Source organism: Trachypithecus francoisi, unplaced genomic scaffold, assembly GCF_009764315.1.
Source record: "Trachypithecus francoisi isolate TF-2019V2 unplaced genomic scaffold, Tfra_2.0 Lachesis_group7, whole genome shotgun sequence".
Lineage (NCBI taxonomy): Eukaryota > Metazoa > Chordata > Mammalia > Primates > Cercopithecidae > Trachypithecus > Trachypithecus francoisi.
Genome location: NW_022681472.1, coordinates 20399368 through 20471456, shown reverse-complemented (window position 1 = coordinate 20471456; position 72089 = coordinate 20399368).

The following is a 72089-nucleotide window of genomic DNA, read 5'->3' as shown; positions in this document are numbered from 1 at the left end:
TACCATTTGTGATAGAATAGTCACTTCCGTGTAATGAGATTTTTATTGTTGGCTTAAGAAAATTCTCAGTCTGCATTTGCTCATATTCCTGACTCTAAGTACAGTCTTCACGAACTGTAGAAATGGCAGATTTTTGTGATGATTGCAATTAGGTTTGCCTTTCTTTACTGTACTCTGCAAAATGGCATATGCAATAGATTGCCCTATCTGAGGGTTTGTTTGCACAGCACTGTGACTCTTCACTTATTTTTCTCTAATCTGAAAGTTGAAATCACCACTACACTTTAACACTGAGTAAAAAATTTTCTTCTTCCTTGTTTTGTCAGATAATAGAAATGAGAAAACCTGAGGAAAAAACAGAATAAATGACTTATGATAAAACCACAGGCTCCAGACCATCCTGGCTAACATGGTGAAACCCTGTCTCTACTAAAAATACAAAAAATTAGCCAGTTGTGGTGGCAGGTACCTGTAGTCCCAGCTACTCAGGAGGCTGAGGCAGGAGAATGGTGTGAACCTGGGAGGCGGAGCTTGCAGTGAGCCAAGATCACGCCACTGCACTCCAACCTGGACGACAGAGCAAGACTCCATCTCAAAAAAAAAAAAAACAAAAAACAAAAAACAAAACAAAACAAAATGACAGACAGTACGGTTGTTCTTGGCAACACCGTTACCTGTTATCTATCTCCTAGAGTGGTTGAAAGTGTGCATTTTAAAGGCCACAGGCCTAGTTTTGTTTCCAAAATCACTACTCACGAGCTGTGTGATCTTGAGCAAGTCATTTCACCTCTTTGAATCTCAGTTTACTCATTTGTAAAATAGGGGTGATGATACCTGTAATTACCTGGGAAGAAAGGAATGAACAGCAAGTCTGTAACTCAGTTCCTCTCTCCTTCAAGGATGCTTCAGGCAATTCTTCCCTGACCATAAAACATACAGATAAGTTTTTTAATAGCTGGAAGACAGTAAGAGGGATTGTTAGGATCTATTCTCTTCTAAGTTCTTACCTAGCAAGGCTTTTAGGAGGATATACATGTTCTGTGTAGATTGCTTGTTAAAAATTTACCTGTAAATTATAGATTTAGGAGTCACAACTCCAGTAAAAATTGGAAAATGAAAACTAACAAGGACCCTCCAGCTATGTGACTAATGAGATATGAAAACAGGGACACCTGAACATCAGCAGTTTTTGTGGGCATACTTACTTCACACATAATGATTGTCACTGTGTTAATTCAAAACCAAAATGCATCTCAATGCAGAGAAAAGAGACTCCCTCCCATAGTTCAGGGACTCTTAGATCCTTACGCTGTATCAGTGACTGCTACTTTCTTGTTTCTAGCACTGATCATTAGAAAGGCTCAGATAAAGTTGGGTAAAGTTTGACTCACTTTTACTTAAAGTGGGAGTGTTTGGGTCAGTGCATTTCCTCGTAGGATTATTGCAAGGAATAAATGAGTTAATATATGAAAAGCTCTTAAAATGGTGTCCACAAACTATTATACAACTTATATTAACACTATTATTATTTCACAATTTCATAGAACAATATTGTATACGTTACACTAGATGTTGGATGTGAGTGTTAGAAATGCAAAAAGTCTCTTTCCATGAGTAATTTAAATTAAGGAGAAAGGCGCACAGAACAACCACCATAATATGGGTGAATAACATGAAAACGTAGAATTTTCTATGTTTCTATGTTTCCATGTCATTTCTTGGAGGTCTTAGTTTGGATTCCCCCAGGAGGAGATCCTCAGACAAATAAGTGAATATAAGTAGCTTGTTTGAGAGGTGATACTAGGAAACAGCAGTAGGGAAAATGAAACACGGAAAGCAAAAGCATCCAATAATGGGTAAGTTACCAGCAAATTTCCACTGTGAATAATTGGGACTTATTCCCAATGGGCAACTCGGGAAGCCAGTGTAGAACATGAGCCTCAGAGTTATTCCCACCACAGAGCGAGGACGGTGGTGTATTTACACAGTGGCTCTTATCAGTCATTGGTTGAGAGCTGCTAGGGGTTGAGGAGGAGGAGGTAATTGTCTGGTACTTCCTGCCTTCCCTGGCAGGCAGCAGGAGCTCAGAGAAGGCCCTCAGGCAAAGAAGCACAGAAGCTGACAGTTGGCTGTGGGCCAGTATACCTACAGCAGTAAGGCTGGGAGGAATATTGACAGGCCATGAACTGGGGCTGCTATATGCCACACTGCGGGCGTTTTATTCCTGAAAATAAGAGGACAATCCCAGTTGTAAGACTCAAGGCCTGATTTAAAAAGGAAGGGTGAATGGAACTGAAGTCAGGAGATATATATATGAAAGTTCTTATAAATAATTGTTTCTGGAAACAAAACAATAAAAATGTTATACTAAGTAAAATGTCAATACTTTATGTATTATTTTATGTCAGCACAATTAGTAATTCTGTGCTCAGTAATATTAATTTTCATTTATACATACTATGGAATTCTGTGCTCAGTAATTCTGTGCTCAGTAATATTAATTTTCATTTATACATACTATGGAATGAGAATTATTTGTATCTTCATCTGTGGTTTTAATTGTTTGTTCAGTTTATTGTTTCTTTATTATCAATTATATGTGCAGTTATTTTATAATACCATTGTGTCTGACCTGAGAGTTGTCTCCTGTCTTGGGGACCCACTTCATGCCTTGGGGATCTACTTCCTATCTTCTGAATTTAACTTGTTTAAACCACAGGTTAGTGCCCTTGTCTTCCACCTCCTCGATCCTATCTCAGTAAGTATCAGCATCCATATCTTAGCTGCACACACGGTGAACCCCACCAAAGAACTGCTCTGTTTCTTATTTGGCTTCATATTTCCCAGTGTGTCATCACAAAATTACCTTTTTCTTTCCTCGTATTTTACATCCCTCTTCTACCCCGATACCAGTTTTAAGTTTTTATAGTTACTCAAAATCTGACCTAATTTCACAAATACATCTTAAATGTATTGGATCAAGCATTAAGTGTTGTACAAGGCAAATTCCTGATTAAAAAAGACAAAACAAGCACCACCCTCATAAAGTGTAATATTTAGCAGCAAGACAGCCATTGGAGGAAAAACATAAAAGCTGATCTATATTTGAAAACTGTAAAAAGTGCTATGATGTGAAAGGCAATGGGAGCAAGTCATACTGCAGTTTAACCCTGCCTGAGTGTGCGGATGTGGCCAAGAAGATCCTCAGTAAACATCCCTGACATTTGATCTGAGATCTGAAGGATGAATAGGACTGAATTTTCTCCCAGGCAGGAATGCTCCAAACAGAGAGAATAGGCATGTGCCTGGCTCCTATAGGGGAAGAGCCTAGGATGTGTCCAGAGAAACTGAAAGGCCGGTGTGGCTGGAACCCAGAGCATGGGTGGGGTGTGAGCTGAGCTCAGGTGCAGGCAGCGGCAAGATAAGGCTGAGAACTGTTGATTTCTGTCTTTATACAAAGACCAATGAGACAACATTAAAGAATTTAAAGTGAAGGGGTGGTGTGGTTGGAATTTTGTTTCAAAATGAGTGCTCCCGTATTGAGAATGGATTGAAGGAATGCAAAAGTAAAAAGCCGGAGACTCTGTGAGAAAGGTTGTTGCAAGGACCATGCAAGAGATGATGGTATCTAAGGCTAGCCTGGCAGATGAAAATGGAGTGATATAGATGTGTTCAGAAGGCGTTTAAAAGATTGATCCCACAGAAATGAAGCTATCATCCTAAATGCTGTCATGCATACAGAATAAGAACTTGGACTCTTGCATTCCTTACGATATAAATTGTGGCCCATTTTAAATTTTGTGAATTCAGAAAAACTAAGGGAAAACCCCAGATGCCATATTGACAAGAAGTCTATTATCACACTCTGGGGTCCTGGATCAGCGAAGGACCCCAGGCTTGACATAGGCCTGAAATGAAGGATGTACATTCAAGTGGGGAAGTTTGATGTTGCTATGGTTACCTTGGCTCTTTATTGCATCTGAAGGTGTGGTCTGATAAAACTGGTGCTGATGGTCATTGCTCCAGAGAGTCCTTCTTAGGAGGCCATCCCTCCATACTACACATGGCCACTTAGCCCCCATCACTCAATGCTAGGAGCTTTTAGACATATGTACTCATATATTCTGCAGAGTCCTGCCAATTAAAATATGCTCGACTTGCATGAATTTAGGCATTTGTCCCTTGAGAAGGATGTTAACAGTAGCCTTGCTAATCCCAGGAAGCCACCCAGGGATTTGGTCACTTTTGTCAATCTACAAAACACAAAGGATTTTTTCAGGGAATTCCTTCTAGGAAGAACTTAATTCTTTTTTTTTAGAAAGCCTCCAGGCATTAAAAAGATATGACAACATTAAAAAGTTGTTTACTCTTCTTGAAGTATGAAGGATGAAGGAATTCACTTATTTCTTCCTGATTTCTTCCTGACGAACCACAGTGACCTCTATTTTTCTACCCCAACTGCCCCCAAAGACAGAAAGAGAATGTCTTCATACTTTCCTGAAGAAGTAATGAAAAACAAACCATAATGTAATCCTTAAGTCACTGAGAATACAATGAATCATTTTTATATTAAGATTTTTGTGACTTATAATGTCATAGTTAAAAGTTCAGACTTTGTCTTAGGCAATGGGAAAAATGGTATTTTTTTCTACATTTTTTAAATCAGAAGCAAGTTCAGATTTGCATTTCAGAGAGATGGCTCTAGGAAAAACTGGCAGGACAAATGGAAAGATAGCAACATCTGAGTTAAGAAAACCCATTAGAGGGCATTTCAGTTGTCCTAGCAAGGTGTACTTATTTAGCACATCATATGTACCTGAAACTCTGCAGGGTGCTCAGCATATGCAGTAAAGCCTAACAATTGAAAATACAGACTCTAAGGCCAGTGTGCCTTGATTCAAATCTCAGCTCCTCCATTTACTAGCTGGGTGATCTTATGCAAGTTACTTAACCTCCCAATGCCATAGTTTCTTCATCTATAAAATGATTATCTGTCTATCTATCTATCTATCTATCTATCTATCTATCTATCTATCTTGTTGTAAAGACTAAAATAAGAGTACCTCTATTTTGTGTGTGTGTGTGTGTGTGTGTGTGTGTGTGTATGTGTGTGTTTGTGCCTGCATGTGTTTAAGAGATGGAGTTTTGGTTTGCTGCCCAGGCTGGAGTTCTGTGGCATGATCATAGCTCACTGCAGCCTTGAATTGTTGGCCTCAAGTGATCCTCTCACCTCAGCCTCATGAGTAGTTGGGACTACAAGTGTGTGCCACCATGCCCAGCTAAGTATAATTTTTTTTTTTTTTTTTGTAGAGATGAGGTCTTGCTATGTTGCCCAGACTAGTCCTGAGCTCCTGGCCTCGAGTGATCCTCTTGCCTCAGTCTCCCAAAGTGCTGGGATTACAGGCATGAGCCACTGTACCAGCCCATAGTTTCTCTAAAGCACTGCATATGTGGTACTTATTTTTACCTATTTTATTCAAATAACATCCCTTGAAGTGAGAATGCTAATTTTTATTTCACAGCTGAGGAAACTGAGTTTTGAAAAGGTTATGTGGTTCACTGAAGTCACAGAATGAGTAAGAAAAAGATGAAGCAGGCATTGAATCTAGCTCTCTTTGGTTTCAAAGTTCATGTTGTTTTCCTGGTACTTTCTATTTATGAGGTTTCCATGTGAGGCCACAGACTGGGAGTAGGTAGAGGCTGGTAAATTTAAGTCACATTTTGAGGACAGAATCTATAGGAAGTGAGATGGCTTCTGGAGTCACTCCAATAATGGAAAAGAGAAAGCTTGGTTGTTCAACAAATCTTTTGGCATCCTAACAAGTTCGCTCTAAACTTGAGGCTGGTGTGGTTTGCACATAGATTTGTCTAAGTGAGGGACCACATCACCTGTTTTTGATACAATTTGTCAATATTAGATTTGTTCAGTGGTTGGAGATTACATGAGTATAGGTTACAGAACATAGAGTTAGGAAAGAACAATATGTCATTCATCACATTTACCCTTCGAGGCTGTGCCAAAAACATTCCTGAACTTTGTGCTACAGGGCTTGAATAGGGTGTGTTTCCAGATGATTCCAAGAAGCATGCTAACAAGCTCTAGACTACCTTGAAATATTTGAGTTTCAGATATGAGAAGGTCACAGGGTAGATATTTTTGGATATCTTAAAAATGATATAATTTAATTAATGCCACCATCATGATGTGTCCAAAACCAGCAGACAAGATATGCAGACAGGAGTCATTAGATATTTGCACACTGGAAATTGCCAATGATAGGCTGCCATAGTTAGCATAGGTCACCACCAACACAGATCTGGTTCTGAGCTTTGTACATTTAAAAGCTTAACATTATCAATTTGTCATGTTATAAGAAATAGATTCTCGCTGACCAAACTCATAAGAGAATGAATTATATGCTAGAACTTATAGTTTGCAATGAGATACCAACTTAAGTGACAAATGATACCCCAAACTTAGATTTCCTAAGTAGTTACATGCACTAAGGAGATCAAATTATGAATTAAAAAATTGCTTGATAGTGCTAGAATTGGAGGGAAGAGTGTAGATTGCTTCAAGGTATACTTTTTCTGGGTAAATGTACTCTTCTTTATTCTAAAGATATTTCTACCTCTGCCCCAGACCATGCTGAAAGGATCATAGCCTTTGCTGTACAGCAGATGATTTAGGGTTGAGAAGCTGGGATACCAGCTGAAAGGCACTAATTACAGTTATACAGATGAGAAATAGCTTGAAATAAGATTCTGCTCATGGCAAGGAAGAAGTAGGAAAGAATTGTGATATTTGAGAGGTAGGCTCAATAGAATATAGAGATGGATTTTATGTGGCAGGTGAGACAAAGGGAGAAGTTGAGGCTGATTTGTAGATTTCTAGCTTTGGACACGTCTAGTTACAGATAACTATAAGATTTCCACATGAAGAGAGCCAGTAGGTATCTCATTAGAAGAGATTTTGGCTAGGGAAGCAGATATGGAAGACATTGTTATTTCCATCTGTCTGCATAAGGATGCGATTTCTCCAGGGTGTGTGTGGAATGGGAGGGGCGGAGGTAATGTGTAGAATTTTGTGGCACACCAACAGTTAGGGGAGGAATGAGAGAAGAGGAGTCAACAAAGGAGACTGACGGAAAAAGGGAGGCCAGAGAAAGAAGAAAATCCAGGGAGGAATTAAGGCACGTAAAATCTGGGAAGAATTTTCAACACAGAGTTTTTGATAAAGCCAAATGCCGTAAAGTGGCCAAATAAAAAGAAAGACTAAAAAATGTGTCTATTGTATATAACATCTAGGTGGTCCTCAGTTGTTTTTTCATTGAATGGTGAGGCCAGGAGTCCTATTGTAATGAGTAGAATGATGAGTAAAGGAGTCAAGGCATTGATTTTAGGCTATTTTTTCCCAGAAGCTTGACTGTAAAAATAAGAAGGTTAGACAGTTTGGAGTTGTGTGAAGGGCTTCATAAGATGATGGGGTTTGAGCATATTTATTTACTGATTAGAAAAATGCTAGTGAAGGGAAAGATGTTGAATATTCAGAATGGAAAGGAAATAACTGATGGAACAACGAGCAATCCTTATTTCATCATTTCTTAGAATAGGGACATTTTCTGAATAGTCATCATCATGCATTTGTTATTGAGTATATGACTTTCTGAGACTAACATTTGCAGATTCATCAAGTTCTGCAAAACTTCTTTGGTTTCTAACTGCAGGGCAGAGATCTGTCCTTGGGACTGTGTCATATTGGCTGTGCTCTAGACAGGGAGTGATGTTGACAAAACAGTGTAAAGAAAATTTCGGTTCCAACTTAATGACCTGCTGAGTGAGCCTCAGATTAGGGGTTACTCGTAGAGAGAGATAGGACAATGGTTGGGACTAATGAGTTCATATTAATCTAAACTACTTTTCATTCATTTCTAAATATATTTTGGTTGCCAGACTCCAAGCTATGCTAAATTCAAAGCATTCATGGTCCCTACTCTCCAGGAGACTATGAGCTGAGGCCAGGAAGATAAACATTAAGCAAATAGATGTTTTCGTGGGCTCTTCCCTTCAGAAAGTCATTTTGACTGATATAACACTAAATAATGATAAAAATTTTATTAACCAAAATTGATGTGGAAAACCCATTTCTAGTGGAGAGAATAGAGTATGCCAAGGCCCTGGAGTAAGAGGCATCTGTTAACATCTTACTGATATCTTTCTTTTTTCCCCTTTATTTTTTCTTTTTCTATTCATTTGTTTTATTTTGAGGACAGAAGAGGAAAGGCAAAAGTTTTACAAAAATAAAGGAATGAATTTTCCAAAGAATTAAGAAATAATTGACATTATAGATGGGGTGAAAAGTAGAACGTGGGGAATGTATAGCACTTGGTTATTATGAGTATTTATTTAAAACTATATATGTGATTTTCATGATAGAGTTCCCCTTATCTTAATTTTATAAGTAAACATTGCTTTTTTTTTTTTTTTTTTTTAAATAGATGCAGGGTCTTGCTCTGTCATTCAGGCTGGAATCCTGTGGTACAACCATAGCTCACTGCAGCCTTGAAATCCTGGGCTCAGAATAATAAGGCATAATAGGCATAATAAAAAAGGTCTCTCTCTCTCTCTCTCTCTCCCCCCTATTCTATCTTTCTCCCTCTCACTTTTCTAGATAGTGGCAAAGATTGCAAAGTTGATTTTAGTCTTGAGCTTGATGAACTAAGGGAGAACTAGTAACAAATGTGCTTAAAAATCCAAAGCTGAAGGAAGCCAGTGAGATGGTAAGTCACAGTTATAGTTGGTGTCTTGCTGATTTTTCTTATATAGCAAAAGTCTTTAAGTCTCAAACTTAACATTTAAAAGGAAAGAAAACGAAGACAGGAATAACACTATCTTTAAAAATCACTTTGTGCCCTCTTCTTTTATTTTGAACCTTTTCATATGGATTTTTTTCCATTCTAAATTTTCCCTTGAGACTTCCTTCCTTCCTTCTGCTTTTCTTGTTTTGTTATATATAATTAGAATAAAGGAAGGCAAATATGTTGAGATCTAAATTCCAATATATCTAAATTGCTAAGTTCACAATATGTACAATGGGGGCAAAGTAACATAAAATCAGACTTTTAGAGACTTGTCTATAAAATCACACAAGAGGAATAATGAGAGGCTAAAATATATAATTCCAAAACATGAAGTTTCAATGTAGAAAGTGTTGGGTTGTGCATGTTCTCACTTATAAGTGGGAGCTAAATGGTAAGAACTCATGGCCACAAAAAGGGGAACAACAGACATTGAGGCTTACTTGAGGGTGGAGGATGGGAAGAGGGAGAGGATCAGAAAAAGTAGCTATTGGGCACCAGTCCTAGTAGCTGGGTGAAGAAATAATCTGTCAACAAACCCCCATGATATGAGTTTACCTATATACCAAGCCTGCACATGTACCCCTGAACCTAAAATAAAAGAAAAAAAAGGTCTTGGATTGTTGCTGAGTAAATTCTTTTGTGACAAAATATAAAACTCTCAAAGCTAGTTCTGAGATTGTTAAAGTGAATTCTAAATCTGAATTTAAATGTCTTTCCTTCTTTATCTTTTTCTGTGTAAACTTAAAAAAAATTTTAGGGCCAGCGTGCTGGCTCATGCCTGTAATCCCAGCACTTTGGGAGGCCGAGGAGGGTGGATCATGAGGTCAGGAGATTGTGACCATCCTGGCTAACACGGTGAAACCCCGTCTCTACTAAAAATACAAAAAAAAAAAAAAAAAAAAAATTAGCTGGGCGTGGTGACAGGCACCTGTAGTCCCAGCTACTCGGGAAGCTGAGGCAGGAGAATGGCTTGAACCTGGAAGGTGGAGCTTTCAGTGAGCCAAAACTGGGCCACCGCACTCCAGCCTGGGCAACTCTTCCAAATAATGATGCCAGAGCTTAGAAATGTGAGAGATTTGCCCACAGTAAGTCAATAAGTGGGGACATGGCTATATTGAAACCTCATATCTGTGCATGCCTTAGGTTGCCCTGATGCCAAAATAGTAACTGAGTGAGACCCTGTCTCAAAAAATAAAAAACAAACAAACAAAAATTTTAGGAGTGCAGCAGAAGAAGGTAAAGTATATGAGGAAATTTGACTAATTAAATACATTAGGTCAATCAGTTTCCATATTTCATTTGAATATATAAATCTAAAATATGAAAAGTAAATCTAGTATACATGTAAAATTAAGATTAAAATGTTATGACATTGTCTGAATTTATTCATGTATTCAATAAACATTTATTGAGCATCTACTCAGCTTCTGTCTCAATCCGGGGATTTACAGCAGTTAACAGATGATAATTCCTACCCTCATATAATTTACATTTTAGTCCAAATGCTATTTTTGTTAAAAAATCCTTGTTTGATATGTTGAATATACTGGCTTTTAAAAATAACTTATTTTTCAATACTTTAAAAATGCTTAAATGTTAAATATTTTATATAATGTAAAATATGCATTTCTCTTCTTAAATGTATTGCCAGTCGTATGGGAAGATGTTTAAAACACATGCTGTGTTTGGTTATGGATATAAGAGAATTGACAAGAAAATTATTTGAAAAGGTAATGAAGAATTTGCAAGAGAAAGCAGAGCATGACTTTAAGAGATAGTGAAACCACTAGTGTGTAAATGGTTTATCAGAATACTTTTCTTGGTATTTTTTAAAGTTCATTAATTCAACATATTTTTATGGTATAAGTTTTTACATTTTGTGCTGGATCTTTGGTTAAATCCAAGAAGTGTTAAACCCTAGGGGAATATTTCTGACCACAAATAATTTTAATGTCACCTTTTCATAAGATAATACAAAAATAAAATAATATTAAGACAACCTTCCCATCAAGGATATAATTAGAATGTCCTATTTAACTAAGAATAATGATGCTTCTTTTGGGTGACCTTCTGCTTTGTTGAAGTTCTGCATCTTTTTAACCCACCACAAAAAGATGTTGTAACATCTTATTTGACATATTCTTCATATATTTAAACCACTTATATTTTGAAAAAAATAGGATTATAAAAATGTTTGTCACTTCATTGGAAATAAAGTGGTTTGTGCACACCAGAATAAAGGTTTCCTAATGAGAAAGATGTGAAATGAGAAATAACGCCTGTGTAGTTTATAATGTGAGAGCACTGGCTGGGAAAATTATGTACAACATTGCACTTAGCAAAGTTCCCTGATGCATTGTAGGAGCTCAGATAATAAAAAACAGCAAATGATGATAATTCACAAATTCATAGTAACTCTATGGTAGACAACATTTTCACACTCCAAAGCTGCTAAACTATACAGGTATTTAGGAGTAAATTTAGAAAGCAAAATATAAGTCAACTGTATTTCTCTTGAGTCTGTTTACATTTATTCTGTTCAAGATCTTTTCTCTCTTAAGAAAGTTAAGAAGCTTGATTATTTGGTTGTTATCACTTATAAAGAGTTAAACAATATGATCTTAATTACATTTTAGCTGTTTTAAACAATTAAATCCTAAGCTTGTTTTACTTTCAAGAGAAAAACAAAAAGTCACACAAACCTCAGTTTAGTTGTAAAAAGAGGCAACTGCTATTCTTGAAATAACTGTTGATCAGTATCTAGTCTGGTTATTCAAGTGAACAGATCAGCGAACATTCACTAAAAGGTAAGGTCTATCATCTGTCTAGTTTAAGGCTAAATAATCTAGCCAAAGGTAGCTTTTTGAAACAGACTGGCCACCCATCCATACCACTGACTGAGCGGTTATATTTAGCCTCTTGGAAAAAATGTGTATGGTTAGAAGGGCCAGGAGAGGTCACTCCGAGAAGCAGAGCTAGAGGTGAAAGACCATGACATACCTGGGCAGAGCCAGGCACTCCGTCATTTTAATAGCACACTAATTCCAAAAAGTTTTAGCACTTATGGCCTTGAAGCTTAATTACTCTCATTTATCTTCCTAATAAATGATGCCAGAGCTTAGAAATGTAAGAAATTTGCCCATGGTAAGTCAATAAGTGGGGGCACGGCTATATTGGAACCTCATATCTGTGCATGCCTTAGGTTGCCCTGATGCCAAAATAGTAACTGAAATACACAACTCAGAAATCACTGTACCTGCCAGACGATTGCCACCCTTCAATTGATTTCTCAATAAAATTGGCTGTGACTACATTCTTTGGCACAATGTAATTTCAGTACTTAAATAAACATATGTGGACATGAGTACAACAATTGGATACATCAAATAAAATTCCAAGAATGAGAGGTGAGAAGAACAAATTTGGTTTAAGCCCTTTTCACTGAAATTTAATAGAAACATACAAAAATGGAAAAGAACTAGTAGTTCATAGAGACTTCAAACAAACAAACAAACAAAGATAAATTGAGTGGAAGAAGCTTTCAAAATTTTGTAGCGCAATGACCTGCTCAAGTCCATGGGGGAAAAGTCCAAAAACAAGAAAGATTCACACTGCTTGGAAATAACACCTGATGTTACACAATGTGAAAATACTCACTTTGTAAATTAATGTGATGCCCTACTTTCTTAAAAACTATCCATTCGTTAAGATGGTAGCAAAATATTAAAATGCTTATTGAAATTAAAACCACATTGCAGACGTCTTCTGCACAGATACTCAAGTTTTTCTCTTAATCATGTTTCTATTTTCAGTCACTAGAGGAAAGACACACATTTACATATGGTGAGCATTAGTTTCAAGAGGTCTGTTAGCTTTTGTTAAATCCTCTCATTAAATTTCTTGGATGGATTCCTATCCAGCTTATCCTACCAAATCTAAAGTTTGTTCAGGTGTCGAGAGTGAAGAATTTCAAAAGCAAGTAAATAGCCTCATGAGCTGATGCTAAAACATAAGAACCAGCTAGAAGACTCATGCATTCTATGTGAGGAGAAAAATACTAAACAGGACAGTGAGAAGTAAGAGAAATGAAAAAGCAAAATGAGAAGGACTATTGAAAAAGGGCCCACCAAAGAATGGTGTTTGACAGCGTTTTCCTGGGCCCTGGAAACCCACATTCTAGCACAGTGCTGGGATACTTTGTGGGGATGAATAATAATTAAATGTATTGATCATTTTCTGTGTTCAGCTTTACCCCTAAAAACTGGTATACACTTAAAAAGGAGTGTATGAACCAGCTTTATCCTTACAACAACACCCTTAGGTAGAAATCCTTATTATCCCCACTTCAGAGATGAAAAGATTAGGCACAGAGATGGAAAATCATTTGTACATACACAGCTAGCAGACGACAGAGCTGGCATTAGTAACCAGGAATGGGTGATATCTATTACATAGTTATTCACCTTAGGGGGTGACCCACTGAGAGGGAAGTTTTTGTTTTTTTGTTTTGCTTTGTTTCTAATGCAGCAATCGGCATTGGAAAAGCAAGGTAATGTTCTTTCCTGAAGCTTACAGTTGTGAATATGAGAATTTTGTCCAAACTCTGCCAATTCAATCCCATAATATTTGCTAAGCATCTACTCTAGGTAAGGGACACTGCTAAGTACAGGGATTACAAAGATGAATCATTTGACAGATTCCACTTTCACAGAACTCAACAATCTAAGTTTTTGAGTAAATCAATCAGGAGGCTACGAGAAATAAAAAGTAACCACAAGGGTAAAAGCAATGATAGCTGCCACTTACTGAGCACCCACTAGAAATAAGGCATTGTGCTGTGCTTGGTGCTTTACAAATTTATGCCGTGTACTCTACGAAGCCATGCTCCTGCATGGATTTAACAGTGTTTATTTTACAGATGAGGAAATAAGACCCAGGTAGGTTCAAGTAACTTGGTCAACCTCGTACAGGTAGTAAATGACTGAGCCAGGTTTTTTACCAGCAGAGTACAAACGGTACTTTTTTTTTTTTTTGAGATGGAGTCTCACTGTGTAGCCCAGGCTGGAGTGCAGTGGCGCGATCTCGGCTCACTGCAAGCTCCGCCTCCGGTGTTCACGCCATTCTCCTGCCTCAGCCTCCCGAGTAGCTGGGAGTATAGGCGCCCACCACTACGCCCGGCTGATTCTTTGTATTTTCAGTAGAAATGGGGTTTCACCATGTTAGCCAGGATGGTCTCCATCTCCTGACCTCTTGATCCGCCCGCCTCGGCCTCCCAAGGTGCTGGGATTACAGGCGTGAGCCACCGCGCCCGGTCACAAATGGTTCTTTATAGAGTGTGGGAAAGTGTCAGCAGGGGAGTGAAGCTACTCTTGTATCTATGACAAAATGGTCCATTTTCTGGGAATACTATACTCCTTAATGAAGCGAGCAATTCTCAAAAGAAAGCGTATACACTTTTGGAAAAGAGGGGACATCGACCAAGATAGCATATCAGCCAGAAAATGGGCATGCAAGATTTATTACTTGTGTACATGGGAAGTCTTCAATAGAAACAATAAAACATGCTGGAGGGAGTGTAGTGAGAAGCTAGTATAACATAGGTGTCAGGATTCACTCTGTCACAAGTTTCTTTCTAGGCTCTGAGGTGTCCTCCAGCCATCTATCCTGAGGTCATGTAATACATTTTTGTAAACTTTGCAAAAGCAAGCCACACTATTCACAACCTAGTAAGACCACTGTCTTGTTCACTGCAAATTCCACTCTAACACTTCTCCTTCCATTGTGTGGCACTGGAGGGCCACTGAAATTCTGGGGATTCAGCTAGGAGAAGCTGAATTAATAATGCATTTAATTGGAGTTAGTGGGATATATTTATGGGGATTTAACGGGGGGGAGGGCGCCTTAGGTTTATAGCTAAACTCATTTCTACCTGTCCCAGGATAGGAACAAATTCCCAGAACTTTCCTGCAGAGCCCACGGTACCAAAGCAGCTGGTATGTGATGTGTAGGTACAGCACCAGCAGGGGCAGGCTCATGATGATATAAATGTGTCCCCACATAAGACAAATGTGGGTCCTGCAGATGAGTAAGATTTGAAATACATGGAGCAAGAAATAATTAAGAAACAATTCCATGGCAAACTTCCAAACATCGGACATGTAACATTCTACATGGAGAATTTGGTTTTTGCTGTTCCCTAGGCAAAACAGAATTGTTGTTTCCTGATAGAAATAAACTCAAAATTCAGTGACTAGAATTGTAAACATGCCATACATTCTTTTCATTTTTGATGCGAATCATTTGAAGTGGAATTTATCAGTTCTGTGTTTTTAGGGCAAAATATTTGAAGCAATACTCCAACCACTAGTTGCATGTGAAATTGCATGTTTAATTTACTCCAAATATCAATAATATAACATATTTTGATTAACCATACTAGAAAAACTAAATTATTTCTGTTCTTTCCATAGAAAATAATATTATAAAATTGTTGTCATATGATATGGCAGTCAAAGAGTATGCAACTAAAAATATAGGGAAAATGATGTCATAGAGATATACTAGACAGTTAATACATATAATAATATAAATACTATATAATTTTGTATTCAAATGATATAATACATATAAATTTAATCTAAATATAGTTTTATATATAAATGTTATAAATAAATATAATATGATACAAATATAAGATGTTGTGTTAATAAAATAGACCTCTTTTTCTGGATGTTGTGAAGTTTACTGTGTTTGACAGTTTCAAAAAATATTATTACTTATATGTTATTTAAAATTTATTAGTTTTTCTTATTCTAAAATGCTGTTTTCAAACTGTTATAGATAAATCTCAGTTTACCTATATCTAAGCTTTCCATCACACTTATATCACTCCCCAAATATTCTCTTTTGTACATCATTTGGTATTTGTAATTTAATATTCTTTTTTCTCAAAGATGACCACTCGATTATGTAAGTATAAAGCCCATCAATATGCATCTGTCCTTATACAGAACACTGAACAATTGTAAATAGTGCCCTTTAGGGGATGGATGCAGTATCATCGAAAGAATAAGAAATTAAAATGAGAGAATTAAAGAAGGGATTTAAAGTAATCCTTCATGGGAAAATTGTACTTTCACCAGTGGAGATGGGTAGGTGGCATGGAGAAGCTGAAAAGGTATCACAGGCCAAGAAAAATAGAAGATTTAGATAATGGGAAAGATGTCATCATTGTTGGGAAAAAGCAATTGTTCCACTTAAACCTGAGTGAAAGATGTTTGGGAAGTTGTAAGGAAGATAAGGCTGACGACGTAGCATAGGGTCTCAAAAGCCCAGAGTAGAGGGTTTTATACCAAATCTTATTATAAAAGAACAATAATAATGATGATTTTTTTTCACCCTGCATGATATTTTACCCTCAGGTTAGAACTTCACAGAGTATTCTGTAAATAGCAATGTGTTTTATCCTGGCATTACCACTGTTGCCATCTGCAAGCCATGTATTACTCAATATTCTGTATACTTCAATACTATGGCTGTAGGTTATGGGGCCTTATGGAACCTAAATGTAATTTTAAAACCCTGTATGTCTGGGGGAAATCACATTTCAGAAGCTCATCCATCACTTCTCTGGGTAACCTTTGAGTACTGGGCGTCATGATTCTGGAGTTAGAACATGACATGGAAAGAAGAAAGAGGTGTGTGTGACAGAGTTAGAGGAAGCAATACAGATAATTGCTCAGAGCCAAAAGAAAACACAAGATTCTAAGGCCTAATTTTTGGAACTGGTGAGGCTTCATAATAGCTATTCACTTCTAATCATCCTCAAATAATAAATGAATAGAACAGTCAATGCTATTAGAATAATTTACTATTCATCAAGAATAATAAATGAGGGGAATAGGTTGTTATTCAAATTTCTCTAAAAATAGCAAAGAAGAGGAAGGAGGAGAACTACTACTGTTTTTCAGTCTGGCAACAACGTGTGCAGTGGTGGCAGGGTTGCTGGGACACTCGAGGTGGCAGAGGAAAAGACAGAGCCAAATGTGTTTGCAGTCAGTGCCTCTGGCTTGGCTAGACACCAAAGTCAGCTGAAACAATGATGAATCCTCCTGGTTATTCCAGCTCCAAAAAGCAAAACACTTTTCTGCTTTACTAATGCTTTGTCCCTGATGAGTTGCCTCTTCCTCTCATTAATCTTTAGTTTATGAACTCTGTTGGCAAGAGGTATACAAATCACCCACAAGTCACACACAGAAGTAGATGCTGTCGACAGCTCCTGGACACATTGGGCTGTTCATTCATTGGCAGTAGCACTGGATCAGCATCAGCCTCTACATCACTAGTTTGCCACACAATGCAGATGTGATGTAGATGTGATCCAGTTGTCTTCTTCATCTACAACCCTCTTCCAGATACTCTCAATGAAAGTGGAGATGGAGATAAGCATGGAGGCACAACACTGGACATGGGAACAAAGTGCAGGAAGTCTAGAGAGCCTCATGTCAGTTCACCTATAGGTTTTGAATTGCCATTCATATCATCATTTGGCTGCTAGTAGCAGCATGCTGGTATTGCTGAGCATAGAGCTAAAGCCCCAGCAATGAGCTGTTTTGAATGTTCCCCTTGTTGCCTCCATGAAAGATTCTGAGAATTCATTGTTCAGGGAGAATTATGTCAATACAACCCAGGACCTGCATCTATCTCTGCCTCACAGCCTGACTTTGTTGATAGCCCAGATCATCAGGCCAGATTCCATCAATACTGATGGTGAGTTTCCTATCAGGGGCCTAGTTTTTTTATATAACCCAACCTGATGGGCTGTGCCACCAAAGCCAATCTCTTTTTTTATGTATAATTAAACTTCTCATGGGGCTAATGAAGTTCTAAAGCAGAATCTAAATCCTTTTACTCTCAATAAACTTCTCCATACAATGTAACTCTGTAGATGTAATTTATGGGAAAGAGATGCCATCAGCTCTCTCTGGCAGCATTTAAGACCTAAATGGCAGTGGATTTGTTGGGGGTGGGGGATTGATAGTTCTAGCTATCTCTAAATGTCATGTTACTGAAGTAAAATTTCTATATGGGGCTTGTACTAGCTTGAAATATCTGTGGTTGATTTTTAAAAGTTGATAACAAGACCATGTTTCTAGGAGAAGAGTTGCCAGATAAAATAAAGGATGTCTAGTTAAGTTTAATGTTCAGAGAAGCAATACATAATTTTTAGTACAAGTATGTCCCAAATATCGCATGAGATATACTTGTACAAAAAATTTGTTCATCATTTATCTCAAATAAAATTTAACATTATATGGTATTTTAATTTGCCAAATCTAGCCACCCCACAAAGGAGACAATATCATACAAGTATCTGCTCAACTGTGGAGGAAATGCTTGTTTATATATACGATTAGGACCCCTTCATGGATAAGTGTACCTTGTGGAATTACTCCTGAACTTGTTATTGGGCTTGTGAGAAGGAAAGGCTCTAAAGCCTGTTAAACTGTTATTAACATGTGACTTATATTGCGAATAAAATACCAATAAATATGTATTATGCTAAAATAAATAGCACACACAAATGGTTCCAAACACAATATCACTTGATTCCCAATGCCATCATCAAATGGCTTCATGCAAATGAAATGACTCCGGTAGTTATCAGTGTAATGATGTTGTGAAACAGCCTTACTGTCAGGTAACCTTATCTTTTATGCACTTTCCCAAATGCCTAAAATGTCACACTAAAACACTTTTAAAATTAAATAATGCCTTGCTATTTCTGAGGTGAGATGCCTGCTGAGTTTAAATCATTTTTTTTAAAAGAAGAAACACTCGTAATTTTTCTGCAAAATTAGGTAGCTATCTGATTCCGTGAAAGAAATATATTAACATATTTTAGGTTAAACTAAACATTTACTAAAATATTTAGTTACAACAATCAATATTTCCAAATGAAATGATCATTCCAAAGATAAGTCAAAAGGTTGAGCCACAGAAACTGAGGCTCTCTGTACTCTCTCTATACATACACCCAGGAGGTTTTAAAATATACTGAGAATAACCATTGCTCACTGAAGAGTTATCTACCTTTTTATATTCAGCAATATTCATTCTTTCCTGCCAGGCCACTAACTCCTTGAACTTACTTCATCCCCACCTCTGTCTGGGGCCAACTGGTATACTTTTGCTAGCTTTACTTCATGTCAGTCTCAAGCACCAAAATCCAATCTAAAGTAGGAGAAAACTAAAGAAATCTTGCCAAACTGCATCTCATAAGCATCTCAGTTCATTCCTCCCTGATCTTGTGTTCTGGTAACAATAATTACGCCTGACATGAAACTCAAAATAGGTGCCATAAATAGGTCCATGACCTATTTGGACCTAAAATAGTTCCAAAATAGGTCCATGACTTTCCAACATTCAAAGTTATCTCTTCCTCCCAGTTTTCTTGTCCCCCAGTGAAGTGAACTTCCTACAATTTAGAGTAAGATGACAAAACCACAGGAAGTAAAGAAAAGCACCACGGGGTGATAATGGCGGGGGAGACTTTGTAGCTCTGGCCTTTCTTCATTACAATACATGAGATTATCAGATTAGCTAGTTGAAAATCCGATATACATAGGAGAGAAAACCTAAGTGAAAAAGAATCACAGACAGATCAAGTGATTTCACTTGGGTACAGAAGAAAAGAAAGACAAAAGAGCACTGCTGTGTGGTACTCTGAGCACTGTGATGCTGGAGGCTGTGTTGAGTCTGGAAGGCTTCGAGATATGGGGATTCCACTGATTGTGTACGTAGAAGATACTAAATCCAATTTTTCTCTTTTCTATATTTTGCCTTGAACTAGCTGATTTTCTCCTAGCTATGGGTCACATTTCTTTCTGCTTTTCAAGTATAGTAGTTTTTATAGATACTGAATACCATAAATGTTACAGAATTTAGTGTTCCGATTTTGTTATTTTCCTTTTATTGTATATATTTAAAGTGTGCAATATGATGTTTTGGATATACATACATAGCAATATGTATACACATATACATAGCAAAATTACTACTGCAGTCAAGCAAATTATCCTATCCATCTCCTTCCATAGTTTGTTTGTTTGTTTGTTTGTTTGTTTGTTTCTCTGTCTCTCTCTCTCTCTCTCTTTCTTTCTTTCTTTTTTTGTGGAACGAGTTCCTAAAATCGACTCTCTTAGCAAATTTTTAGTATATAGTAAAATGTTAACTATAGTCCTTATGCTGTTGGACTAGACTTATTCATCCTGTGTAACTTCAAGTTTGCGCTCTTATTCATCCTGTGTAACTTCAAGTCTCTGCTTTTCCATATTTCCTCTCCCTCCTGGCCCCTGTAGCCACTATTCTACTTTCTGTCTCTAGGAATTTGACTTTTCAAAAATTTCCACATCTAGGTGAGATTATACAATATTATTCCTTCAATTTCTACCTTATTTCACTTAGCTTGATGTCCTCCATGTTCATCTATGTTGTCGCCAATGACAGTATCTCCTTACCTTAAGTTTGAATAACATTTTATTTTATACATGTACATATATACATTATACTCACATACATATATATATATATATATATATATATAATTTCTTTATTTATTCATCCATCAATGGCCACTTAAGTTTCCATATCTTGTGTCTTGTGAATAATTGTGTTGAGTATTGTGCTGCAGTAAACATTGGATTGCAGGTATCTATGCAAGGTGCTGATTTCATTTCCTTTGGGTATACACCCAGGAGAGAGGTTGCTGGGTCATACGATACCTCTATTTTTAATTTTTTGAGGAACCTCTGTACTGTTTTTTATAATGTTTGTACCAATTTACATTCTGATCAATGGCATACAAAAATCCCCTTTTATCCACACCATCACCAACACTTGTTATCTCTTTTTGATAATAGCCATCCTAACAAGTGTGAGATAATATCTCATCGTGGTTTTGATTGGCATTTTCCAAATGATTAGTGATGTTAGGCACCTTTCAATATACTTGTTGGCCATTTGTATGTCTTCTTTAGAAAAATGTCTCTTCAGGTCCTTTGTCCATTTTTTAATCGGATTATTTGTTTTCTAATTATAAGTTGTTTGGCCTCCCAAGGTGCTGGGATTACAGGCATGAACCACCGGGCCCAGTCTCTGTTCTATTTTTCTATGATTTTCTTTTATGCCTGCACCACAGTTGTCATTACTATAGCTTTGTAGTATAATTTGAAAGCAGGAAGAATGATGCCTTCAACAAAAGCAATCAGACAAGGAAAAGAAATGAAAGGTATCCAAATCATAAAGGAAGAAGTAAAAGTATCTCTGTTTGCTGATGATATGATTCTATATGTAGAAAACCCTAAAAACTCCACAAAACTCAAGCTCAGGAAAGTGGCAAAATATAAAAATCAACAAAGAAAAATATATTTCTTTACATCAATAATCATCAATTTAAAAATCAAGGAACAATCTTATTTACAATAGCATCAAAAAGAATAAAATACGTAGGAATAAATTTAACCAAGAAGTGAAAGTCTGTATACCAAAAACTATAAAACATTAATGAAAGAAATTGAGCAAGACCCAATTAATGGAAAGATATCCTGGGTTTGTGAATTGAGAAAATACTGTTAAAATGTTCATACTGTGCACCCAAAGCTTTATACAGATTCAACATAATCCCAATCAAAATTCCAATGACAGTTTTTCACAGAAATAGAAAAAACAATCATAAAACTCATATATAACCACAAAAGACCTCAAATATTGTCTTTTTGTTTTCTGGATTCTGTTACGTTTCATTAAAAAGTGCTATTTTTCTAACAGGGAATGAATTTACTTATAAATTAGCTTGGTCTTTGAAGGAGGGTTTTCAAGCTTTGTTTAGGCAGGCCTAGAGTAGCCTATACTCTAGAACTAGTTTGACTCTACTGCTAAGCCATGACTTTTGTGGGGTCTTTACTGAGTGCACCTGTGTTCAAGGAGGTCTTTCTGCTAATTTTTCAGACAATCATGTGTAGGTTCAGATAGTGTTTTAGCTTACAGTTCTCAAGTAGTTGTTCTTTCTCTGATGTTTGTTGTTTTTCTAGCTTCATGCAGTCTCACCTTATACATATCACAGCTTAATGTTTGGAAGAAGATTTAAGAGTACCTTTATTCAGGGTTTTTTAAAACTCTCTCATACTCTTCCAACCAAGTTCAAGTCACCTCTTCCTCCCTAATCTGTGATCTGCCTCCTCCATCTAGATATATTCATTCATCCATTCAATAAATACTGATTTGCCAGCCATACTATTCTAGATGCTTAGAAATATTTATGTAAAAAACATACAAAACTTCTGAATTTTGTAAGTAGATTACATTTGCATATGAGGGAGAAAATCAGTAGAATAAAAGTAGAACAAATAATAAGATGTAAATTATACAGTATGTTAGAAAACAATAAGCTCTATAGAAAACCAAAGAGAGCAGGTTAAAAAGTATCAGGATATGGGAGAGTACAATTTAAATAGGTGGTTAGAGTGGACCTTGTTAAAAATGAGACTTCTGAACAATGAATTAAATGAGATAAGGGAATCAGCCATGTGGATACCTAAGGGAAAAGCTGTGGGAAAAGAGGAATGTTCTTGGAGTTTTGGAGGATCAGCAATGAGATCACTGTGTCTAGAACTGAATAAGCTGTGTAACATGTCAGCCATTATAAAACCTTTGGCTTCTACTCTGAGCAGAGTAGGAAGGCATTTCAGGGCTTTTAGTAGATGAAAGATACAATTTGACTTACATTTTAAAAGAAGCACTCTTGCTGCTCTACTCTAAATGGATAGAAGTACAAACAGGAAATCAGGGAAACCAGTTATAGGTTCTTGAAGTAATCATGATCATTGGAAAAGTGTGGTGGCAATAGAGACAGCAATTAGTGGTGATTCTGGATAAATATTTTCAAAGTAAAGTTCACAGAATCTTATAAAATAATGATCGTGACCATGAAAGTGAAATAGAGAGGAATCTTAGCTAACTCCCAGGTTTTGGGCTGAAAAACTGAAAAGATAGAGTAACCCTCCAGTGAGATGAGGCTATAGATAAAGCCAATTAATAGGAGAAATACCAGGAGTTGGGTTTTAGATTTAAGTATTAGGTTCCTAATGGATATTCAAATAAAGATAAGTAGGAAAGTGAATATAGAGATCTGGATTTCAGAGAAGATGTCTGAGTTAAGGATACAAATTTGGGAGTCATTTGCATAGAAATTATGTTTAAAACCATTAGGTTCAATGATATCACCAGCAGTGAGACTGTAGATAGATATGAGAAAAAGAACAAGACCTAAGTCCTGGGGAAGCATAACATTAAGAGTCAGAGAGACAAGCAACAAAGGAGCCTAAGAAGAAGAACCGGGTGAGATAGCAAAACAAAGAGAACGATATCTTGGAAGTTAAATGATGAAAATGTATCACAGAGAAAGACACGCTCAAGTCTGCTAACTGCTGCCAATGAGTCAAGTATATGAGCACTAAGAACTGACCCCTGGGTTTAGAAACATAAAGGCCACTGGAGACTTAGTAAGATAAGTTTTGATGGAGCGGATGGAGGTCAACGTCTGATTGGAACTGATTCAAGAGGGAATAAGAGCAGAGGAACAGAAAGTTCCAATGTATTCAGATTCATCAAGGAGTTCTAGGGCTACAATGAGAACATGGTTGGGCTAGGGGAAATGGTATGACTGCCTGGCAACATTCTGGGTGCACTTGAGCTGCATGATCATAAATTTAAAGAGAGACCAGTCAGAGTCAAATCACTGTAAGTTTCTCACCAGCCACCTGCTGTCCAAATGCAAGCAAGAATGAGGTACTATAGATTTCACCCTGATCCATGGGCTTGCCGTAAAGATTTGGGATGGGATGATAATGGTAGATCATGGTACTTAAGATGTGAAGGAGGTTCAAGAATTCAGAGGATTAATGGATTGCAGGTCCCAGGCAGGGAGAGTCCAGCCATGGCACAAAGTCTAACCTGGGTGGGCACCACATCCATCTAGGCTAATACTGGTATTTTAGAAATCTGATCTGGAAGGAAACATGTGGCAGACCTTATCCAGGTAACAGAGAAAAATGAACAAATATCGGTCAGCCAGGCAGCTGCTCAGGGTACCAATTTTTTATATGTGTTAACACATTATTGGGGTACTAAAACATCACTGGAAATGGACATGTACATGCAACCCTGAAATGAAAAAAAAATAATAATAATAATAAAAATTTTCCCCCAACTCTTCATAGAGGAGTTCTAATGTGGTTGGAAGAAATACTCTTCACCTCTCGGAATTCACTTCACTGATATAGCTTTAGCCTATATATCCTTGAATTGCAATTGTTAGTTTCTTACTATTCATTTTATGACTTGTCTTTTTAATACTGTCTCTATCAGGCTGCGTAGGGACATGGATTTTTGAAGCACAGGTATTTTAATCAGAGCTCGTTTACAAGGGTCAAAAATTCATTTTCGCTAACATTGGAAAAGATAAATTTAAGAAAGAAACAAACAAAATAGGTCATCTTAGGGAGATAGTAAGGACTCAGCCGGGCTTCACAGGAAATGGGAATGGGAAGAGTCTGAAGGTCTTCTCTGTTTTTCTGCTCGGTCATGTGGCTGCTACCATCTGTTTCTTCTTGTCTGGTCTTTCTTTCAACAAACTTCCTCTGTTTGCAAATGAACCCACATGGCTCCAATCCCACCCTATTTGTCCTCACAGATCCAGTATAGACCTTATCAGGAACCAAGGTCTCTGTGTCTCTATATCAAAATTTTCAAGAGTCATTTTTTCTCTTGGGGTACTGACCCATCAATTGCTAAGTTGGACTAGATGGATGCCTACCAGCGGCTAATCAATCAGCTGTGGTCAGGGAAAGGTGAGGTTATATAACCATAGCTGCCCTAGCAATGATCCTTTCCAGAATGATGAACTGTAGATGGATAAACATGTCTATTGCAAGAAAAATCACAGTTCCCTTTTAAATATACTTTGTATTAATGTCATTGCATAATTTTTGATTAAATAACTAGAGAAGAATGCAAGAGCCAAGTGATTCTGCCCCTAGCTACCTCTCTTTTCCCCAGTTGCTTAAGGATAAGTTTTTCAAATTAGGTTTTTAAAAAAATTAGTTTAGTATACAGACTCTGCTAAAATTTCGGTTGATAAAGGCAACAGAGTTAAAATGAAACCGAGTTTTACCAAAAAGCTAGAAGAGTAACAAGGAACCTATGCAATAAGAAGGAAAAAAGTGCCTGAGTGAACATTTTAATTAACTCACATGTAATTTTAATTAAAAACATAATGTGTCAGGAAAATGAGTAATGCCTTAGGGCAATAAAATAGCTGGGTTTCCTGCTTAATCTTCTGCTTCATCTCTTTCATGGCACGTGTAAGCTATTGTTAAGAAAAGATTTTCTTCTTCTGTTTCACAGTCAAAGAGAACCTCTGTTAACAAAATGAACACAAGAAAATTGTAGAAAAATACCATGTGTGACAGTCTCATTTTCTTTCTCAGGAGTCTCTCAATTCCTTTGTCTTGGTATTTCTTTTTGCAGAACACACCCTTTTCAGGAAATCTGAACTCACTGTGGTCAAAATTTATTATCTTTTTTTGTGATTAAAATAATCATGAAGGGTTAACAATCCCTTTCCTCCCCTTAGATGTTAAGCATCCAAGAGTGCCTGACTCCTTGTGGGGTACAGAAATAATCCTGATTTGGAACCATGTGATTTGGAGTTGTATCTCAAGCCTTTATGTAAACTGTCTTGCAAGCTTTCTGGAATTTACTTCTTTATCAGTCATGGAGAATAATGCATGCATCCCAGGGTTAGAAAGAGAAATAAGGGGTATCATGAATATGGAAATAGTCATCTCTCTCGCTTAAGGATTTTATTCTTATGTAACACAAACTGTTTTGTCGCAGTTATTGTTTATAACTCATCATTGCCTCCTAAGTGGGATTGATTTTGTTAATGGCAACATAAACAGAGGAGGATGGGAGCCCAGCAGAAGGAGGCTGGGCACCATGTGATGGAAGAGCAGAGAGGAAAATTTTGGGGAGGGCAAGCAGGGAAGACAAAGTTTCAGCAAACAAACATGCCCAATGAGCATTTTAAAATAATTTACTGTTCGATGTCTGATCTCCCTGATAAAATCTCCAGATAATTTCACATTGTTTGCTATTGATTTGTGGGGTGGTGAGTTCTTTATGGAGATTCCATAGAGTTACAAAGTCCTATCCCAAATCAGGTTGAGGAGACAGCTGACTTCTAAGTTTCACTTGGATTGTGACAACAGATTGACCCATCTAACAAAAAGAACTCTCCGTCATGATACTCTGCTAATCCCAGTGACAGCTCTAGTTGACTGTCAGGGCCAAAGAAGAGGCTGTGTCTTTAATTCTTGCTTTTTACAATTACCCTTGGTTTCTTGGAGAGTCAAGCGCCCCTCTTCCATCACCTCTAGAAGCAAAATTATGGAAGGTGTGATACTCAACATTAATGATAGCCACCATGTTACCCAGCTTGTCTCCAGAACTTGCCCAAAACCTTGTGGTTACATCAGGAGGCAAATCTTTGTGATATCTGTGAGCTAATTTAAACTACAAATGGTAGGGACAGGAGGCAGAGAAATTCCAGATAGAGAAAGGCAGGTCCCTGGCAAAGCCCCACCCTCAAGTGGTAAAAGCAAATTCTATTTTTAATGAGATTTGAGGGTTTATTGCTCATGTTGGGATTTTATTGTGATTGTATTTTCACCTAAAGGTACCAGACAGATAACAAATAAAAGTAGTCCTCTCGGAGACTTATTTGTATAAATTTTCCCAAAATGTCACAAATGAGAGATAAAAGTTTAGATTTGAATTGTTTGCTTGCTGAGAAGGCAGAATTTAATTTTACTTTGCATTTCCTGCTATTGTAACTATTCACCCCAGATTTGGCCCAATCCCACAGCTTTTCTGAAGCCAGGAGGAGCTTCCATTTTATTCTGAGAACAGTTAATTGGTGGCAGCTCACTCTCCTCTGGGTAAAGATAAAGAAATATGAATACAATAGAGTCATTAGTCATACTTTCTAAAGTGTGTTTTCCAAAAGTGGCCAATTTACAGTCTTGGGATTGATATCTTCTTGGTTCCCAATCCAAGCACCGATTTTCAAGTCCTCTGGCTAGAACAAGAGGTTTTCACCAAATGTTAAAAGCCACCAATCATGGCAAAGAAAAACCATGCAGTTTCAAAGTTTTCTTCATAGAAATGACAGCAATGCTTTTCTGCCAGCATGTGGTACAACACACATCCATGCACAGTATGGAGCAAATTTATGCTGAGTCCTTTCTGAGAAAATGTTTAGCCTGGAGGTTCTGGCCTGGTTGTCTGGAGACCCAGATAATCTTGTGATCTCTTCCTTCATGTCTGTTTCTTGTAGCAGCTCAGAGAAGCAAGATAGTTCAGCAGAAGAATTCTGCTCACTTTGCCCTTCTTTGTCTTTATCTGAAACCTGCACAATTCTTTTGCAAAGAACCCTATTCTACCCCAACCAGGGGTAGACATTTTATTTTAAATAGGAAACTTTTCATTTACCAAAGCAGCCTTTAAGCCATTTTGCCCTTATGCTAATCAGAAGTATAAAGCGATTAAATATTGCTCAGCCTCAATATTGCAAGGCATATACATAAAGGGCAGAATTGGGCATTAGTAATGAGCTGCTCTCTCTCATTCACGGTTTCTACAAAATCATCACTTCCAGAAATCCTCTGATTTTTCTCCCTGTGCCTCCTTTCTATAGCCCAAATTTCAATAGGGAGCCCATCACTATTAAAATAAAACAATGGAAACCTTCACTACTACCTCCAAAATTCATTCTTTCTACTGTTTCCATCATGGCTTTTGGGAAGCACAGGCAGATGAGGTGGGTGAATACCTGGGAGCTCTAACCTGTACTTGGTCACTTGCCTAAATTTCCTAGAGTGGACCTTTCATCCGTTAGCTTAGAGGAATTTGGTTCCAGTTACAATACAAAGATCTTTTAGTTTTCAATTTTTACCCTACATTGTAACTAAATTCTTAAATTATCTGGGCTCAGCTTTTGGTGGAAAGCAAAAGGAAAGTTTTCCAGGCTCAGTTGAAACAGTGAGTAGAACCTGTCGTGAGAAGTGGTAAAAGTTGTGAAGATGGGGATCATGTGACTTCACATTCATCCCAGTGTTTGCTATGAGCAGCCTGAAATCAGGAATTTGCTAGGAAACTGCCAGCTCAAGGAAGGCTTGGCGTTTCCTCAACTGAGGCCCAGGATGGCTCCCAAGGACACCCATGGCTTCACCCAGGCTTCTAGTCTCCTGTGGCAGACAAAGCGGCATTGTTTACTAAGCATCTGATTTCTTTTCCTCATGCTAAAGAGGATGTTGGTGAGTGGGTAACTGTTTGTCCTTCCCTGGAAGCTACAAAAATAACTAAACTGTCCTGAGTGCCTGGGACAGCGTTTTGGAGAAAGGAGGCTTTCAGAGAAAGGTCCGCACTCTAGAAACTCAGAATATTCAGGGTGCCTTGGGTGTGGATTCTTGTTACTTCAGTCCTATTTTTTGCCACGGCAATGGGCATAAAATCATTTTCCAACACACAGGGGAGTTTCTACCTTCACTAGATGTAAAGTAATTTTTATTAGATTATTATCATTTTAATGGGTGCTAATCAGTTGGTAAGCATACGGGCAAAGCTTATACCAACACCTGTTCTCAGCTGGTATGGAGATCTCTTTGCAGCGCTCCACATACATAGGTTTACTTCATTAAAAACTAAATACTATATTAATAATTGACTTCCTTGGAAACATATTGGCCCCAGTGCTGTGTGTTCTGTTTTAATTTTCTTTGTAGAAGCACTGAAAGCACAGAAAGTGTCTCGTACAGGGTATTTTAACCAAGTAATCATGGTTATTACTGAAAACAACAGCTCTGATGCTTTTTTGCTGGCTTCCAGGGACTCATGAAAAATTCCTTTTTTTTCCTTTACAAGACTATTTATTTCATTTAGCTTTCAAAGCCTATCTCTATCCTGTCTTAACTGTAGGATCTCGCTTTCTGAAGCCAAAACACAACCTTGTTTTTTGTTGTTGTTGTTGTTTGTTTTTTTGGCAAATAAGGAGAAGCCAGAATCTTACCTACCTAACCCAATTTACTAAATAGATGTTTCCAATTTGGATTCAACATTATTTTTTAATATAATTTTTAGTTCATTTGATATTTATTTGAACTGTAGGAATCAGGATAAAATGAGGAAACCAAATCAAGAAATAAAGTCAAATAAGGCAGGTAAAATAAGGTAAACATTTTTTAATATAGGAAGTCACTAAGTACGTTTTACTGGGGTTCCCATTGGGAAGCTTAATATAATAATAAATTAATGCTAATAATCATTTATTGAGGGCTACTAAGTGACACAAATTATGTCAGGTGCATTGCTTGAACAAACAAAAAAGCCTGTAAGGTGGCTATTATTATCTCAATTTTCTTTTTTCTTTTTTGAAACAGGGTCTCACTCTGTCACACAGGCTGGAGTGCAGTGGTGAGTGAGATCATGGCTCACTGCAGCCTTAACCTCCTGGCCTCAAGCAAACTTTCTGCTTCTGTCTCCTAGAGCACTGGGGTTACAGCCGTGAGGCACTGCACCCAGCCTTTCCATTTTTAGGATGAATACTCTTGAGTTTCAGTGACTTAACCTTTTCAAACTACTAAATGCCAAAGACAGGATTTAACCTAGGGCTTAATCTCATTTTCTTCTGCTACTCTGTCCTATTTTCTCTCCCTGATAATAATTACATTTATTAAGCATCTACTATGCATGCTAGGTATTATACAGATATCATTTTTTAACTATATAGCAACACTGTGAAATAGCTATTTTAATCTGTCTTTAACAGGAAAAAAAATGAGGTGTGGAGAAATCCAATTTCTTGTCCAGATTTTTATAGTTAGGAAAAAGCAGGATAGGTTTTCAAATTTGGATCTACCTCAAACCAAAATTTGAGTTGCTTCCAGTCAGCATCATGGTGAATCGGTGATGAAGGAGAGCACATCTCTAAGATTGATATTTTGGCTCATTGCTAATGATAAATTAAGTCATTAAGAAATAAACTGGGCGAGGCAGTGGCTCACACCTATAATCGCAGCACTTTGGGATGGAGAAGCAGGAGGATTGCTTGAGTCAGGAGTTCAAGACAAGCCTGAGCAACAGTAGCAAGACCCCATCTCTACAAAAAAAGTTGAAACTCAGCCAGGAGTGGTGGCACGTGCCTGTATTCCCAGCTCCTTGGGAAGCTGAGGTGGGAGGATCACTTGAGCCCAGGAAGTCAAGGCAGCAATGAGCTATAATCACGCCACTACACTTCAGCCTGGATGACAGAGTGAGACTTTGTCAAGAAAGAAAGAGAGAGAGAGAGAGAGAGAGGAACCAAGTATAGTATACTTTGTTACTTTATCTGAATTTCACTGATTTAGTAAATTAAACAGGAAAACTTTGCAGTTTATGGATACATCATACTGTACCCAACATCTTACAGCTACATGCAATGCTTAAATCCTATATTTCATGTTTCTCCTGGCTCTGTTAACCTTAGTGATTTGGTCACTATTTATTTGAATATTGGGTAATCTACTCAACATCACAAAATGAGCAGGGAAGCTGGATTTCAAATCTGAGGTCTTGATTCTTAACACCAGTTGATTTCTTAGTGCAACTCATTTCTATCGGTTATTTGGTCTTCTCATATTGTAAGAATAAAAGACAAATCAATGCCATAAAAATATAAAAACCAACCTCTACTCCTTCAGAATATATGTTTTCAAGGAGATGTTTGTCAAAAGATTATTTTTAAACTCTGAAGATATTAAAGAACAACAGTGTAATTCTGTTTTCTCATTTTGTTTACAAGACTTGTGGTGCTGTGTGTGGGTGGCAGGAGTAGATAGAATTCATGGGATATGAGGTCCTTTAAAATAGATGAGTACCATTCTAGCTACAGGAGCTACATTATTTCAGTCCCTATCTCATTTTCTAAGCTTTAGCCTCGCTGTTAGAATGTGTAGCTCTGCCCAGTTGCCAGAGGCAATCATGATGTGCAAAGAACTGTATTCACATAACCTTAGCTCTCCCATGGTAGAGTAGTGAGCAGCCACCAAATCAAGGTACTCCAGAGTCCCAGGGCTGACCAGCGGTCCTCTTACCACCTTTTCAGTACCAACTCTCCCCACCCACAGGTACCCCAATGGTAAGGCTTGCAGCTTTGGTTCCTCTTTCTAAGTCTCACCTTTGCTTCAACAATTCAGGCTTTGTCTTTGAGCACTCATTGAGTAACTTAAGCTGCTGCTCTACAGTTAAATCTGGATAGTGACTGCCTCTTATTGATTCTCATTCATGGGACACACTTCCTTGTTGGGACCTTGCTACCACTTCTACAAACTGCAGTGCTCCTTGTTGCCTGAGTTATGACTGAGCTTGCTATATCCCTTGGACACTTTCTCTGGCCACTTAGTAGAACCTCCATAGTTGTCTATCAAACATGCTCACTTCTACTGAGCCTCATTCACTGTCTCTCTTTGCCCAAGTATGCCCCAATGGCACATCATGCCTTAGTCTCAAGATAGAAAAATAATGCTGCCAGTCTCATTCTATCAGCCCCAAGCAATTACACCACCACTATGAGTCCCATTGTAGTTATTTTTTAAAATACAATTCATTTTCTTATTTTCTATTGTCTTCAGTTTTCCCTGAGGTATTCGTCAAAATGAAAATGAACTAAAGTCTCTGAAGGAAAACTCTATATTTTAAGCCCGATATAGCAGCTTAGTTCTCCAGTTACATTTCCACAGAAGAAACTTACATCCAAGTACTGAATGTATGACAGCACCCACCCAGGAGAATTATAATGGGTTGAGGCTGCCAATTTATTGCTGCTGGTAAGAAGGTGTGAGCATGTTGTTACCCCTCTAGGCTAGAGCTCAATGAACAAAATAATCTTTCTCTGTGTCTTCACAGAACTTGTGTGGCTGGCAATGTTCTATTTATTTAATTACTTCTCAGTTAGGATTTCTCAGGGGAAGATAGAGTTGAAAGCCCTGAAGTTGTCTCACAAGATGTGAATAATTCTTAGCAAGTACGTTTAAACAGAAAGAACCTAACTTCAGCATTTTGTAGCTTCAGCTGTCAGTGCAGTAGATATCTGCCCCACCAAATTCAACCCACAGCTGTTTGATGACCACACCCTATATACAAGGCATTACATTAACTGCTGAGAAAGACCTGTGCCTTGTTCAAGAGGAGCAAAATTACACTGATCTGAAACACAGTCCACCAAAAACAAAGTCGGCTTCAAATCACAATCATTCTCCAAATTAATATGGTAGGTGTTTTCCAGGCAGACTGCAAAACTTTTGAGGGAGGGGTTTCAATCTTCAGTTTTTGAAACCCTGTGATATGGTTAGGCTTTATGTCCTCACCCAAATCTCATCTTGAATTGTAATCCCCATAATCCCCACATGTCAAGGAAGACATCGGTTGGAGGTAATTGAATCATGGGGACGGTTTCCCCCATGCTGTTCTCATGATAGTGAGTTCTCTTGAGATCTGATGGTTTTATAAGGTGTTCTTCTCCTTTGCTCAGCACTTCTTCTCACTGCCGCCTGTGAAGAAGGTGCCTTGCTTCCCCTTCATCTTTTGCCATGATTGTAAGTTTCCTGAGACCTCCCCACCCATGCTGAACTGTGAATCAATTAAACCTGTTTTCTTTATAAATTACCCAGTCTCGGGCAGTTCTTTATAGCAGTATGAAAATGAACCAATACACCCTCCTATCTCAAATGCCAAGCACAGTACTTTACACACTCAGCAATAGGCATTTCACATGTGTGAACGCAACTAACATTCTTCAAACTTCTTTATAAAGAAAGGGCTTAATCTCAATATTAAAGAATATTTTTCAGATAATTTCAAAATTGTGATTAATTATAGGGATGGATTTAGAGTTGAGTGAGTTGAAGAGAGTTTTCCAGTCATTGCCAATCAATTTTATGTTTAAATGGTGACATCTTTGCTCACTGTGCCTATATTAAATATTACTTTACACTATTTACTGCTTTACATACATTAAGAGGAGGTGATTTTTACAAAATTATAATTAGTTGATCGGTTTTTTATGGGTACCTTCTTCCATATAAGATTGGAAGAAAAACATACCATAAAATGGCAAAATAAATGATAAAATAAGGAGGGAAAATATAAATTAGAAAAGGAGGTACAGACTAGGGGGATATATCTGGCTGAGCTATCTGAAGGTCAAACTGTAAAAGGAGGCATAGTCAATTTCACAATGACTATAATCCACAAAAATAAATTTGACTAGATTTTCAGGAAAAGAAAAAGACTATCTCAGGATGCTATAGTCTGAATGTTTGTGTTCCCCAAAAATATATATGTTAAAATATACATATATTTTTTAGATGGACTCTCACACTGTAGCCCAGACTAGAATGTAATGGCGTGATCTTGGCTCACTGCAACCTCCACCTCCCAGGTTCACGTGATTCTCCTGCCTCAGTCTCCTGAGTAGCTGGGATTACAGGCATGCACCACCACACCCAGCTAATTTTCGTAGTTTTAGTAGAGACAGGGTTTCACCACGTTGGCCAGGCTGATCTTGAACTCCTGACCTCAAGTGATCCACCCACCTCAGCCTCCCAAAGTGCTGGGATTACAGGCATGAGCCACCATGCCCGGCTTATATGTTGAAATCTTGACCTCCAAGGTGAGGAGTATTAGGAGGTAGGACTTCTGGGAGGTGATCAGGTCACAAGGGTAGAGTCCTCATTAAAGGGATTCATGCCCTTACAAAAGAGGCCCCAGGCCGGGCGAGGTGGCTCACACCTGTAATCCCAGCACTTTGGGAGGCCGAAGCTGGTGGATCATGAGGTCAGGAGATCGAGACCATCCTGGCTAACATGGTGAAATCCCGTCTCTACTAAAAATACAAAAAATTAGCTGGGCATGATGGCAGGCACCTGTAGTCCCAGCTACTCAGGAGGCTGAGGCAGGAGAATGGCCTGAACCCGAGAGGCGGAGCTTGCAGTGAGCTGAGATCACGCCACTGCACTCCAGCCTGGGCGACACAGTGAGATTCTGTCTCAAAAAACTAAAAATAAAAATTTAAAAAATTAAAAAGAGGCCTGAAAGAGACCTCTTTCCCCTTCCACCATCTGAGGACACAGACAGAAGGCTCTATCTATGAACCAGGCTCTCACCAGATACTGAATTTGCCAACATCTTGCTCTTCCCAGTCTCCAGAATTGTAAGAAATAAATTTCTGTTGTTAATAAGCTACCAAGTTGATGGCACTTTGCAAGAGATAGCACAAACAGACTAAGACAAAAGATTTGAGAAGGGATCTAGATATCACATAAGTTAGGTTTCTTGCCCCTCAACTTCATTTGCATACCAAACTGTCTTCTTTGTTTTGATGTCTGTGTCCCCTGGGAAGCCAGTTTTGAGTATGCGGCTACCCACCTCCCAGTCTAGCTTATGTTGGGTACCATCAGTTAGGTTCCAGTATTGCTAGGAGCTGGCCTGGCATTCATAGCTAAGCCTTGTTGTTCTCCAGTTAAACATAACAATTTTACAGAACACCAATTTCAATTAAAGCCACTCTGTAACCATAATAGATGAAGACAAAAACAAGAACACACCAAAGTTATGTCTCAATACAGACAAAACAGGAAAAATTTCAAACTTCCAAAATAATTGAACTTATTTCTATCATAACTAATATATATAACTACAACTTCCTTAGCAATTACAGCTTTATCCTTGGTTCTTATGGTTATGATGGGGTCTTCTCAATCTAAACTCCTGCTTCTTCCAGGGCAAACACCTGCTCTCTCCATGTTTTCTCATAATAACATAATTGCTATACATAGTTCTCTAAGGAATACTAGGGACAGTTTGAAATTTCAGTGGCCACTTTAGAGAGTTTTTAACACAAAAAGGTTTAAGTTGAAATTAGTTTAGAACAAAAAGCAAAAAATTATCATGAAGAGTTTACTTTAACAGAAGGGACATATTCTTCTCTGTGTTTTGTTGTTGTTGTTTGTTTTTGTGTTTATTTTTTTTACTTTGGGGATTAGTAAATTCTGGCTTTTAAGTTGTGTTGATAAAATTGTCACAAGCCCAAGCTATATCTAAATCAGTTATAATGCCACTATCTTTTCTATTTATATCAGACTGTTTTTCTACATCTAAACTTTCTCAACTCTTAGAGGAAACATATTATATATTAACCTTCTATCCTGTAACCTTGCTATAATTTCTTATTAGCTTCAGGAGTTCTTTTTGTTGTTGATTCTTTGGAATTTTCTACATAGACAATCATGTCATAGAATTATTTTTTACAGCAATAATTTCGTATTTTTATAAAGCTGACGCCCTCTCATTGGTTTTCTGTTTCTTCTTGTTGCTATTACAGTGGGCTCAAGTGTTGTGGATATCTGTATAAAACATCATGTGATGCCAATCATCTCCAAGTGAGCAGTTCCTCTCTCCAGCAAATGGCATATGACAGTAAAAAGTGGTCTCTTGCAGTTCCTTGTGTATTTTGTACTGTGTTTAGTGCAATACTTTAACCTTGAATAACACCATACAACCCATATGAAGTACCTCTAGTGATATCAACTGGAAGTGCTCTCATGAAGCAGAGAATAAAACAATAAAAGTTGAATTACTTCATATGTCTCATAGATTGAGGTCTGCAGCTGTGGTTGACTGTTGTTTCAAGATAAATAAATCCAGCCTAAGGACTATAATTTTTTTAAGGAAGGAATTCATAAAGCCATCACTGGGAATACACCAGCAAAAAATGCAATAAAACTCTTGAACTCTTTTTAAAATAGCTTTTTATCTCATTTTGAAAATGCAGCTTTTATTTGAGTGCAAAATTACTATAAGAAAGGCATATATTTATCTATAGACTAATATGATTTGAGGAAAAACAAAGTCATTATATGACAACTTAAAGCAAAAGGAAGGTAAAGGATCAAAAGCTGGGGAATTTAATGCCAGAAAAGGATGGTTTGATCTATTTTAGAAAGAAGTTTGGCTTTTTAAAGTCAATATAACAAGAGAAGTAGCTTCTACTGACCAAGAAGCAGCAGACAAGTTTCCAGATGTCAATAAGAAAATCATTAAAGGGAAAGGAGATCTTACTGAACAAGGTTTTAATGCAGATGAAAGTGCTCTATTCTAGGAAAAAAAAAATACCATGAAGAACATTTATTAGTAAGAAAGAGAACTGAGCATGAGGATTTAAGGCAGGAAGGGACAGGCTAACTCTGATTTGTGCAAATGCAGTTGGGCCTTTATTTATAAATGCCTTTATTTATAAAGCTATTAACCCCCATGCCTTCAAGGGAAAAGATAATTACCAGCTGCCTGTCTTTTTTTGTACAACCAGAAGGTCTCAATAATGAGAACCCTTTCTTTGAATTGGTTTCATCAACGACTTCTGCCTGAAGTCCAGAAGTACCCTGTCAGTAAGGAAATGCCTTTTAAAGTTCTTTTCATATTGGACAATACTCTTGGCCACCCACAACTCCATAAGTTCAACATCAAAGGCATCAAAGTAGTCTACTTGCCCTTAAACACATCTCTAATTCAGCTTCTAGATTAGGGGATGATAAGGACCTTTAAGGCTCATTACAAATGGCACTCCATGAAAAGAATTGTCAACACCATGAAAAAGAATCCTGATAGAACATTATGAAAGTCTGGAAGGATTATATCATTGAAGAGGCCACAATTGTTATAGAAGAAACCATGAGTCTTTAAGCCTGAAACAATAAATTTCTGCTGAGGAAAACTGTGTCCAGATGTTGTGCATGACTTCACAGGATTCATGACAGAGCCAATCAAGAAAATCATGAAAGGGGTTTTAGATATGACCAAAAGGGGTGAGTGTGCTGGTGAAGAGAAATTCAAGAGCTAATAAACACCAGAGCAGAGGAACTAACAGAAAATGACTTGACGGAGATGAGTGTTTCTGAACCAGTGCCAGATCATGAGGAAGAAAACATAGAGGAAGCAGTGCCAGAAAATAAATTGACATTAGACAGTCTGGCAGAAGGATTCTGATTATTCAAGATTGCTTCTAACTTTTTTATAACACGAGCCCTTCTATGATACAGGTGGTGAGACTAAAGCAAACTATGAAAGGAAGATTGGTACTATACAGAAACATTTTTAGAGAAATGAAAAAGCAAAAAAGACAGGAATTACAATGAATTTCTGGAAATTTTCACCAAGTATGCCTGTTTTTCCTGCCTTTCCTTCCCCCTTCTCAACTTGTTCTGCTTTTGCCATCCCTGAGACAGCAAGATCAACCCTTCCTCTTCCTCCTTCTCTTCAGCCTACTTGATGTGAAAATGACAAGGATGAAGACCTTTATGATGATCCATTTCCACTTAATGAATAGCAAATACATTTTCTCTTCTTTATGATTTTCTTAATAACATTTTCTTTTCTCTAGCTTCCTTTATTGTAAGAATACAGTATATAACACATATGACATATGGAATGTATATTAATTAACTATATTATTGATAAGGTAAACAGTAGGCTATTACTAGTTAAGTTTGTAGAGAGTCAAAAGTTATATGCAGATTTTTGACTGCATGGGAGGCGGTGGGGTCAGTGTCACTAATCCCCACATTATTCGAGGGTCAACTGTACTTTCCATCTTGATTCAACCCTATTTCAAGCTGCTATGACTAACAATGCAATGAACTCATATGATACCTCAGGCTTTCATATTAATAACTCTGAGTGTTATTTCTATGATATCCACCTGAGCAGTTTAGTTTCTTCATGATCTGAAACTTAGAATTATGATTTTTCTGAAGAAGACACTGGAGAAAAACTACCCTTGAAACTTCATGAAAAGGAAATGACCAGGTACTGTTGGCAACTAATACAGCACTGAAGCTCCAAGGCGTTGATCATTAAGTTACCAACTTAAAGACATACATCACTTACTCCTGACTATTGGACATCCTAACGGATCTTAAACTGAGGACTCCTAGGAATTCCATGTATAAGTAGACAGCCTCCATCCAAAACTTTGTAAGAAGCTGCTGAGTGCAAAAGTAGATAGCCTCTATGCAGGGGAATAGAATAACATTAAAATTTCTGCTTCTGTGGCACCCTTTTAAAAAAAAAAGAATCCTTTGCTCTATCACTAATATTGCCTATTATACTTTGACATCCTCTATTAACTATTTAATAACTAAAAATTTTCTCAATTTCTCTCTTATCTTTGTCATGTTACTTTTAACTTCCTATAATCTTCTTCCACTTAAACCCAAAACTCTGTGGCATGTTTTTTAAATTGATAGATCTGCTCTAAATTTGACTTATTATTAACCAAATTTATTAACTATTAATTAATGATTAAACACCTGCTCTTGGATGACACAGCCTAAGGATAGATTATGTATCTTTGTTACAGGTCCCTTATGATACTTAAGCTTCTTTGACATCATTTCATCCCAATTTTCAGTTTTATAATAATTGGAACTAGGTCTCATGTAAACTAAAAGCTCTTATTGAAGTCACTACAATCTTGTCACAAATGCTCGCTTATCAGAAATGAAAACTAATCCCCACTTATACCAGTTTGGTATACCCTGACCTACCCTACATATTCATTCGAATTGTTAGGCACTTTCAAATATTTAAAACTAGCCACAAATGCTATATATAATTAGTCTTTCCTAACACCCTAACATGCCTCAAGTTTCCCTATGCTCTGCATTCATCCTTGCAATAAGCAGAAACCCCAGCTGAACTGTCAATGTGTTCTTGGTGATCTTCGGTTGGAGGGCATTGATACTAGGTCAATAAAATACAGTTCCTGATTTAAGACATCTACAATCCAGTTGTATAATAGGAAAAACCAACTAACTGATCTCTCCTACTACACATTCAATGTCAAGAACACATCTGTAACCAAAATGTGTGGAGTCCCCACACCAAGCAATTCTCTGACAACAGCTAGGTGTCCCGCAATTTAACTCAATTCTGACAATGCCTGCCTGGAGACAGTGTCAGATCCCACAGGGTAAGGGCTCAGTTTCAAATGCTGCCCCATTTCAAATGCTGCTATGGTTTGAATGTCTGACCCCAAAGTTCATGTGTTGGCAACTTGATTCCCATGGTGGCAGTGTTGGGAGGTAGGGCCTAAGGAGAGGAGATAATTAGGTTATGAGGTTCTGCCCTCATGAAGGAATTAATGCTGTTGTCACAGGAGTAGGCTCCTTCTAAAAGGATGAGTTCAGCTCCCTTTTATCTTTCTCTTTTGCCCTCTCTTTGTCCTTCCACCTTCTGCCATGAAATGACAGAGGACAAAGCCCATACCAGGGCCTCTTGGACTTTCTAGCCTCCAGAACTGTGAGATATAAATTTATATTAATTATCAATTTTCCAGTTTGTGGTATTCTGTTATAGTAGCACAAAACAGACTAAGACAGATGCCAGTCACAAGGTCCAGGTTGTAACCTTTGTTTCTAACCAGCTGTAAACTGGGGTTCCCACAAACTGCTCCTCGAGTTACACAGTTTGCTAGCATCTAGCATGGTCCACCATACCAGAGAAACATTTTACTTACATTGATCAGTTTATTATAAAGGATATTACAAATGCTACAGATGAACATCTCCAGATGGAAGAGATGTATAGTGCAAGGTACGAGGGAAGGGTCACGGAGCTTTCTGGCCTCTCCAGGAATGACACCCTCCACATGTTCAGCAATCTGGAAGCTTTCCAAACTTCATACTTCTGATCATGGCTTGGTCTTTCAGGTAACCAGTCCTCACCCAGTAGCCCATTAAGAGTCACCTCATTAGAACAAAAGATGCTCCTATCATCCATAATGTACAAAGGGATTTGGAAGTTCTTTGTGAGGAACCAAGGTCAAAGATCAAATACAAGGACAAATAATGCATCCAGCACTCTTCTTGCTCAGAAAATTTGAAGACTTTCAGGAGCTTTGTGCCAGAATCCAGAGGCAGAGTCAAAATTTATATTTCTCATTATATCATAATATCATACCAGTGTGGCAACAGACAACTATTTGTCAACATTTGTTATATTAAATGGTAGGTAATTAATACATTAAAAAGCAGCATAACTATAGAGAAGAAATCAGTTTGTTCTGTTGCTGGAGAAGGCCCTGTGATAGTTTCATAAATGAGAAGATATTTGAGGTGGACTTTGAAGGATGAAGATAAGCAACAGAATGAAGGATAACACTAATAAAGAGGAAGGAACATAATAGAAGGGAATGACACAAGCAGTGATATCATGGTATGAAAGTTGATGGGTTTTTCAGTGATACAAAATAGTCAGGTGCAATTTGGCCTGGAAAGAAAATAATGGAATTTGGACCCTAGTGTGTATATGGTAGGGGGCCACTGAAGACCTGTAAGTGCGGCAGTATACAATCAGATTGCACTTTGGAAGATACCCTGGTGAGAACGTGAGGGACTAGAGTAGCCTAAGGGAAAGACTGATGGCAACTGCAAAACTATTGCAGGTATCCAGAAGATAAATCATGGCTTAAGATCAGGCAGGAAGTGGTAAGAGAACTGAGTGGACAGATTCAAGATGAACCATTTTTGAATTACAGTACACATTACTGAACTCAGTGACCAACAGGATACACAGATTGAAGGTACAGAGAAGACCTTCAGAATGACGCTAGCATGAAGTGTGGGGAAGTGTTTGGGGATTCTGAAGGAGATGAAGATTCAAAGAGGAAGACAGTACATCCAAATTTGGATTGCTGTACATGTGGAGCATTCTGTTAGGAGTATCGACACCTCTGTAAACATGGACTTGAAGTTTAGAAGTGAAGTCTAATCTGGAGAAAGAGATGTGGAGGGTAGGATGAAGATGAGGCTGTTCATTAAGAGATAGTAGATGATTCTGGAGAATCCCATCAGTTAAGGGGCCAGCAGATGAAACAATGTTTACAGAGGTGAGATAAGAACAAGGAGATAAAAAGAACACAGTACAGTGGCTAATGCCTGTAATCCCAGCACTTTGGGAAGCTGAGGTGAGTGGATCACCTGAGGTCAGGAGTTTGAGACCAGCCTGACCAACATGATGAAACTTGTTCTCTAACAAAAATGCCAAAAAATTAGCCAGGCATGGTGGTGGGCACCTGTAATCTCAGCTACTTGGGAGGCTGAGGCAGGAGGAAGAGGTTGCAGTGAGCCAAGATTCTGCCACTGCACTCCAGCCTGGGCAATAAGAGTGAAACTCCATCTGAAAAAGAAAGAAAGAAAGAAAGAAAAAAAAAAAAAACAGTAAGCACACTAAATATTTTCTGAATAAATAAATAAGAGTTATAATTTTGAATTACAGGTTTTTTCTTTCAAAATATTCCTTCTTTCTTTGGTTTTGGTAAAGTCTCAACTGTGCTTTTCCCTCTCAAAATATTTCTTCTTTCTTTGGTTTTGATAAAATTTCCTTAACTGCTTTTTCTGCTACCACTCATTAATATAAAAATCTTTCCATGATCAGTGTCAAACTCTTAGGCTTCTCCTCTCTGAGAAATACCACAAAGTAAATATACTCAATGCTATTTCTATTTCTTAAATTACTTTGCTTGCATTGTCTGCCTGAGTAGTCAAGTGGCCCCAGAATATTTCAAATACATTAACAGAGAAACAGGAAATAGTTAATGGCTGCTCCTGCAACAGCTCAGTAAATTAGAATAATCAAATGCATTTTGGGGTAAACTCATGTGCACATAGCTACAAACAGTAATCTCTATTCTTTTGAAAGCACAAATCACTTATTACAACAATTCTTAATCATTCTAATTTCAAGTTGTAGATGAGAATAAGTCATAATGAGAGAATTTGTACTTTCTAATTAGAGTTTATTTTTTAAAAAGCACAGAAATAAAATGGTGGATTACTACAAAGGAGAGAAAGTCTTAGCATCAATTAATCAAAGAAAAAGAGAACCTAAAACATATCCAAATCAAACAGAGATACAAAGTTTTAGTCATTCAGGGAAGTTCACAAAGCACGTAGCTTTCCTCCCAGAATCCCACAGAATTGTGTATGATAGAGACTGAGGTAAGACAGCACCATGAGTTGTTGAGGAAGAGGAATTTGGTGGTTGGCCACGCTTTGAAAAGGCCTCCATTTTGGGTGTGTGCCAGGTTTCCCCAGCACCCAGTACACACAATTACTGCATTTGCATGTGTAAATTGGGTAATGGTGTGCCTAACTATCAGATTTGTATGTGAAAATGCCATCAGCATATGCACTATTGGTTGTGTGCCCACTAAAAGAGAACTTTTAATGGGGCTGCATTAGTTGGGGAGAAAAATTTCTAAGAAGTTGAGACCAGGTTCTACGTCCCTGGATCCACTGTAGATGCCCCTGTGGATAACTGGCACCCCCCTATAATTACTTTGTTTTTGTATATTCCCTCAAATTCTGTCTAGGGGAGGAAATTCATCAGAGGATCAGTTGACCAATTCTAATTAGCACAGAGCAAAATTATACCCAAGTTACTCTTGGCAGTGCCTATCAGAGCCAAATGAACAGACTGCTGCACAACCAGTCCATTCATCTTGGCCATCTTAACAATCAACATGGATCTCTCTATAAAATTGACTTTGTCTTTTTTCCCCACTAAGACATAGTATTCCTCAAACATCTTTTCTGACACATCATTTCACTTTCTGAAGACTTTAGTGTTTTTCAGTTGCCTCATATGATGACTCACACCTGTAATCCCAGCACTTTGGGAGGCCGAGGCAGGCGGATCACGAGGTCAGGAGTTCAAGACCAGCATGGCCAAGATGCTGAAACCCTGCCTCTACTAAAAATACAAAAATTAGCTGGGCATGGTGGCACGTGCCTGTAATCCCAATCCCTACTACTCGGGAGGCTGAGGCAGGAGTATTGCTTGAACCAGGACCTGGGAGGCAGAGGTTGTAGCGAGCCAAGATTGTGCCACTGCACTCCAGTCTGGGCTACAGAGTGAGGTTCCGCATCAAAAAAATAAAAAATAAAGAAATAGATAAAACTGTTGCTTTTCCACCCCCCACAAAATAGCAAAACACGATGCTCACTTTTTCAGCCTATCTCAGTGGATTTCTTCTTCCAGAAGTTTCTATGCTCATTTATTAGAACCCTAGAATGTAATGAACCACAGTTTGAGCATTCACCCAAGAAACATAGTAACCATATTTCCTGGATCAAAAATCGGTACACATGATATTGGGATAATGGGACTGAATACTTCAAATTGGAATTCACTAAAAAATCTGGGATGTTGGGCTGTTGTAGCAAAAATGTGCCTTATTCTGGGGGGTAGCTTCCTTCTCTGTAACTGCACTTCCCCTGACCCTCCACCACAAACAAAATAAAACCTCAGTGTAAAACAACTCTCATCATATATCCCTTTAGGATTCTGTTTTCTGCCAGGCACAGTGGCTCATGCCTGTAATCCCAGTGACTCAGGAGGCTGAAGTGGGAGGATAACTTGAGCCCAGGAGCTTGAGGCTACAGTGAGCTATGATTGCACCACACCACTACACACCAGCTTGGGTGGCAGAAGGAAGCCCTGTCTCTAAAAAATAAATAAATGAATAAATAATAATAGTAATACAAATAAATAACTAGAATTCTGCTTTCTGTTGTCTAAAGTAACAGCTTGTACACAAATGACTCATACCACCTCTGTATTTTCTCTCTTGATATAATCTTTTGTTAAACTGCGAAAACCCAACAAGTTGTATATCATTTGGTCTTTTCACCCATTCATCTTTCTATCAATTTTTCTCAAAGTTTGTTCTGAGTAACATCTAATAAGAAATGTCTGGAGAACTCATGAGAAATGCACATCCATGCCTTATTCCAGTTTTGAGAAATGAGGCCTGGAAATCTATAATTTAACAAGTTCCTCAAGTGATTTTTTTTTTTCAGACTAAAGTGTGCATCTTGTATACAATTTTATGTATTTGTCTTCTTCCATTTAGCTGTGAGGATGCTTAGTACTGAGTTGCAATTTAACTCTTAAAGGCATACATTGCATATCCCTCCTATTAATCCAGACAGAATCATTATACTGGTTTGTTGTAATAAGAATAAAATCTTAGCAAGAAAATACAATATAAATATTTAAAATAAATGCCATAACATAAGATACATTTCAATCCAGGGAGATCACTTTCTTACTGAATCTGCCTGATTTTCCTACAGATATTTTCAAGAAGTGGCAACCCAAGACCTAAGATCATCTCTACTTCAGGTTTTACCATGTAATGGGCACCCTCAAGTTTATTCCTGCCCTAAAAATGCATGCAGCTGGTGAGAAGAAGAGACTGATTTATGATCACTCAATATTGAAAAGGTGTAGCATTCCATTTCACAAATAGTATCCTGCTAGATTAGAAAATACCATGAACACATTGGAGAATCCTCAGTCCAGGAACCATAAACCACTGGTACTTTTCCCCCACATTTTAATTTAGCTATCTGTTTCGGATTACATAAATAAAAATGAGCCTGTATTTTCTTTATAAAATAAATCAGTCTCTCTACATAGGGATCACTAGTTAGATTGAACATTAGGGCATATATAAAATTGCATCCTTAAAAGACAAGAAAACATTTCTCAGTGAGAAAGAAGCTGCTCGCAGTGACCTTCATGTCGAACAGTAGGGGGTCAACACAGGCACTAAATCATTTTGATTCACAGATGAGATCAACATATTCATATTTGTTTGCCAAATGTGTATTTTAATTTAAGCTTCCTCTGATTGATGCGTGTAATTTATGCTGCCTAGAACTAAGGCGTCATATTTTTCTTTTTTCCTAACTAACAGGGGGAGACTTTCTTGGAAACAGATAAAGGAAAGAGTCCAGTAATTTGTAGCAATGTGACTGCAGCCACACATGCTCCAGAATTAATGTTCTTCATTAGGGTGAGTAGGATCAGCTGTATGTATACATCAGGTTTTTAATTAACTCATTCCCCACAACAGGACTCATGATTCAAACTGTTAGCATTTTTTTCTTAAATCACAAAATTAAAAAAAAAATTGGGTGGCACATCTTTTTCACACACACAAAAAGCCGGGGTAGCGGGGGGAGGGGGGGTGATATTCAAAGAAATGAAAGGCTCTTTGTATTATACTGAGAGTGCTCAGAAGATCTTTATAATCCTGTGTTAATCAGATAAAGGAGAGCTTAGCACTGAATGATTCCAATGAGATGCTGAAAACTCAACCATTGTGACAATTTTTCCTCTGTATAATGGATAGGATTTCAGCTTATTTGTCCTATTGCCTTTAAAACTAACATTTTGAATTTGTTAGATATTTTTCACTGCCTTGCTCTTGTGGAACTGACCTGGTGATATTCTAATAAGATGCTACCAGTTTAAGGAAACTTCAGTAAGGCAACATGAGGAGCTTAAGAGAGGGGTGAGGGAAGAAACTTTTTATAGCAGCTTCATTCTCTGAGATCATATTAACATAAATTTGACAGTTAATCTCCATATTGTAAAAAGGCTGCCCAGACTTACTTAATTAAACTTAGAACAAATATGTTTCCTTATTTGCCAGGTACAGTTTTTATCTTAAAAATACCCACTTCCAATTATGACTCAAGACTGCGGTTAGGGCAGCAGCATGGGGCAGTGGTTGGTGAGGGCAGGAGACTGAGCGCTGTGCAGTTCAGGAGAGGGCTGGGTTTTGGGACAGCACACCTGACCCCATGCTCCTGAAGAGATTCTATGAAAGATGCTGACGATTTGTAAAAGTTTATTTGCTTTAGATTTTAAATGATAAAATTAAATTGGATTGATTGAGATGTTTTTCTCAAATCCATTTAAAATCCATTCTTCAATTAAATGTGTTGAATAAATATCCAAACTATTAACCTGAAGAAGTAGCTCAAAGAGTGTACATGAAAAGAAATGGATCAGGTCCAATGGCTCACAGAATCCTAACACTTTGGGAGGCCAAGGCAGGAGGACTGCTTCAGCCCAAGAATTTGAGACCAACATGGTGAGACCCTGTCTCCACAAAAAGAAAGAATAAAAAATAAAGTAAACATGGAGGAATGAGCAAGGCCTTTGACATCCAAAGGCCCTGAATTTGTGCTTTACATCTGTTCCATATTGAACTGCAAATTACTTAGCCCTTTGTGAATCTCAGGTTCTTCTGCTAACTGAATTTAAGAGTATCTCAATTTTTAGTAAGGATAAAATATGATGATTTAGTTATTCTATAAATATTTATGAGGTGCTATTGGTGCTAGTCCCTCTTCTAGGCAATGCTGAATAAGACAATATCCCTGCCTTCACAGAGCTTCCATTCTCGTAGAGGAAACAGGAGTAAGAGGATTCTGTAAGGCCGGCAGGTTTAAGTTCCATGAAGCAATATCATAGAATACGAGGTTAAAGGGTGGTGGCAATGGGAAGGCGGCATTTAGGCAGAGGATGGGGAAACATCTCTCTAGGATGAGACATCTGAGAAGATTAAAATGAAGTAAAGAAGCAAAGTTTGCGAATTTTGGGAGAAGAGAGTTCCAGGAAGAGGGAGCAGTAGGTTCAAAATTCTTGAACAGAAACTGACTTTGGTAAATTAAGTAGTAGTCAGGCCATCAGAGAGCTTGAGTGGGATGAAATGAGGGCGACCCAAAGCTGGCTCCAGGTCAACTGTCTTTCCTCATTTCCTAACACCAACCCTCTTAGAATTCATGGACTCCTTTACATTTCAGTCTGACTCTGTGGTGGGATGCCAATGAAGGACTGAAGGCAGGGAAGTGACAAGATAGGTTTCTGCTTTACAAACATCACTCTGACTGCTATGTGGAGAACAGACTGTAATAGGGCTGGCATGGAATAGGAACAATGTAAGAGACTATTGCTGTTTTCCAGGCAAGACATTATGGTGGCTTAGAATGTATAATAAGGATGGAAGAAATAAAACTGCTTAGATTCAGGACATATTTTGAAGGTAGATCTGATGGGATTTGCTAATGATTGGATCCCCTTCCTCTTGAACAAACTAAGCAAATATAGAATACATTTACCCAAGGCCACTCAACCATAAAATAAGGCAAGAGAAACGCCAAATAATTTTAGGAATGCAGCAAATAAGCCAGCCATCCTTCTTAAGAGAGGCAACAGCATGGGTGGAAAGCACATATGAACTATAGTGGTGCCACAGTGGCATACAGGTGGTAAGAAAGTCTCAACCTTTGTCAACTGCTTTAAAACACTAAAGGACAATGAGAACATTTGATAAATCCTGGCAGGGGTTCTCATGTGCGCACCTACTCATTGCTATGATATCTGCTACATTCCATATTACACAAACAAAAGCAGACACTTAAAAGTTGAGAAAATGGCATGAAATAAGCATGATAGTGGGAGTGTTCTACTCTACTGGCAGAAGAGGCCAGATCCACTTAGAGGAGTTTTCTCACCAACAGAGGACAATCTGCCAGATGGTCAAGCCCAAGAGGACAAGATTGTGCATTCTTCTTCATATCATCAGGTCCTACTTCATGATGGGACCTGATGATATGATTTCAACAAATTACCATTTGTTGAAATAAACAGAACCCAAGTGTATGAGCACTTTTTAGGAATAGATCATAAAATAATTCTCAGGTATCTAGCCTCTGCAAGCAGCATTGTGGATTGTCATGTGACTTGAGGTGACTGCCATCGCCAGTTACAGATCCAAAATGTTTGAAGTCTTTTTATTTTCTCAATAAAATATCCGTCTGTCATATCATACACCAGGTGCTTGCACAATTTGGCACTGCTGCCAATCAACTGGAATTCCTCGTTTCCAAGTTTCTCAGTGCAGCCAAAAGCCACTGCAAGTGTCGCTTGCCTATGGTGTAACTTGGACCCTGTAGGCCAGAAACACCTCCAACACGTGATTCCCCTTGTAATGATCCTGGGCATCTGTCAAAAGTGAAGAGCAGAAGGTTGTAATCCTGAGGAAGTAAGACAGACTGCAAAGGTTTGCTAGAGGAACTCAAGTGTCTTCCCTTCGTGACATGAGTAGGGTGGTCATGAACTTGGCTGTCACACGGGTGTATCTAAGACTCATGAGCCTGTCTTCCAACACGCTGGAAACAGACAGGCAAAGGCTAGTGTTGCTGAGTTGTAGTTTTTCTGCTGCTTGCTCCCCTTACAACATACTCTAGTCTCTAATATTCTTCTGTGATTGAGTTTCAAGTTCATAGGAGAATCTCCACCAGTTTCTCCATCATACAGCAAAATGACTGTGTAGATTTTGGAGCCTCCTTCGGAGATAAAGAGGGAAATTTTACCCCGTAGTTTAAATACCATTAAGCCACTGTGTCCTGAGAATACCAAAGAGGACAAGCAGAATATAAAAATCAGGAATAGATGAACTTTTCCCTTAGAATAGAATCCAAGATAATATACTTATTAATTTCTCACTCATTTGTGTCAGGTGACATCAAAACACTAATCACACTCTGTACAACTAATAACTTGCACTTTTTTTTTTTTTTTGAGACAGAGTCTCGCTCTGTCACCCAGGTTGGAGTGCAGTGGCACAATCTCAGCTCACTGCAACCTCTGCCTCTGGGTTCAAGTGATTCTCCTGCCTCAGCCTCCTGAGTAGCTGGGACTAGAGGCATGCACCACCACGCCTGGCTGATTTTTATATTTTCAGTAAAGAGAGGGTTTTGCCATGGTGGCCAGGGGGGTCTCCGACTCCTGACCTCAGGTGATCCACCTACCTTGGCCTCCCAAAGTGCTAGGATTACAGGTGTGAGCCACTGCGCCTGGTCATAACTTGCACTTTTATAGCATGAACCACTTTACAGTTGAAAGTGAAATTTTGTATGCGTTTACTTGCTTGATGAAGGTAGATGGGATATATAATACTGCTGCAGTTTTATAGATAAAAAATATGCTCATCAAGGTTAAATAACACATCCAGGGATACATAATATGTAATGAGCCAGGACTCTGATGTGAATCCTCACCAGAACTTCAGACCAATATCTAACTAAATACAGAAGCTTTGCAGGGCTTCGTTACATCCATTTGCTGCTGTTTACTATTTACATCAAATTACTGTATGCATCAGTCCGGAATCTTAGTACCTAAAATCAGTTTTAGCTAATTAAATGGAAAACCACTTTATTCAAAGGCTCTTGGGTGGTGCTCAGAATTTCCTAGAGAACTAGAGAAACAGCTGTCTTGATGTTCCTAAAATCCTGATGACAGAGACTGTCGTCACATCCGTTAGTGGTTACATTCCCTGGCTGTTAAATATTTACTTTATGAATGCTTTGTTCACAAAAATATTTAACTATTATTCAGGGGCTAATAGTCTAGTATAATCACTATTAAATACTTAGTGAACCTAAAGACAGGGAACTCAAAGATAGGTCTTTTCCCTTTAAGTCCTTCATATCAGTCTACACAAAGCAGAAGGTGTCGTGAGATCTGATTTTGAGTCTCAAATCAACACATAATGCGTATGTGATTTTAATTCTCTCAAATCCTTACATTTTCTATGTATGTCAAAGAGCGATTGCTCATTCAGTATTTATTGAGGGGTTGATTTTAATACCATAAGAATGATTTGTACACTATAAAGTGCAATGACAATTGTTGTTATCACAAATTTAGTGCTTAATTATATCCTGACACTTATTTATAACTGTTTCATTTTTCTGGTTTTTCCTCATGAACTGCAAGATTCTTTATCATATTCCATTCCTCTTTGTAGTATGCAAGCACAGTGCTAGTCCATATTGGGCTCAAAATATGTTACACCTTGAAGTCCCAGGTTGATCGGCATGAAGCACAGTTCTGGCATTGATTCTCAGCTGTAAAATGCCATTCTTAGATGCAAAAAGCCACATAAGTCTTTTCATTGCTGAGCTACATCTGTTCTCCTTAGACCATAACTTGGGACCTTCATAGTCTGGCTTTAACTTGCCTATCTTATGCTTTTACTCTCCTTCACTGAACTTCAACTTTCTCTGGCCAAATTATCTTAAAATTATCCCCTGCAAATAATGCCTTACATTATGTTGTCATCATGCTTGTCGTACTTGCCCTGTTTCTTTCCTATGGAAACACCCCATATCTTGTTGAATCTCCACATTTCCAAGCCCAGTTAAAATGGTAATGAAATTACATTACTCTAAGTAGGCACAATGCCTTCGTCTTCTGAACAAATAGACATTTTTACGTCTACAGTAGTTTTACCATTACACAGTCATCTTTCATTAGGTTACTTAGTCATCTCAGCATGGTAAGCACACTGGGTTGAATTGCTTGTGTTAGAGTAACAGGATGTTCAGGACTAACTCATAAATGAGAAATAACAGAGGTTATTCATACCTTAGGGTTCTATAGGTTTTTAGTTCTTAAAGCTTGATGTATTTTGTATTATGAAAACTTTGATGCATTATGACTTATAGTTCATTGAAAAATTAAATATCAGGCTATAATAAAATTGGGTAGTAATGATGAAAACAGAATTAGAAACCAGGTTCCTTAGATATAAACTTAATATTACTCATTCAGGTATTTTCTACATTTCTATAAATTAAAAAATTAAAATAGTAATAATTGCAGATAAACTAATGATCTGGTTTGTAAGTTACTATAGAACTCTAACATGTTGTGATTGACACATACCATTTCTTTTTTTCCTTATATAGTGTGGTATGTATTCCAGCTAATCAGGTTTCAAACTATACTTTGCTATTGGCAATGACTCTGAGAAGCTGGTTACATTTTATTAACAAAAAGGATCTTTAAAAGCAGCTAAAGTATTTTGCTACACAAATTTCAGGTAATATGACTGCTTGCGGTACAGTGGAAGAGTGAAGTAGGATGGATCACAGAACACTAAGGCTGGGCTCTTACAGAAATTTTACTTTTGAGTTGATAAAAAAGGGATTGTCTTCATTAGTTAATGCCTTATATTTCTATTCCTGTACATGAAAGGGGAAATAATCTGTGATATTTACTACTGATGTAATAAAACAAGATGCTACAGTAAATCTACCCTCAATCTACAGACCATGCTGTGAAGCTGTTTTTCAAATTGAAAACTGGGTTATATATTCCCTTCGTTTAAGAAAATTAGGGACTCCATTTGCAGCCATCAAAACAGATATTATCAACACAAGTATGGAGAAAGGATTATGACTTTGGAACTATGATTTCATATATGTTTCTAGTCACCAATACTAGGGAATGTTGTCAAATATTTCTGAGAAAGCTCACACTGTCTCCGTAGGTTGATTAGATGAGCTTTCATACATTGGAAACCTGACTACTTTCCAACAACTTGATTTCACAAATGGAAAAACAGCATCTGTTTTCCTGCAGCTTCACATATGGCGATCATTGTTGCTAAGACAAGCTGAAGCAGGTAGTCCGTGTGACAGTGCCCCTCCGGAGTGCTACAGTCTCCTGGGACCAGATTACACTGGTCTGCTGTGAAGGGCTCTGACTCCCTGGGGCAGTGGAAAGTGCATATTTAATCAACATATGCAAAGCATTCGTATGAACAGCAAATTATGGAGAAAATGATCAAATGCAATATTTAGAACCTCTCTGTTTGTATTTTCAGTGGGCTAATTTGGATAGGTGTACTTCATGCCATACTCTGCTAGTTTGAGTACTTAAGAAAAAAATCAGCCAGTTGTTTGCACAGTCCAAGGAGTTCAAATGGTTGTATGAATGCACCAAGTGGGGTGGTACTTGTTACAGGAGAATATGACTTTCTAACATTAGCCAACAAGGGAAAAATGAAAAAATAGAAATTGATGTTGGACAGAGATGTGAAATACATTTTGCATATAGAGACCAGATGCCCTATAGAATTTCATTAAGGGTATCTCTATCCCTCCAGAAGCTCTGACTGCATTTTATAATCGTGAATGTATATATTGTACATAAGATTCCATGATCAGTGGTTTGTCTTTTGGGGGGTGGGAGGAGTCTTAAAGCTAAACCGCAAGCCCCCTCAGCTTCCCTGGGATCAATGTTTCTCTTTTAAAGGTCACGAGATTGGCAGCAGTAGAAATTAAATTCCAGAATACTTCTACCAGCCAGGTATATTGCAAACAGATGTTCTTTCTCTGAAATTCCTGTGCCAGTGGCCTGAACCCTGATTTGGAAGGACAACTTAATCAACTACAGAAAGAAAAGCCTTCAGGGATTCTGGAGCAGTCTTGGATTTCTCTTGAATACAGTTATTATTAAACAAATAGTTGTTTATCAGGAACTGTTTCTTCAATAGACCTCTATCATAGGCTGAGAAAAGATTGGAATTGGAACATCTGAAAGCGCTCAGTCTTTAATTATTTAAATAAAAGCCAAGATTCCTTACTTGCCAATACATTTTTTAGATCAACTTCACTCTAAAAAATACCCAGGAAGGCACTGATCAATTGGGAGCATTTTAGAAGGCTAAACAGTAACACTCTTTTGGCATATGAGAAGCAGGGAAGATACAAGAAAAAGGCAGAAACAGAATACAAGTTAGAAGCACCATATCAGGTCAAAGGCTACAAAAGGATACAAGTGAAACGATGTTAGAAAGAGGACAGAGCAGAGGCCACTGTTCCTTAGCAGAAACTGCAAAACTAGATTCCTACATAAAGATCAAAAGGAAGGTCGGGCGAGGTGGCTCACACTTGTAACTCTAGCACCTTGGGAGGCCGAGGCAGGCAGATTGCCTAAGTTCAGGAGTTTGAGACCAGCCTGAGCAACACAAGGAAACCCTGTCTGTACTAAAATACAAAACATTAGCCAGGCATGGCAGCGCGCACCTGTAGTCCCAGCTATGCAGGAGGCTGAGGCAGGAGAATTGCTTGAACCCAGGAGATGGAAGTTGCAGTGAGCCAAGATCGTGCCACTGCACTCCAGCCTGGCGACAGACTGAGACTCCGTCTCAAAAAAAAAGATGGTCAATGGTCTGCGGCAGAAACGTTTGTGTTTCAAGACTTGCACCTCTGAAGTAGAGGATCTGAACAGTGTTGGATGTTGGACTTAATATTACTCTAGGACTAGCACGCTGCCCTTGGAACCTGGACCACATCCTTCATAAAAGGCAGTTCTTTGTGATTACTATTCCAGAGGCTCCCACACATGTACTTAAGCTGCTAGCGAGGTCTCCAAGCCCAGCCAGCTGCCATCTCAGATCACACATGAGGCTCCTGTCCTGGGTATTTTCGCTTCATCAGTTTGACTTCTTCATGCTGATGGCCCATGATACTCCCAGATTTTAATTGTACTTTCCCATGCTTGCCTCTGGTGATTTATCCATATCTTTGGGCTTTTACCAAAGCTTGTTTTGGACTTTACTGTCTTCCTAGCTAGCCTGAGTCCTGACAGAATAGGGAAGTAATATATATGCAGATTCCATTTCAACTCTGTACCTAACGAGCAATGCAACCTTGGGAAGTAATTTTCTTAATCTCCTTTGGCCTCACCATTCTCAACCGTAACATAAGGAAATTTGGCTTGAGCAGTAAAGTGCCTCAGAGACCTAGTTAAATAATTGTTCTCGTGTACCTTTCCAACCAGATTTAGCTGAATAATGTTTTGGATTTCCATGTAAATTTTGTTTTTAAAAAAGACTTTGGTCAGTAAACAAGGGTTTGCAAGCCTCTGAATTAGAAGGTCACCAAACTCAGTTATAGAATCAATAATGCGGTCCTTTATCCAGTCATTTATTCTCATAATCAAGCTTCATTTGAAAACTGAGGATATGGCATCCTAAAACATTGCCTGATGAAAACGCTTAAGATCAAGGTGGACTGCAAGCAACTGGAGAGCTGAGAATACACATTTCAGTATCATCCATAATTTTTATCATGAGGTAAGTTATATTGCAGGCATTTCAAACAATTCAAGAACCATTCATAGTGCTCCTGTTTTATACTGACACCATCTTGGTTTGGGAATGCAACCATGTGAGGCATGCTCTAACAGACCCAAAGGTTGACTGTTGACAGAATGAAGACATGAATATGACTAAAAGAAGGGGGTAATTGCAGAGAAAAATTTCAGCAAAGTTGGCATAGGAGACAGATTGGCGACCTACTTAATAGTGTAGTGTATTTTATTAGTTATCTAAGTTTCAATGAAAATTAAAACCTGAGATTGACTATATTAATTTTGCTTAAGAATAATTTCTTTTCTTGGCTTTTTCAAGCTTAGGGAAAGTTGTGTTTTATTTCACCTCCTAAACAACCTTCATGGTGGAGACTGAAGTAGTACCTGACCTGTGAACTACTCACAAATTTGCAAAGAAGCAAGGGGGAAGTTTCAATATCGACAGTGTTCTACGGTCTGCTGAAATAGTTCCCCTTTTTTCCTCTTGAACTCAGCCTTGAAGCACCTTCGGAACAACTGTGTCCAAATGTCTGGTAGTCCATTCTGGTAGTTTTCACCGCATCACTAAGCATACCCCCAAAAGAAAGCTTACCCATTCCAGAAAGTCCTGATAGTCTGTTTTTCAGCCCAATGATTTCCAGTGACAGTAGCCTCTGAAACCAAATTCTAGTTCTCCCCTAGCTTCCTAATCTGAGAAGTAGATATAATATTAGTTCTTAACTGATGGGCTAAGAATATAATAAATGCAAACACTGAGAATGTTTATTGTATTAACAGAGCTTTACAATGGGCACAACTTCTATTATTATCAAATATTTTTTAGAAATCTTAACTTAGTAAGAGACACAATGCCTACATGGAAGCTTCTCATATCTGCCTTAGGAAATACGTTGAAATGACTATGGGACCATCTGAGTGAAAAGTGATCTTTCCGGAGTGGGAAAGAGCAAGGACTTGAGAGCAAATATGCTTGGGTATTGGCTCTACTTCCACCACTGGCAAGAATCACCAGAGAGGCTGTGAAATGCAGACTCAAAGACTCCATCCACCTTATACCTACACCATCAGCGTCTCTGGAGTGAGAACCTGGGAGACTGTTACACACGGTGGTCTTACACACACCCAGCCACCTAGGTGTTGGGCACCAGCTCTGCCCTTTACTGGCTTCTACCTTGTGATCTTGGGCCTCTTACTCAATCTCTTCAAAACCTTTGTTTCTTTACCTATAAGATGGGACTAATTCCTTCCACGCACATTGTGGAAATGAAATGAGACAGGGCATGGAAAATGCTCAGCCGGTCTGGCACAGAGGAAATATTTGATACATGATAGGTATTAGCTTCTTGAAAATGTATCTCTACATTGTGTTAAATCATCAGAATGCAAGGAAAAATACTTGGGCAGCACAAATGTATGCAGTGTTTCATAGAGAATGAGCATCCAGATAACTCTTCTCTGAACCAACGTTTTTCCTGCAGTGGGCTGGGAAGACATGCACCCCACAATAAACAAAGCACAGTTACTGGGGAGATTGTATTGAAGCCCTTGGTGGTGTTAGGGAAGAAAAATAAGAGGTTGAGTACTACTGTCCTAATGGACTTGTATGATTCTTTTCTTTTCCAGACAGCATCATCCAACTTCTAACCCTCAACTCAGTCATTGCTTTTATCTTCTACTCTTAGGCAACTTGGTGCCAAATTATAGTAACTCACTCACCCTAGATAGCTGGTTCATGTCTCTCCTTTTTCTTTAGCATCTTTTGATATTGATTGAAATACAAAATTTTGGTCTGTCTTATTTCATATGTATTATATTAATTTAAATTAATTCATTTTATATAAGAATAAATAAAAATAGGTAAGAAAAGTCATGAAGTGTTTAGAAAATAATTTGTGTCTTTTCTCTAGGCAAGCTGAAGTGAGAGTGAGAAGAACAAAAACATTTATGGAAAAATATTTATATTCAAGCTCAACAGTCAAAGGGAAATGAAGCTTGTAATTTAACAATCAGGAAAAATAAACACATCAGGACAAAAAGCTTTTGTTAAGAGAGTAAAAAATATCAAATTTTAAAAAGCTACTAGTCAGACCAAGCTTTTCTTATCATGATGACTATACCTAAATATTGCCAAATATATAAATAAAAGTGGAAATTCTTGTTAACAATTTTTAATTACTCTTTTCTAAGTGATGCCAAATGTATATTAACAAATAGCTGAATGATTGACTGAATGTTTTGGTTTTCATCTGTATGTTTGGTGTCATGTAGCTAAATACTCAATCTAAAGAGTAGCATATTAGCAAATTGAAAAGCAAAGCAGAAACTTACTGAAGAAATTATGAAAGATCTTTAATCTTGGCTTCACAGAGAAATACCATGAAGAAATTTCCAAATTAAAACACCAATATAGACCCATTAGCATCACTTTTAACTCTAGGTTTTGCTTTTTCTGCACTGCTGGGTCTTTCTTAAACTCTCAATATTCCTATTTTACACACTTAAATGTTAATATTGTTTGTGTATTTTATTAATCAAATAAACTTCAAACTCTTTATGGAGAGGTTTACATACAAGGTTTCTGTAAAACTGGGGTCACTCTTTCAGAAAAGCATAAATAGCAAAATAACACTACAGTTTATGAACAAGGACTGCAAAAATCAAAGACAGTATTTAAATAGGCGCATAAATGTAGGAAGGATGGCTGGTCCCACCGTGCTGTTCCAAGCTGAAGTATGAATGAACATTAGGACTGGCGTCTCTTCTTTGAAGCAGTGAGATTTTCTTTGGGGTGGGGGAAAGGGGAAGTACTAGGAAAAATAGTAAAATTCCTCTTTTATCTTTCCCTTATGTCCATCTCTCCCCTTTTCTCATCTTTTTATTTTTTTAATCACTGCAGCCTGCTACATGCACAACACGCAGAATTTTAGGTAGAGATTAATAGGTGTTCCCAGTGGCAGAGGGTAAAGGGGCCTTCTCACTTCTCAGTTCTTGGTGTCATTTTCATACTTTTTTTTTTCTTTTTTTTTTTTTTGGTATAGGGATATTAAGGATCAGCAAAAACACTTGCATGTGAACTTGTTTTTTTCACCAATTAAATGAGATGCAATGAGAATCTTTCAAAGTGTGCTTGAGTATTCAGAAAAACAGAGTACCTAGAAACTCCTCTGGCACATAGCACTTCAAAACTAAAGAGAATTTGTATGCACTGGGCAACAATATGCAAAGAGTCAATTCCCAGTCCTCGGTGCCAATAGATGATGCAGACTATCACAAACTGTGGATGATCTAACAGCCATTTGTGCTTGGCATTGATATGCTTTTGTGATTTCATTTTGCCAGAAATGTTCCTGTTAGTTTAGGAAAAATGAATGCATTATTTCTTGAGCATACAGGAGTGATGCACATGAATAACAGGTTGAGGGAGGATGATCCAAAGCATGTAATCTGGCCACTATCAAACATCAGCCATTAAATCTTGGATGAATGGGAGCTAGACAGGAAGCCAGTAGCTATTAGATACGTGTATTAAACTGTGTATTTTACATTGAACATATAGAAAAATCCACGAAATCACCCTAGGTAATATTAACCCTGTTTTGTAGATGAGAAAATTGATCTTCAAAAGGACAATTAATGTATTTCTACAATTTCTCAGACCTTACGTCAATGGGGAGGCTTCTGTTTGTTTATGGCTGTTGTTTGCATTTATTGCTTATACAAGGTGTCAAACTCTGTGCCATTTTTTCCAATATCCTTTTGTCTTTCAACTCTATAGTTGCCTCAGTGAGCCCTGTGAAAACTCCTAGGGCTTCAGGGAGCAGAGCTAAAAACCACAAGAGCAAGCCATTCTGCCTATCTAATAAAAATATTTTCACCACTATTCTGCATGTTTATTTAATTGAAGTATAAAATAGTACACAGTTTAAGTAATTTAGTTCTCATTTTATGTGATTATCTTATAAAAGACATAATAATTACAATAATCTTTGATGAAAACACTAACTAACTTTTATTGAGCACTTGCCATGCCCTGGAAACTAATTCCATGATTTACATACTCCTTAATTCCTATTTTACATATTAGAAATTGTAACACAAAAGAAATAAGTCTAAACTTAGAGTTTTTAAAAAACAGTAACATTTGAGTCAACTTATAAATTTTGTGCCTTACAAAAGAAGATAGCCTATTTATATTTTTTATAATAACAGGCACTTTGATTTTATTTTTGTCACATTGTTCTGTGACTGTTGGTTTTCATTTTTGCGTATGCCTTGTTTGTCTTCTAAGCAGTTTTACTAGACATTTTAGTTTGGTTCAGTTTCTTTCCCTTGACTTTTCTTCATCTTCACTTTGTTACTCTCTTATGATGTGTAAAAAATAAGTTCTGATTTAAATCTACACTATTTTTAATATTTTAAAACACATTTATATGTTCTTTATATACTTCCAAGTTCTTATAGATATGAGAATTAAAAACCAGAATATGTTTGTCTTAAAAAGTACATATTACGTTTTTTAAGTGTATGTTTAACTTAAGCTTTATATCATATTGACAATAATTACTTATGCAACTTGTTTAACTGTTTCTACATTCAGTTCCCAGGTACTCCCCCCGACCCTGTCATAACTTGCCCATTGTTATTATTTAATATGCATTTATATTTGGGTAAGTTGGAGGGTACCTTCAGGTACCTTCACATAATATTTGTTAGAAGAGTACATGGATTTTTATTTGATGAACTCTTATAGATCTGATAATATCTTTGCTGCTACATATGTACATTTAATTTACTCAGTAACTTTATCAACACTTTGTAAATATCAGCTGATTTTATTCCCACACATGAGCCACAATTAAGATCTGAGGCTAACCTGATTTGGTTGTTTTATAGGTAAGCCGCTTTGCTGAATGCTTAGATAATATCTTTATTTTCTTTACATTGTTAAAATTTCAGTAAGAAATATTTTGATACATGTTGTTTTTCATTAATTTTACCAATTTCATGATGGGGCTTTCAATGTGCATAGTCTTGTCTTCCTTTAGCTCGGAAAACATTTTGAATATTATGCCATAATTGCTGATATTTAGTTCATCTTTCCTTCTTCAGAAACATTATTTGTATATTGAATCTCCAGCCTATACATTAAAAAGAGTGTTCCATCGTTTTCTTTTTTAAATTTTATTTTGTTTTTAATTGACATCACAATTATACATGTTTATGATGTGATGTTTTATATAATAATCAAATCAAGGCAATTAGCACATCCTCACCTCATTTATCATCTCTTTGTAATGAAGACGTTAAAGATTCTCTTTTCTAGCTATTTTGAAATATACAATACATTATTAATTATAGTCATCCTACTGTGCAATAAACACCAGAACTTATTTCTCCTGTCCAACTGTAACTTTGAACATGTTAACCAGCCTCTCCCCATTCTTCCTCACTACCTTCTCCAGCCTCTGATAACCACTGTTGTACTCTCTACTGTGAAATCAGCTTTTTAAGATTCCACATGAGTCATATCATGTAGTATTTGTTCTTCCATGCTTGGTTTATTTCACTTAGCAATGTCCTCTAGGTTCATCCACGTTGTCACAAATGAGAAGATTTCATTCTTTTTTGTGGCTGAATAGTATTCCCTTGTGTATACACACCACACTTTTTTTGTCTATTCATTTATTGAAAGATACCTAAGTTATTTGATATCTTGGCTATTGCGACTAGTGCTGCAATAAACTTGGGAGTGCAGATAATCACTTTGATATACTGATTTCATTTCCTTTGGATATATATCCAAAAGTGGGATTGCTGGATCATATGGTAGTTCTATTTTTAATTTTTTGAGGAACCTCCATACTCTTTTCCTTAATGACTGTACTAATCTACATTCCCATCAATAGTATATAAGAGTTCCCCTGGACCCCTTCGTTACACCTTATACAAAAATTAACTGAAAATGGAATAAAGACTTAAATGTAAAATCCAAACCCATAAAAACCCTAGAAGAAAACCTCGGCAATACCATTCAGGACATATGCATGGGCAAATACTTCATGATGAAAACACCAAATCAATTACAACAAAAGCCAGAATTGACAAATGGGATCTAATTAAACTAAAGAGCACAGCAAAAGAAACTACCATCAGAGTGAACAAGCAACCTACAGAATGGGAGAAAAATTTTGTAATTTTCTGACAAAGGTCAAGTACCCAGAATTTACAAGGAACTTAAACAAACTTACAAGAAAAAAACAACCCCATTAAAAAGTGGGCAAAGGATATGAACAGACATTTCTCAAAAGAAGACATTTACATGGCCAACAAACATACGAATAAAAGCTCATCATCACTCATCATTAGAGAAATGCAAATCAAAACCACAATAGATACCATCTCACACCAGTCAGAATGGCAATTATGAAAAAGTCAAGAAACAGTAGATGGTGAGGCTGTGGAAAAATAGGAACACTTTACACTGCTGGTAGGAATGTAAATTAGTTGAACCATTATGGAAGACAGTATGGCTATTCCTCAAGGATCTAGAACCAGAAATACCATGTGACCCAACAATCCCATTACTTAGTATATACCCAAAGGAATATAAATCATTCTGCTATAAAGATACATGTATGTTTATTGCAGCACTATTTACAATAGTAAAATCATGGAACCAACCCAAATGCCTATCAATGATAGACTGGATAAAGAAACTGTGGTACATATACACTATGGAACCATAAAAAGAAATGAGATCACGTCCTTTGCAGGGACATGGATGAAGCTGGAAGCCATCATCCTCAGCAATGTAACATGGGAACAGAAAACCAAACACTGCTTGTTCTCACTCATAAGTGGGAGCTGAACAATGAGAACACATGGACATAGGAAGGGGAACAATACACACTGGAGCCTGTTGGGTGGTGGAGGGTGAAGGAAGGGAAGTTAGAGGACAGGTCAATAGGTGCAGCAAATCACCATGGCACATGTATACCTATGTAACAAACCTGCACGTTCTGCACATGTATCCTGGAACTTAAAGTAAAATTAAAAATAAAAAGACAAAAAGTAACATTTTAATTTCTTTGAACATTTGTGCTGAGTTCTGAGAAAACTTTTCAAGTTTATCCTCTGTATTACTGGGTACATTTTCTGCATTGACAATTCTGCTTTTTAAATTTGCAATGATAATTTTGTATTTCTTCAACTTAATCATTACTTTTAAAATATGTTTATACAATGTATATATAAATTTAGCATATTTTATAGTTATGTACATATAAAGTGTACATTTTAAGGCAATGTTTTAATTTTTCCAGGCTCTGCTTAATTTCATCCTGCAACATATTAGCTAGTTGTCTTTGCATCTCAGCCCATTGACTTCTCAGGTATTCTTTTACTTCTGTATTGCTAAATAATTGGTTGTAGCACACAGAGGGATTAAAAAATGAATATAAGTGAGCTCAGTCAAATTAATACAAGAGACAGAAGAGCTATTTAGAGTTAAATGTTACTGTGACAGTTCAGTCTTTACAAGACAACCTGAGAATCTTTTGTATTCTAGATAAGGGTAAAGTTAATTGAGTAGGAAGAGAAGAGAAAGATGCATTTAGAGGCTTTTAAAGAACTACACAAGAATACAAAACCATTAAGTAAAATCTAGATTATGCCTTGGCACTAGAATTGATGTGGATATGCCCAATATCCCATAAATAATTTAGAAGAACTGCAGAGATGAATGTCCCACAGTTAGTCTGATGGGACCACCAAGCAAACAGAACTTGGAAATTAAAGTCAACATGACCTCATTTGCATCATAGATTGACAAGACCTAAGGGCAGAGAGGTTATACTAGCAATCATGACACCATGACACATTCAATTAAATTATCATCAAACACTCTTACTGTGATGCTTCAGCAATGCTTACATCAAAATTCCCAACCTCTGTCTCTTTCTATGGAGATCAAATGGACCTAGAATGAATGGTCTTAGACACTGGGATTTGAACATCAGCCTCCAGTACAGCTGGATGATTTTCCATTTTGAAAACATCTATTTTCAGCTCAGTTCCCTTTCTATGTTTATCATTCTTCTATGTGGGAAATTGGACAAATCTGTAAAATAGACGTCAAAGTTCTCACTTTTCTCCCTCTGATTATGACCATTTGTGCTCCTTTTGGAGTATTTTCTAATCTAAGCCGGGACTTAAAACAACTGGAAAAGACACATAGTCTCTGAAAATGATTGATTCTCTCCTTTCCCATCACATTCTTGTTCCTGTTAAGCCTCTCCAGATACTAGTTAGAAAATCACTCACTTCTCCAGAACTTTCACAGCTACAGTGCCCCCTTCTGCAACTTGATAAGGGCTAGGATGGCAGGGATCCAAGAAAAAGAAAAAAGGCTCAAATAGGGTTATTTTAGGGTTTTTGTTTCCAAATATATAGAGGAGCCAAAATGCATTTTCAGACACAGCAGGTTTTTTTCTTCTTCTTTCATTGCCTATATAAAGGAAAACACTTTGTTTTTAAGAGGGGAAATCCACCTCTGAGATTATGGAACACTGACACAGCATCATTCATCTTGGCAAAAGTTGACTGAGCAGATGATGTAGATCCACTTAACTTGGACTCAATCAAAGGTTTTGCTATTTTCATTTCACAGGCCAGATGTAGCTCATCATCGGTTGGAATCAATTCCAGAAGAGGTGTTAGAATCTGTTGGTCCAAGAGAAAGTCTGATCCAGGCACCAAAAAGAGCCATGAGGAAAATGGATACTATCTCCACTGATCTCCAACAATTTAGGTAGTCCAATATTCAGTTCATATTAAGCAGTGGGATAACCTAGAAGTGATGCTATTTTAGTGAGTTTATAAGTTATTAAATTCACAATCATTGTGAAATCATCTCCCGTGTTCTATTTCTGTAAATGTAATGTTATATCTGAATGGATGGGGAAACTGAATAATTAATAATACATACACTTGGATTTTCAATAAATCAGAAAAGCTGGAAACCAATTCCATGCTAGAGATGCATCTAATTGGGCTACTTGAGTCATCTGTGTTGACTACAATCTGACCAACAAATGCTTTATAATTTGTTACCACAGCTCCTACATTTCAAATGAAAACAAATGCTCAGTTTATTTAATAGAATACAATGAGTCAGTAATTTCTGATTGAAATAAATGTATAATTTTTTCAGAATCTTTATAGTAATCTTAATGTGCATTGCACTAGATATTTCTCATTCCCATAAATATAGACACTCGAATTTGAATTTCTCCAAACATCCTTCAAAAACTATGCAGATCATAATGAGCAAAGAAGACAAACAGATGATGTAAAACTAATATTTAAATATAATTCAAAGTTTTTCAAAATAAAAAAGATTTGAATATACACACACAATTACTAATATGAGTTCTAAGATATATATATATACACACATCTATATACATATACACACACTTATGTATACATATGTAAATATGTGTGAGTATATATATATACACATATACGCACACACACACACATAAAAAATATATGTATACACACATATATCTCCCACCATGTACCTGGAAAAATTTCCTCAGCATAATGAACTCTGAGACATAGCATGATGAAACTATTAGACTTTAAAGATGAACAGCCAGAAAATCTCTTGTCTGTCAAGGAAAATGAACAAGACATTTACAAAGGAAAGGAAATGAAACTGGCATCAGATTCTCAAATGGAACTTAAAAGCAAGAAAACAAATGAAATTTTCAAATAATTTGTGGCAGCTGTGAAATAAGGATTATATTACCTAGTCAAGCTGTCTTTTATGTGTCAGTGTACATAAAACAGTGTTAAACATGTCAGAAGTTAGAATATTATACTTATAAGTCTTTGCTAAATAAGTTTTAAGAGGGTAAGTTTCATCTAACCAAGAGATGACTGGGGAAACTTCAAAGTATGTATTATGAGTGCTGAATATATTTAATTATAAATCTAAGACTAAAAGAAAACTCAGGGTAAGGATGGGGAAAATGCTTTATTTTCTGCAAAATAGAAATGACACATTTTATAATGGGTGGAGAACAGAGATAGACTAAAAATAAAATTATCACACAGTAATAGGTGAAGGTCAAAGAATAATATTTAAAGCTGTGAAAACAAATAGTAGAAAACAAATTGAGGAAAAAAGGGCTAAAGATATTAGAAAAAAGTTTTAGCATGAAGTTAACCACTAAAGTTATAAAATGGTCTAAATACAAGAAAACAAAACAAAAATAGCCTGATTAAAGAAATATAAAAAATGTCATATAAGATAATATGACAATTGAACCCAAACTTATAAGTCATATCAATAATTGTAAGTGGGCTTAACTCACCTTTAAAACAAAGATCTTTAAAGAGGCTCTCAAGAAAAATATAATTATTCTACACACAAGTGACACTTATAAAGAAACACGCTAAAGCTAAAAACAAAGTGATGGGAAAAGATACACCATTCAAAAGCAAACTATAAGAAGCAGGTGCTGAGATCTTCATAACAGACAAGGTAGTATTTAGGCCACAAGCATTAAACAAGACAAATAACACTTTGTAATGCAAAGGCTTATAATAACATTATATGACAATTGACTCAAAACAGCAGACAATTTTATAAAGCAGAAGCTACGGGAGATACATGGAGAAATGATTACTAACAATTGTAAAACTTAATATACCACTCTCTATTTAAAATAGGTCAAGTACATTTTAAAGAATAAGTAGGTATACAGAAGAATGCAAAGCAATATAATAAATAATGTAAATATTATGTTGTATATAAAAATTTACACTGACAAAATAGAGAATATATCTTCTTTGGAAGAATATATAGAAATGTGTGCATCTTTCAGAAAGGTATTAAATTCTATGTCAAAATTATACAAACAACATTCTGGGTTTACAATATAATAAAACTAGAAATCAATAACCAAAATTTAAAAATTTCTTCATTTAGAAATTTTAAACTATCTAAATAACTCTTGGTAAAGAGAAAGCACAACCAATATTGCAGAATTTGTAAAATATTTTTATTATAAAATCTCAGTAAATATTGATTTTTAAATGATACTTAAAAACATTGTTTAATCTTAAATTTAAGGTTATATGATAATATAGTAGAAAAACTAGAATGCTCTTAAATTTTCTAAATTATAAGAAGGACTCTATTATAAAATATTACAAAAGAAAGCAACTTTAACAACTGAAAGACTAATATAAAAAATGGGATTTATATCCAAACAAATCTGACATATCAGTAAATGTAAATGTAAATTGGACAAATTCCTAGAAACATACAACCTACCAGCAATGAATCAAGAAGAAACAGAAAATTTGAGAAGACCAACAACGAGTAAGGAGATTGTATTCGTAATTTTAAAAAAATCTCACCAGAAAAAGCCCAAGACCTAATGATTTAATGGTTAACTTCTACTAAACATTTAAAGAACTAACAGCAAACCTTCTAAAATTCTTCAAAACATTAAAGAGAAGGAAAAATTTCCCAACTCATTTTACAAGCCAGCATTACCTTCATACGAAAGACATTAATAGAAACTATAAGAAAATAAAATTACATGTCAATATCCCTGATGAACAGAGATGGAAAAATCATTAATAAAATGCTAGCAAACCAAATTCAACAGCACATTGAAAGGATCCTTCACCATAATCAAATAGGATTAATCACCGTAATGCAAGGACAGTTCAACATACATAAATCAATAAATGTGATATACCATATTAACTGAATGAAGGACAAAAATATCATTTTAATAGATGCAGAAAGGGCATTTGACAAAATTCAGTATTTTTAATAACAAAAACTCTCAATAAATGTAGGTATGCAAGGAATGAAGGAACACAATAAAGGCTATATATCGTAAGCCCAGTTACTCAACAGTGAAAAATTGAAAGCTTTGTCTCTAAGATAAGAAACAAGACAAGTATGCCCACTCTCATCATTTCTATTTTAAATAGTACTAGAAGTTCTAGCCAGAGCAATTAGGCAAGAAAAAATAATTAAAAGTCATCTAAATCAGAAAGGAAGAAGTTAAATTGTCTCTGCAGATGGCGTAATCTTATACGTAGAAAACCCTGAAGACACCATGAAAAAACTGGCTAGAACTATATAAACAAATTCAGTAATATTGTAAGACACAGAACATTAAAAACTCAGTAGCATTTCTATCCTCTAAGAGTGAATTATCTAAAAAAGAAATCAAGAAAACAATTTACAATGGCATAAAAATAATACACAAAATCCTTAGAAATAAATTTAGCCAAGGAGGTGAAAGATCTCTACACTTAAAACTATGAAACATCAATGAAATAAATTTAAAAATTACTCAAAAAAGGGAGAGCCCACTGAGCACAGTAGCAGCATAGATTCCATAGCCTATATCTTGGCACCATGAATCATGCTTCCCAAGCCTCTTCACTTGCACCAATATCAGCCTTCCCTCAAACTGTGAGATGCTCAAGAAAAAGCATGAGGCAGTCATGTTGGAGGTACCCCTACAGCTTGCTGCCATAAAATTCACCATTTTCAACATCCACAGCGAAACCTCTATGTCCACCATGTTGCCTGGTCCCTGTTCAACATACTCTTCATCAATTGCTGCTTCCTGAGACTTGTCACATTAATTTACCCCACGAAGTCTAGGACCAAAAGATGGTCGGCCATGTGACTGGACCCAGACTTATACCTCCATTGCTAAGTGTAGGAACATCTGTGTCCTGTTCTTTGGCATCCTTTTGACCACCAGATTCATCAGATTTTGGGTCACTGATTTAGTGATGATCTTCTCAGCAATTTCACAGGTGATGGAATCTCTTAGGCCACTATTAGCTGCTCTAGGACTTCAACCCATGTCTTCCACTGTCTACTGCTGCCCTTGCATCTTGTACTGCTTAACTTTCCCCCTTAACCCCACATCTTTATACAATGGTTTATACAGACATCCATCTACAATGGAATTTAATAAAATGTACATGTTTATGAAGAAAAAAGATACTGTAGAAGATACAAATTTAAAGATAACCTATGTTCATGGATTGAAAAAATTAATATTCTTAAAATGTCCATACTACCCAAAGTGATCTACAGATTCAATGTAATCTCTATGAAATTTCCAATGGAATTTTTCACAGAAATTGAAAAACAATTCTAAAATTCATATGGAACCATGAAGAATCTTGAATAGACAAAGTAATCTTGAGTAAAAGAATAAAGCTACTGGCATCACACTACATAATCTCAAAACATACTGCAAAACTAGAGTAATCCAAAAAACATAGTACTGACATAAAAAATAGGCACACAGACAAACAGAACAGAATAGAGAGCCCACAAATAAATCCATGCCTTTATAGTCAATTGATTTTTGACAAAGGTGCTAAGGATACAGTGGGGAAACTATTGTCTCTTCAATAAATGGTGATGGGAACATTAGATATCCATATGCAGAATAATGAAAGTGTATCCTTAGTTCACACTACATACAAAACTCAAAATAAATTACAGACTTACATCTGAAACCTGAAACTTTAAAATGACAAAAAAAAATTTAAAAAGCATCTTGACATTGGTCTTGGTAAATATTTTTTTGAAATATAACCCTAAAAGCACAGGGAACAGATATAAAAATAGGCAAATGGGATTGTGTCAAACTAAAAAGCCTCTGTGAAGCAAAGGGAAAAAAATCAACAGAGTAAAGAGACAACCTGTGGATGGGAGAAAACATCTGCAAACGATATGTCGGATAAAGGTTAATATTGAAAATACATAAGGAACACAACTCAATTGTAAGAAAACAAATAACCCAATGAAAAAGTGGACAAAGGACCTAAATAGATATCTCTCAAATAAAGATATACAAATGGCCATCGGGTATATGAAAGACAATCCTTAACATCAATAAACAGGGAAATGTAAATTAAAATTAAAATAATAACACTTCATACTTTAAAGGATGGATATTATCAAATAGACAAAAGATAATAAGTATTGACAGGAATGTGGAAAAAGGAAACCTTTGTATGCTGTTGATGGGAATGTAAATTAGTACAGCCATTATGGAGTATGGAGGTGCCTCAAAAAATTAAACATAGAACTACCATAAGATTCAGTACTATCACTTCTGGGTGTATACAAAAAAATCAGTATCTCAAAGACGTATTTGTATTCTCATGTTCACTGCAGCATAATTCACAAAAGCCAGAAGAGAGAATCAACCTAAATTTTCATTGACAGATGAAAATGTGATATATATACAATGGAATATTATTCAGCCTTTAAAAAGAAGGAAATCCTGGAATTTGTGGAATAAAGAAAATGTGATATATATGCAATTGAATATTATTCAGCATTAAAGAGAAAGAAATCTTGTCCTTTTGGACAACATAGATGAACCTTAAGGACATTATGCTAAGTGAAATAAGCTAGGTGCAGAGAGACAAATATTGTATTATACTTACATGTGGAATCTTAAAAAAGCTGAACTCATAAAAGAAGAGAGTAGAATGGTGGTTGATAGGGCTGGTGGAGATGGGGGACAATGGAGAGATGTTGATTTATGGGCTCAAAGTTTCATTTAGACAAGTTCAATAAGCTCTGGATATCTGTTGTACAGCATAGGGACTATAGTAAATAGTAATGTATTGTAAAATTGAAAATTGCTAAGAGATTAGATTTAAATTTCTCTTCAAAAACTGACAAGTATGTGAGATAATGGATTTAAATAATTTGATTTAATCATTTCACAGTGTATACATATATCAAAACAACACATTGTACACCATAAATATAAGTAGTATTTGTCAATTACACCTTAATAAAAATAAACACATGTAAATGGAATAAACTAATCAGATCACTAAAGAAACAACACTATTTAATATTCAAGAAACACTTGAAGCAAAATGTCAAAAACTGATTTAACATAAAAGAATGGAGAAAGCATACCAAACCAATGCAAACTAAAATAAACCATGCAAAATAGTATTAATAGAAAATGAGGTTGGATTTATTTACTAATGATTCATGCATAAACATATATGTATTAAATATTTACTGTGTATCAAGGACTCTTTTAAGTGCTGGAATCATAGTGCCTCACAAAAGAACAAACAAACACACAAAATAGAGAGTACATGTAAAGTAAGTAACATAATTAAATATATGGCAGACATAAATCACAATAATAGATAAAAATCAGAGGGAATAAAATTTTTAAAGAGATGCATATTTTTAATAAAAACAATATGAGAATCCATGAGATAGCTAGTAGATAAATTAACTTGCAGAAGTTGATATTTAGACATAAAACAATACCCTATTGATATGTATTAAAAAAATCTTATTTTGGTAACCACAAAGACAAAATGTGTCAGAAAAATTCTTGCTAAGAAATATGTAGTCTATAAGGGAATTTAAAAACTAAAGTACCTGAATAAGATTTGAATAAATTAAAAGCTCTATTTTTAATACGATGACTGAATCTTGTAAAAGTGTCAATTATCCTTAAAATAATTTAAAAATTAAAAAAATAAAAATAAAAAATACCAACAGATAATGTTAGGAACTAGATAGACTAATTCTAAATTTCATATAAAAATAAATATGCAGGAATAGCCAAGAAAACTCTAATGAGCCAGTGAAATAGACCTCAGATGTGTTAAAATATGTGATAAATCTACAGAAAGTAAAGTAGTTTCATATTGGCACATGAATAGGTAAGGACATCAGTAAAACAGAGGAGAGTCCAGAAATATATCCAAATATATAATAGAAAGTTGATATTCATTTTATACAAGTGGTAACAAGATATATTAATAAGTAAAAGGTACTTATTCATACCTTAAAATACTTTAATACTTCTAATGCATTCAAAATAAATAAAATGAGACACCTCTTACTTCTTATATAAAACATACTCTGAATGGGTTTATATTTTAAACATTGAAGTTAAAACGTAAAACTGCTTTTAAAACTTATGGGGATTAGTATTGCCTTTTGAGTCAGACACAGTTCCCAGAAGACAAAAATAAGAACTTTCATTAAAATTTTATTTTATTTCATAAAAATAAAAATCCTTACATTAAAAAAGTCAAAATGACAGTGAAAAACTTGGACTAAAACCCTTATTTATATATAAGAATCATTAACATAAGAAAATGTCTTATTTGCATAAAACTGATAAATTAAAGAAAAAAGAGATTCCTCAGTGTAAAGAAAAGAAAATACAGATGATTTTGAAACATGTTTAATGTTCATTTAAATAAATGTAATTTTTTAAAGCTACAATTTTGTCATCTATTATTTTAGGAAAGATAAGACATGTATTAATACACAGTATTGGTAAGAATACAAGGAAGCAATTAGTATTATAAACTGATATAAAAATTGGACTTTATATGATATACACTATGTGAATAAAAATGTATTTGAAACATAACTTTTATCTCTATTTAGAAGGTGGAAACCTGCAAGAGACCATTGTTCTTATAGTAAGAAACACAAACACAATTAGTTGAAAAGACCCCGAATCATACATTTTGTTTATGTACAAAAGAACCAAGAGCACAAATAAGCCTTTAGAGTGAACTAAATGCTAGAAAAGAATGACTCCTTTATAGGAAAAAAGATATCTACTATTGTTCTTGTCTGTGGAAGAGTAGCAAGAGACAGATCTCAATAAATAATGACAACAAGGAAAACTTGCAAGCATCCAAAGCAAAATGACACACCATATAAAGAGGAACAACAACATCAACGACCATTCACTTTTTATCAGAGACAATGGAGATGAAAAGACAAAGGAACGCCATCTTTAAAGTGTTGAGATATAAAAATTGTCAAACTAGAATTCTAAAATCGGTGAAAATACTATTCAGAAATCAAGGTGAAATAAAGATGATTCAGAGAGACAAAAGCTGAGAGAATTTGACTCCAGCAAACCTATTCCACATAATATAAGGTAGATAGAATTAAAATAATAGATAAAAATCAAAGTGAATAAAATTTTAGAAGTGACAAGAGTATTTTTAATAAAAATGACATGATAATTCAATGAGATAGTTAATACGTTAACAAATATGCAAGAGTCAATTTTTTAATATAAAACGTCCTACTGATATATATAAACAAATTGTCTTATTTTGGTAGCTACAAAGACATCTACTGTATTGTACTGTATCATATTTATGGACCCCCTATAAAGGGATCAAACTCTACTGCACTGCAATAGATGCTAAAAGAGGTTATCCAGCATGAAGGAAAATGATATGAGATAGAGCCCTGGATTTACAGGAAGAAATAAATAGTTCTAGATAAGGTAATATCTGGATCCATAAAATTCTGTTACATATATTTTTAACTGCTTTAAAAGATTATTAACTATTTAAAGCAGTATATTTTATATCTTTGTTCTCATAATCTTGTATCTACTCTGACATGTTTTGGCTGTGTCCCCACCCAAATCTTAATTTGAATTGTATCTCTCAGAATTCCCACATGTTGTGGGAGAGACCCAAGGGGAGGTAATTGAATCATGGGGGCCAGTCTTTCCTGTGCTAGTCTCGGGATAGTGAATAAGTCTCATGAGATTTGATGGGTTTATCAGGGGTTTCCACTTTTGCTTCCTCATTTTCTCTTGCCACCACCATGTAAGAAGTGCCTTTTGCCTCCTGCCATAATTCTGAGGCCTCCCCAGCCATGTGGAACTGTAAGACCCGTTTTTCTTCCCAGTGTTAGTTATGTCTATTAGCAGCGTGAACACGGACTAATACAGTAAATTGGTACCAGTGGAGTGGGGTGGTGCTGAAAAGGTACCCAAAAATGTGGAAGCAACTTTGGACTTTGGAACTGGGTGACAGGCAGAGGTTGGAAAAGTTTGGAGGGCTCAGAAGAAGGCAGGAAAATGTGGGAAAGCTTGGAACTTCCTAGGGACTTGTTGAATGGCTTTGCCCAAAATGCTGATAACAATACAGACAATAAGGTCCAGGCTGAGGTGGTCTTAGATGGAGATGAAGGATTTGTTGGGAACTGGAGCAAAGGTGATTCTTGTTATGTTTTAGCAGAGACTAGCAATAATTGTGGAAGTAGAGATTTGAGGAACTTTGAATTTGAGAGAGATGATTTAGGGTATCTGGTGGAAGAAATTT